The 72089-nt window shown below is 39.1% G+C and overlaps 1 protein-coding gene and 1 long non-coding RNA gene across 2 annotated transcripts in view; one reads left to right on the top strand and one right to left on the bottom strand.

Annotated features, from left to right (window-relative positions):
• Positions 1 to 816, bottom strand: part of SULF1 (sulfatase 1) — a 128016-nt gene extending 127200 nt beyond the window's left edge. Inside the window, 1 exon segment of the mRNA XM_080578473.1 lies at positions 1 to 816. This exon segment is cut by the window's left edge and continues 680 nt beyond it. The gene's annotated coding sequence lies outside the window, so the exon portion shown is untranslated.
• Positions 817 to 24879: 24063 nt separating this feature from the next.
• Positions 24880 to 48057, top strand: LOC308190340. The gene is made up of 5 exons (XR_013947114.1): positions 24880 to 25446; positions 25536 to 25656; positions 37071 to 37141; positions 38424 to 38456; positions 41491 to 48057. It is a non-coding gene; the product is annotated as an uncharacterized lncRNA (long non-coding RNA).
• The last annotated feature ends 24032 nt before the right edge of the window (positions 48058 to 72089 follow it).

Raw genomic sequence — 72089 nt, 5'->3', positions numbered from 1 at the left:
GCGACTCCCCCGGGAGGCTGGAGGCAGCCCGGGGGGCGAGGAGCGTAAAGAAGGGGGGCAGGCTGTGGTCCGGAGGGCAGACATTCATACTGCAGCGGGGATATCTGCAGATCCTTACCGCAAACCCTTGCTTCCCCGCACCCCGCGTAAATGAACGCGCTTCCAGGCGCGACCGCGCTGTTTCCGCGCCCGTCCCCTCCCGCGCCCCCAGCACCCTGTTGCTTCGCCCAGCTGCTCCCCCTCGGGGTGCAGGCAGGAGTTGGAGGCCCGCTGCCCTTCCCCGAGGGACTCCGCACCCTCGGTGCCCCCCAAGCCCGGGCTGGGGCCTGGGGGCAGCGCCTCGGCAGGTCTGGGTTGTCTCTGGGCTGTGCCTCAGTTTCCCTCAGCTCCAAAGCCAGCATTATCACACCTTCCTCCCTCTCGGGGACACTGCCAGGAAAAATACACTAATTTACAGAAGATGTCCAGGAAGGATAGATAAGCGACACAGAAAAGCTGCTAAGTGCCAAAGAAACAGTTCTTTCCTTTCCCCTCCCTGTAACCGGATAGCGCGGAAGAGAGACTTAAAATCTCAAGGGTTTTTACCTCATTACCAAGTGCCTGACTTGACACTTGCATTAAATCTACATTTCACATTATGACAGATGTTGTATTTTCTTTGAACTGAAAGGGAGGAACGTTTTGGCATTAGAAGTTACTCTAAAAGTGTTAACATCCAACTTGAAGGTTTGCAATCGTGAAAAGACACACTCTACCCAGCTATATGAAAGCCATATGAGAGCCTTGAAATGTTGATTTGGCTTACTTGTTCTTTAATACCTTACACAAGCCTGTTTCTGAATTGCTGGTGGATGCTTAATAAAAAGTGAGATTAAAGAGCCGTGCTTTGTGCCCAGCTAGTAGTTACCAGAGCAGAGCTGGGGAAGAAAGACGGAAAAGAAGAAACTATAGTCATGATTGCATTTGCTCAAATTCTTCCCAAAAGTGATTATGTGGTGTCTGTTTCAGCCTATTAAACTGAAACTGCTTTCACAGATGTTGGGTATTCACTCAAACACTCCTCCCTAATCTGCTAATTCCAGATAAATAAGCAGCTAAACAATATTTTCAACAGTAATATGTGGCGAAGAAGGGATGCAACTACTGTCCCTGGGGTATCATAAGACTCTTAACATTGCCAATTATTTCTTCAGGGCAAGTGTTTGGTTTGATTTTGTTTTATTCCAGCAGATTGTGGTCTGTAAATAGGCTGGATAACCTTACACGTTTGGAAATCCCTGGAGGCAATATTAACTAGTTTGCATCCCCTTTAACTGCACTTACCACTATTGTATCTGTAACTCTGCATTAAAAATGTATATCAGAGATGCAGAATATCAAAAAGCCAAAAGAATTGTGCCGCATCATCCCGTGTACTGGATCATTGCCTAACGTGCTGCTCAGCTCAGGACCGTTCTATTTGGTGAGAGGGGAAGCAAACTAAACAGAGTTAAGATCTAGGTACTTCTAACCAACATGAAAGATAGTTATGTGAAGTACAATTATGTTGTGTTGTGTGTATACCTACACAATCTTGTGTATTATATCTGTGTATAAATATACATAAACAAGATACTGAACATTCATACGATGTACAAGCCCAGCTCTGTTTTTTTTTTAATGCCTGTGTAAATCAGGCATGCCTCTGCTGATGTCTGTCAAGTCACAATAGTGTAAAATTGACATGGTTAAAAGGAGCCCTAATTGCGTGTTTTGTACACAGAAACACATGCATGCACACACTTATCTTCAAAGACTCTTCAACAACTTGAAATACAAACTTTCATCTCCAAAACCAAAGTTAGCAATAGCCCTCAAACATTGTGCATGATCATGTTTTCACATAAAAGCTACCGCTGATGCTGCAGGATAATTTAACCACTACTCATATGACTGCAGCCAGATTTAGTTTGCTGTGACAGTTTATAACAGACTTTTCCACTGCTTCTCCTCTATCCAGACTGCCATCTGCAAGCAGTTTAGATTTTAAAGGCTGAAAGGAAAGCTGCACTGGAGAACTGTACCTGAAATACTGTTAAAATAGTGCATCGCAGAAACACATTTTCAACTCAACTCTCGGACCTGTGATCTCCAACTAGGGTCAGACTGACCCAACACAGGTAAGACTTGTAATGAAGTGAATAATGCATTACTGCAAGTAACTGAGGACCACCCTAATATGCCATATTAATTTGAGTTAATTGCAATATCAAGAAATCATCAGTCCTGTTTTGTTCCCACAGTTAACATGTACCTTACTTACTAGTTTTAATTAGTTTCCATGGTAGCCAGCAGCTGTCTTTAAACCAGAGCACTGAGCTTCTCTCAGCTTGTCTGGACTAACCTCACCACCTTTACTCCAGCACAGATGGCCTTGGCAGTCTAGGTTTGTGTGTCTGCGCAGACATATGCAGACATTCACACATGTGCACTTCTGCTCAAGAACCTCATGTAACTCTGGCATTTCCAGCTCTTCAAAGTAATTAAAGGGGAATCTTTTTTTTTTTTTTTTGATATGGTTCTTGCAGCAACCTCAATCTACCTCTGCTACCAATATGAATAAAATCTGCTTTTTTATTTCCTTGAATCATCTTAAGTCCACCCTGGATTCAATTAATTTTGAAATGTTTATATGGGAACTGGAAAGGCTCTAGAACATGTCTATAAATGCACAGAAAATCCCACGGTAAAATTGTAGCCTGAAATGTGCATATGCAGGGGCTCACATTGAACTTGGATAACATATTGGTCAGATATAATAAATATCCTCAGTGACAAAGAAAAAGTAAATTGGGAGTTACCAAAAAATGTTTCTCAAAAGATCCTGGCAAATGGCAGATTCAAACACAAAAAAACACCATTTTTTTTTTTCTTTTTCCACATAGAACATAGTTAATACTTGGAACTTCTTTCTGCAGGATGCAGAGGAGAAGAGTGTTCAAGTGTTCCAGTATTCAAGTGTTTACACAAATTCATGAAAAAAAATCTACTCACAGCAAAATATGGACATAGAACTTCTGGTACTGGGAATCCCTGAATTGCTTGGAGAGGATTCTGGACATGTAATTTTGTGCTTGCCTTGTTCTTATACTCTACCCCAAGCATCTACTACTTTCCAGTGCTGGAAGGTGTCAAGCCTATTACAGCCATGATTTAGAGTAGTACAGATGTTCACGCTTTCTTATAAGAATTTAGCCATTGGTATCTTTAGACCTCATCGTTGGGCAGTATAAGAGAAGTGAATTCCTTTGAAGAACTTTAGCCAATATTTTTAAAGGTTGGCTCACAAATCCATACTCAGGAACAGAAGTAACAACGGTCTGATCAAAAGTATTGAGTATACAGCAGCTGCTACTGGAGTCAGCAGTTACCTTTACTTTTCTCTATATGTAGGCATTCCAAAACCATGCATGGGTTCATGCAAAACTTGAGTGCTAAATCCAGAAGAATATTTTATATAAAAGCCTGTTTGTCTGTTTCTTAACCTGGAATCACCTAAATTCCATAGACACATGGCCTTTTAAAAGCATTGCCAGGGCACCTCTCTGCATTTCCCCTATGCTGAAAGCCTGTACCCAAGGCCAAGCAAGATTCAGGAATCCAGTACTCCTTCACTTAAGTCTTCCAGATTGCTTTATTGGGCTCTCAGTCTTCACCTACCAAAATAGAAGTATGGCTGCTAGTTCAGGTGTCTGAGAGCAATTTATATATTTTTGGGGCTAAAATAATTTGTGATGTGGGTATATACATGTACTCACTCCATATGAATCCATACATATGCTAGCTACAAAGATTGCTTTAGAAATACCTTGAGGGTGTAGTTCTAGACTCACAACCTGCCTATGCATAGCTGTTGTGGGAATGAAGTGTCTAGCCTGCTTCAGTTTTTAAAGGAAACTTTCCTGCAACAGAATCAGATGGTGTATGGAAGTTATACCCAACCACAATTTATCTCAGGTCTACAATGCTAAAAATAGTCTCCCTGAGGCGTAACTTGAAGAGAGATAGAGTGCAGGTGAGACAGACAAAAGTTCATAATTGACTAAATTTATCACAGGGCTTTACAATTTGTCAGATTGTTGTCAACACTATCACGTGCCCCCAGAAGAAGATTAATGGTTGCAATGATCATCAGTCCCAAATTTGTGTTACTTCACTTACATATCTTCCCCAAATACTTGTTCTCTTCAGTTATTGTTTCTTATAAGGTAGCTCCCTTATTAGTACTTGCATAGTAATTTAGTACCAAGCAAAGACATTGCAATAACAAAAAGAAGATATATTTCTTACCATAGCAGGACAGATGGTTAAACTTGTCTTAAACTTCTTTGTTTTTTAATATCCCAAAATATTAAAAAAAAAAAAAAAAAGGAAGGAAAAAAAATTAAAATCCCACATATTTGTCATGTCATGCTTAGAGAAAAGAAAACAAAACCAGCAAATTTTTTCCAAGCTAGAGCCTAATATGACGATTTAATGCACTGAGAAACTGTGGTTCTTCTCTTCTCAGTTGCCAACTGGCCAAGAGTTCCAACTCCAGCACAGTAAACAAGTGATCAGTGAGTCTGGGAAGAGCTCAACGCACCAGACACTTGGAAAACAGAGGCAAATAAAGGCAGGAAAATCAACAGACTTAAGTCAGTCAGCACAAGGTAGGTGATCCCATGCTCAGTAGCAGTGAAAGTACTAAGGGGAGAGTATATATGGAGTCTACAAGGCTTTAAAGTGTGAGAACTCAGTGAGCAATGTGCTCTCAGAACTTATGCTGACTTCATGTTTTTGGACAGAGTTCAATTTCATTACTGAAAAAAAAAAAAAGAAAAAAAAAAGAGGTAAACCATCCAATACTTAACAAAAGCTGAAAAAATGCCAACAATTTAGAAGCCAGAATGTCTCATAGCTTTTTGTGATAATTATTAGTAAACTGATGACCAATGGTCATTGTTAAGTCCCTCCCTCTTATGTAATTCTTATCTTTGTCCTTAATCCCTTAAAACTTCCTACCTGATAAAACTGCAGTGACAAAGAATGAAGGACTTAAATGACACCATAGTCAGTAAAATTTTCTTTATGAAGGTTCAATCTTAATGTTTCCCCCTTTGAGTACGCCTTTAATATTGCACATAATCAAGGTACCACTTGCCTAAAAAAACAACTGTATTCACAATGTTGTTCTGGATAGAGCGTGGGAATATGCATAGTTTAACATACAGATTCATTTTTTTTTCCTAGTGAGTCAAGGAAACAACAGCCCCTGTAGCCCTTTTATTTTTGTAACAACAAAGCATCAAGCAAATCCCATAAAACTTTGGGAAAATATTTCATTTAACCTCTTTATGTTCTCATCTCAAAAATAACGATGATAATATTTGAAAACAGAAAGAGCAGACTCATTGCAGGGCAATTTATAGCTCTGTATAGATTTTTCTACATAGTAGAAAGCACAGACTATTCAATCCTACTTCTTCTGTCCTCACTGAGGTGAAAAGAGGTAAACAGGCTTAGGTTGATTCTTATATATAACTAATGTCAGCGTTACACCTGCTAAGACAATTAACCTCAAGGAAATTGGCATCTGATTTAAGCACCTACAAGTGGACAGGCAGACTAATACAGCTGTGGTAGCTGGTAGACTCATTGCAAGGCTCTCTTGTCTATAGCTCCTGTAGTTATAACACCTAAAGTAAGCACATACAAAAGTCACAATACATTTCTGAGTGACCAACAGAGTGTTAAAGTGGTATTTATTATGTGGGAGAATGCATTTACTAGAGCTAATTTTCCTGGTGTTGTCATGGGTGCTATTGGTAACACATGGGAAGGGTTTGAATGCCAAAAAACAGCCCTAGAAAAGGATGTGTGTATATATATAGATAGATAGATAATATCAACATGAAATATATAATATCAAATGAAATATTTATGCAGATATATGCAGATATATAATATATGCGTTCATAAAGTTATTTATATAATTCTATATCTAATTTCTTGTTGCTGGGACTAAACTAAGGATATGATAGATTGAAAATATGAACATCATAAAGCAGAATGTTTAGAAACATTACCTTTAGATAACAATACAAATGTAGCCAGTTACTTTATTTTGGGAGAGAGAAAAAAAGAGGAAAAAATGTTAATATGTTTATTTCATCAACTTAACCCAGTTGTCATTCCCTTTCTGGGTGCTAAAAGTCCAGAATATCTGCACACTATTTCCAAAACCTCTAGTTTACCTCCTGAAAAACATCTACAGCTTATGTCTTGTGTCAGTTAAAAAAACTTAATTGTAGAGAAAACTGAAAAAGTGAAGACAGAGTGAAAACTGAAATGTAATATTAAGAAAGGCCAAGAGGGATCTGTTAACGTGGAGTGTAGAGTTGCTGGAAGACATCCTGGTTACATTGCAGGTCAGAAAAATCTCTCTAGATTTATAAAACGTCCCAACAACAGGTGTGGGCATTGATGTTGATGGGGGATTTCAGTAATAAAGAGAAGAGAGATGTCATTTCTTTCTGAGCAGAGCTAATTTTAGGCAGATATGAGTGATACCAACCAAAGGGTCTACTGAGCAACAGTTTGTTCAGTGACATTCACTGTCTATAATTGTGTTGGCACAAGGTTGAGGAAAGGGTAGGCAAAATTCAGTGTTGTAGAAGTAGCGGGAAGATTTGGGGTGGTGTGGGGGGAAGGATGGAAAAAAGCCATGGTGCTTTAGAGAACAAGAGGGTATTAGTCAAGTTTCAGGAGAGCAAAAGAGAGCAACAGAGAAGCTTGCCAGCTCTTGGTGGAGAAGGGTATACAAAGGAATTGGAGGATCTTTAAAGGTGGGAAAAGGTTTTGGAGGGGTTAGTGAAAGATTTTAGGAGAATAGTTGCAGGAAGGGTGTCCTAGAAGAGTCTGATGCAAGGAGGTTTTGATAAAAGTTTGAGTCCGAAAAAAGGCATTGGGCTAGCAGAGTCTGCTGGCTACAGCATTTCTGAGAGGCTGTGGGTGAGAAAACAGAGCCCAGACTCTTCTGACAGTCTGTCCTTTTCTGTGCTTTGTCCTCATCTCTTATGGCACAGGAGGATCTTGCTCCCCATCCTAATGGCATCCCTCTTTCTCACTCTGTATCCATAGCTCTCCCCCACTGCCCTTTAACACAGCAGTCATTCTCCATGTCTCTACTTCAGCAGTCCCTTGGCACTTCCCAGACTGGTTAACACTAAAGGGAAAGCGACAGAGGAGAGAGGAAAAGAGCAGGACTGAAAAGGGCAAAACGAGGCCTGTCTGGAAAAGAGTCTGCTTCTCCTGATGCCACCATACGTCTGAGTAGTCCTTCAACCCTTTCTTCTCTTCAGCTCTCTGCTCTCTCTCAATGCAAAGCCTACTACAGTAGCAAGGGGAAACTCCCAACAGATAGACCCATTCGCTGTCCTTAGGCTGACACTTACCAAAACCCCTTCTTATGGTGAATATAATTATTATTTACTCTTAGTGGTAACTTAGGGCACTGAATCTTTTCCAAGCTGTGTCAGTGAAGTAGAATTTTAAAAGGACTGGGGCAGGAAGCTGTAATATTTGCCTGAATGTTTCATTTTGTTTTTATTTAAATTCCACCTTTGGTTGAAGGGAGGGAAAAATATTTTTCCTCTGCCTTTATTGTGGTAATGATCAGTGGGAAGGTGGAACCTGGTCAGTTAGACTAGTATAAAAGGCAGAGCCAATCTTACTTCTGTACAGTCTTAGGGAATTTGGAATATTTTTTATAGTTGGCTCATTCTCCTTCCAAGGCTGTACATAGTTCTAAAAAGAGGACAGAAATGCCATTTTGCAACCAGTTTTGAAATTTGTTTTCATTCCATACTTTATTAAATTCAAGGCTTTTCTAACACTTTCTTCAGACTGAATATTATCAAAGAGTCACTATTACACTGAAGAAGCAGAATTCACAAAATATTTGCAGTAAGGGTTGTGGTCTGACATCTAGTTCAATACCTGGCTCTACAGAGGAGATGCACCTCAATGGCAGATGCAGCCTCAGAGTGCAGGTTTACATTCAGCATAAGCCACATTGCCATTGGAAATGACAATCCATCCTTTTCTGCTTTTCCCTTGCTCTGTTCCCTTGGGTTCTTGTTTCTGCTGACTCCATTACATAAACATTAGCTGATTTAATTTCTTAGTTTCCTTTTGTGTGTGTGTGTGTTTTGTCTTGTTTTGTTTGTTTAAATGGTTAAATTTTAGTCAGGTCTCATCAGCTATGGGAATAGCTGGAAAGCTTGGGGAATGCTAGTGCTGATGCAAGAATAGGCACGGTAATGTGCAAGCAAGGGAGAGGGAAGGACAAAAACACTTCCTTTCAGAGGCAGTCTATCTTAAATGGACTTAAGTTGATCTTAAAATCACATTTTGGAACTTGCACACACTCCAGGAAAGTCAGTGTAGAAGCTTTACTACTATCGTCTGCTGAAGGATGGCACTAGGGACAAAAATTACTCCAGTAATGAGCAGTTCTCCTGCTAAAGGAGATGAGACGTGTCACTAAGATGAATTACCTCAAGAGACAATCAAGAAGGCAAGCACTGTTACTGGGCCCTAGCCCAGCTGTAAACCAGTCTTATCAACAATAAGGAAGTTTTCAGTAGAGTAGAGTTTGTTTTCCTCATAGTGATAGACTTATACTGAGGGTAGTGTCCCTGCCATGTTTCTTTGAGAGACATGACCTCTCTTGTCAGGAAGAGAGCCTTACACAGGAACACCATAAGTAGCCTTGGCTTGTGCTAGAGATGCATTCTGCCAAAGAGTGCCTTTTGAAGTCGTCTTTGCATCTCTAGAAGGCCAACATGATATTTTCCAAATAAAAGAATATAAAGGTTTTGAGACCTGCTCTAAGTATTTTTAAACCTGGCTGCACTCACTACTTGCTGTCATGACTTTCCTTTGTGGGCCATAAAAATGGCTCACTTGAACTTTTTGAGAAGATAAAGAAATTATGATATACATATGTGACTGTCTATACACAGACACAGAGAGCTCTATCTTCTACTGCATTTAAGATTTTACTTTGTTGAGAAAAAGAAGAAAGTATGTTTGACCTGTAGTCTTTCCAGAAGCAAGTGTATACCTTAATTAAGTAAACTTTCTGCTATTCCAGCCTAGCCTTACCGTTGGACCAAGCAGACCGACCATTCCACTGAAATGAACCAAACTTATCTTTCTACAAAATATCATTTCATGCAGACAAATCTATAGCTAGGTTTTAAGACAGTAGTATGAGACTCATACTTAGTAATATAATTGATTAATAGCTGTGTCACAGCACTAATAATAAAGAGATACTAACAAACTTCTCATTAAAGCTAACTACCAATCTTGATCCCTGCCTGTCCATGTTCTCAAGTAAAAACCCCAAAAGTGAAAGTGACAGATTTTAAATGTTTTAAAAATAATTTGAGCTAAAGATATGTTCTCTGGTAATCTTTCTGTAAGGAAATTCAGAGAAATTTCATCACTGAATGACAGTAATTGTTGACGTATTATTGCTCATTTTAATAATGAATAATTCCACTTGTGGTTAGTTACTTATTTTAATCAAAATTGGTTATTTTTAATGGAGACAGCATAGTTTCCTACAGATTTTTTTGCCACTGGAGTGTTATTCCTGAAATTAGCACAACCGAAGGCAGTTTGTGTTAACTCTTTCTTATGCTAAACAGCCCTTGTTAGTTTAACAGAACAAAAGCTTTGATTGTAAGTGCAAATATGTGTGAGAATCTAGAGTCAAAGCACATTGGTGGCTTTTTTCTGAATGACTTGCTTTGGTGCAAGTTTCCAAATAAAGATTTAATTGCACCCACTTGCATCAATTACAATATCAAAGCACAGAAGTTATAAAAACAGAAGGTGCATACACAATGGCTATTTCACAGTCTGTTTTGAAAACAGATTAAACACAGTTATAATGATCATTTCTTCAAAAGAATTTAGAGATTATCAGAAACAGAGCAGACTGGATTTTAATTGAAAACTCAATCTGAAATCTTTCTGTCCCTCCACATTAGCTTGGTTTCCTTCATGGCATTCAACAGAATACTTAATGAGTGGTTTTACCGGGGCGGGGGGGGGGCGGGGTGTGGATTTCAGACCAGGAGATACATTCAATTGCAATACCTAGTTCTTAATTTTGCAGTGCCTCTGGTACCTTTGGGTGATCTCATTTCCTGAACTCGTGCTTTGACGTAATAACACTTAGCACCTGTACCTATAATTTAGCAATTCATTCTAACAACCCAGACACTCTTCACAGGCCATTCAGGTTTGAAAATAACTATCTGTAAAATTCCAAAGAGAAATCCGACTCCGATAGACATGGAAGCCCTTTGTGACTCTAAAGTTTCAATTTCTCTCTCAAGAGGATTGAATAAAAAAAAAATAAAATAAAACAAGAACAGAACAGAACACCCTTTTATATTTTGTAAATTAACAGTCACAAAGACCTTTGTTTAAACCACAGAAATTCCCTGGAAAGTTTGCTGATGCATATTGTACAATATATTACATATAAAAAAGAAATGATGTCAGTGATACTTTTTGAGAAACGGGCCTAAATTTAAATGTTTACTAGGCAAATTAAAATTGTTTAATATTGCTCAATAGATATTAGATCAAGATATAAACATATATGCTCCATAATATACTGGTTTATATAAAGTCAGGAATATAGCAAAAAATGAGGAGAAAGTTGATATAATGATAGAGAAAATGCCTTTATGAACTCAAAGTTCATTTCATCTTTTTTACACAAAGACTATGTTTTCTGAAGTCCTTTATTTCCATAAAAAGAATGACTTTACAGACCTCCCAGAAAAGACCCCTCCATATAAAGGTTTTGTTGAAAACCATTTTATTGGAGTTTAATTCTGAGCATTTTGCCAAAGCAGCAGTCACTGCTGAGAGTGCTTGCCATTCTCGTTTATGCCTCAGGTCTTGTCCACAGTATGAGCACTGGACCACTTTAACTTTTCCTAAACACATGCAGTCTCTCAATTGTCCCTAACATCAGGATGGAGCCCACCACTGCTTTGCTGATCAGTGGAATGGTTCCTATTTTCCTGCATATAATATGAAGTCCAAGCAAACAACACTAGCACAGTGATCACCCAGTGCTGGAAGAGGGAAGGAGGATACATTAAATCTCAGAGCCCTTTAAACTACTTAGAAACTCTCTGCTTGCTTGGGACACAACTCCTGGGGTACCCTAGTTCTAACAATGTGGAAAGCACCCCCCCAGCATCTGCACAAAACTTGCACTAAGTTTTGCTCTGCAAAGAATCTCTCCCAGAGTTTTGGAAGAGTAGAAACCCTTCTGGAGAAATTGATGTCTCAAATCTACTTGGCTCTTTACTCTCCTAAATCTTAAATATGATTTCTAGCAGTGGTTTAAATCACTGCAAATTTCTCTGAGGGGATTAAGCATTTTAATCGTGCTGACATGAAAAATATCCGGTGATATATCCATTGCATAATCAAGAATAAAAGCTAAAATCTTCTAAAAATATTAGTTAATTTAGAGTATCAAGGACACCAGCTAAGGACGTTGAGGGATTAGCAATTGCAGCCAAAGATAGCAAGGTGGCCAATTCAAACACATTACAAAAGCTTTCTAAAAAGTAGAAAACCGCTGTGGTTTTACATCAGATCGTATTTCTGTGCTGTTCTGTCAGGGTCTTTTTTTATTGCAAGCAGTCTTGGAAACAAATTTAGAAATCACCTACATCTCATGCAAGTTCAAGTACTGCCCTGACAGGAATGGTGATGGACATCTGCACCACGGTCCCTGCAGAGCTGCTTTTTGCATCCTCTGCCGGGCAAAACAGGCAGCTGTGACACATGGCAGGCTGCACACTGCCCGCGCGGGAGGTGAGCAGCCTCTCAAAGCAAATCGTGCTGCAGGAAAGGCAAGCAGAGAGATCTCTTGTGTGTAGAGGGTTGGAACCGTGACATAGCTTGTTCATGATAGACTTATCCCTGATGGCTAGCAGCAGTTCTCTTAGGTTTCAGGTAAAATAAAATAAAATCCCCCTATATAATTCTAATTGACCTACTGTCACAAATGGAAAGTTGTGTGAGGTGCCCTAGATGACAAGGGTCACAGTGATACCTAGGAAATTCTCCTAAGTTTGGTTCACGGCATGGAAGCTAAATAGGTCTTACATATGCAGTGCAGGCCAGGCAAATGCCTAATGCCTAACATTAACACTGAGATCACAAGTTTTAATTGTTTCCCTTTATTTTCGTACTATCCCCAAAGCATCTCATGTTTTTTTCCTTGCTGTAGATACATATACTTGAGCCTTGAAATAATAAACAGACAACAGGAGAAGGATACGTTGGTTTAGAAAGGAGATGATTGAGTAACTCAGAAATCTTTGAACAAAAGAGCAGAATTTCACATGAAGTCCCCTATTTGTTTTAATTACCTGGTATTCTGGGGCCAAGATGTTTCAAAGTCAGATGACTATAATGAGCCTTTAAAATCTACATTTGGATGGATAAATAAACAGCATATTTTTCAAGAATGCCTAGCACTGCTGTTGCCTCCACCGTCTATGAGATGAGCAAAGGGCTTCCAAGAGATTTGTAGCCTCTCAGACAAGTGAGTGAGTGGCTGTGATGAACCAGAAATGCAACGTAAGTGAAAAGTGGGGACAAGAACAAGCTTTGGGAAAGACCCTGGCATACAAGAGTCCCACAATTTATGCCTGCACATTTCCAGCAAGTGCAGAGAAAACAATGTTTTTTCCCCCCTAAGCAATGCTTGATTTCTTAATAAAGCATAGCACTAACGAAATCTGAAGGAAAAGTATCCAAATTAATAAAGGCTATTGGCAGAAGAGGAAGAACGTTTTTGGAGCTGTGGCAGAACAGAAACGGACATAGAGACATTTTGCAAACCAAACAGTGAAGTTAACCTCAGGGCCAGAAGAGTGAGGTGCTATGCTTTAAAACACACAAGGCTTCCTCATTTTACACATTTAGGGACAATCTCAGCAGGACCACATGGGTATACGGCCAGGAGGTTTACTCTGAATTCACGCTAGCACCAAGCAGCAGAATTAGAATCAGAGCCTCTGGGGAATGGCTCCCTTTTGGTCAAAGTATTTTACAGATAGGATGCCAGGAACTGAAATCCAGTGGAAACAGCAGTTCCCAAACTAGGACTCGGCATCTGGGAAAAAACGGGGGGGAGGGGGAGGGGACAGGGACACAAGAGGTTCTGGCAGGGCTGCAAGCAGAGATAAGGGGCTCTAATTCTAAATGTTGCATACTAGATGGGTTTGGGAGGAGAAGGGGAGAGAAAAGGCATGAAAGGTAGAGTTCACTTTGGAGAGGGACACAGGAAAAAAAATTTGGGCAAAGCTGCAGCAGAGGCCTTTTTTTTTTTTTTTTTCCAAATCTCTTTTCCATTGTTGCTTCTTGAACAAAAGCAGCCCATGCAAAGACAAAGAGTTAAAACTAAACAGCCTGCCACATATTTCCTCATCTTAGTATCAAATATCTCCTGCAATATTTGCAATTGTCATACCATAAATAGAAATGTTTGAAGACAAAGCTCATTTCCTGGTTTCTCAGAAAATGACATCCCCTTCCTACATGCCACATCTTTCTGCGCTTAGTGCTGGTGGCCTGCATTTCCCCACCATTGTCGCAGTTGTTCTCTTTTCCAGCAGCCACGGCCTCACATTTTGTAACCTTTGCCCTTTCATTCGGCCAGAGCCAAAATGCTACCTTTAGAAAACTAATGTACCAGAGAAAATGGAAGTATGAGGCTGGGCAACCCAATCTTCTATTATCTTACTCTGTTTCTTACCAAGGTTTATTTTCTAGAATTCACCTGTAAATTTTAAATTCAGGTAATATTTCCTAAAGGAACCAGAGCATCTGAAGACTCAAGATCTCCTTACCAGCACAGTTCCTTTAAAACTAAACCTCTGCCAACCTGGAAAATTTGAGGCAGAACAAATACTGAAAAAGAATAGTACTTTACCTGCAGGCTACTTTGAAGTTTTCTTTTCATTATTAGAATTTTCATCGAATTACCTTCCCATCCCCAAAATCAGCTTTCTGCTGACACAAGAGAGCTTCACCTTCTTTTTGATCCTACAAGTGAAGCCATGTGGAAATGATTGAGAGTGACGTCATGAGTTCAGCATTATGATTTAAATCTGGGATCAAGCAGGAGGAGGGGAAAAAATTACACGCATCCATGATTACTCTGTTTGGGTCATTCAAATGCAGGCTTAAAAAAATGAGGTCTTGTCTCAGTGAATATGAAAAGTACCATGTGATCTTTTAATAGGAACTATTACTTGCCCTCATATACATAGCCGAAATATCAGCTTCTTGCTCAGTCTTTCATTGTTCATGCAACTTTTTGATTGCTGTTGTCAGTAACAGAGGTAAATGTGTTTCAGTGATGCTCTATGTAAATAAGTTTTTGACCTTTCAAAAGGAGAAGCATGTGTTTCAATAAGCTGCAAGCCCCTTCCAGCCTCTCAAGTTGAGCACCTGGAGCATGAAACACTCAAAACCACTGAGTTTAAAACACTTACCCACGATTATTATTAATTATCATAAAATTCTGGTAAGTGTCCAGAAGGTAACCTTTATAGAAAGGACATTTACATACAGAAAAATATGTACGAGTAAATCAAGAGTCAGAGAAACTGACTTGCAGGAAGAAACTTATTAAGGAACTTAAGGAATGCTTATTTCATTAAAAAGAAGACTAAGAGGGGACTGGCCAAATTTTCATCAGGAGGAAAGAGCTCCTCAGGTCCCTAGCATAATCAGGAGCAGTGCTGGAGGCTGAAGCTAGAGACAAATTGGCAAGGTGGAACATATGGGTTTTCTGAGCTAAAGTAATTCACTACTGGAACTCACTACCAAGAAAATACTGATTCACTATTTCCTAATGTCAGAAAGAATATGAGTGGGCCCTTTTGGAAGACATGCTTTAGCCAGTGTCAGATTCTGCTTTACTCTGTGCAATTTGCTACATTCAGTTCAGGGGAAATAGGAAAGAATGTGATACACAGAATTATTAGTTCACTTCAAATTGTATAAACCTAGAAAGGCCTCGGGATTTTTCCCTTCCCTTCCCTTCCTCTCCTTGGGTTATGAAGAAGAGTTTTCCTATAACAGATTTATGACAAGGTGAGAAGTGGAGGTTGAGGACAGAACAGAACCTGCATTAGGGTATGAGAAGTCATCCAGAAGTGTTACAGCAGGTGCAAAAGTGAGCTGGGATCTACACAGATTAGTTCAGTTCTTTGAGATTTCAAGCAAGATATTATGTACCTAAGTTTTCTTAAGTAGAAAATGGCAAAGAGCCATTGTTTACCATGGTGTTGAATATCTGTTCTCATATTCACAGAATCACAGAATCATTCAGGTTGGAAAGGACCTCTAAGATCATCTAGTCCAACCTTTAATTTAGTACTGACAAGTCCACCACTAGACCATGATACTAAGTTCTACATCTACATGTTTCTTGATGACCTTCAGGGATGGTGATTCAACTACTTCCCTGGGCAGCCTATTCCAATGCTGCACAACCCTTTCAGTAAAGAAACTTCTCCTAATATCCAACCTAAACGTCCCCTGGCACAACTTGAGGCCATTTCCCCTCATCTGATATTGTAAGCATGGCTTTCACATTACAGTGTTAAATATAATTTGCTGAGTGAAACACACTTGAAACCCAGAGTTACTATTTAAGCAAAGACCTGTTGGAGAATGTATATAAGAGTTACTGAAGGAGAGATGCCCTGAAGGAGACATGAATCAACCTCCTCCAACCAGTAATTTCCAGGGCAAAGGCAGAGAACTGGCAGCACACGCAGCAGCCTTGGGCAGCAGCCTGCAGGGAGAAGCTATGCAGTCCCACATAGGTGGGAAGCTCTCTTTCATCATGGTCTTGGGCTAATGTGTTGAATCACTTTCACTATGTGCCTGAACTAACATGCTGAATTAAGAACTCCTTCAGCATTCATTATCCCAACATCCTTAGATTCAAATAGCAAAAGTGAGAAGAGGCTATTTGCAGCAGACATTTGCAGCTATGGACAGTCATGGGGTAGCATCAGAGCAGGCTGCAGCTAAATCCTTCCTGCTGAAGGCGTTATAACTTCTAGCTTTGTCTTGTTTCCCTGCAAGTCATTCATGATGGCGAAGCACAGCTGGGAAGCACACAATGCACCCCCTTCCAGGTACCTCAGTACCCTTAGTCAGAAGGATGACAACCTGCCAGTCTTCACGGCCAAAGGCTGGCTGGAGAATGAGGTTTTATTGGAAATGAGGAATTATTGCTCTTTGCTGAGCAAATGGAAACACTTGCTGCAGTTGTAGTAACTTTTCAGTGAGCATTTCCATATGGTTTCTGCCCAACACGGAGTATTTACAGTGTGTAGTTGCTTCTACACAAGATAAAGTTTTCTGGAAGTCTAAGTCCAGAGCTATGCTTGTACTGTTTCTAAAAGACTACAGTGGCAATCAAGCTTCATTCCTTGTCCCCGGTTTTCTCTCAGATCTTCCCTGGCTTTCTCACACTTCCAAGACATTATGGCTTTGATGGGCCCACCCTGTCCCCAAGCCACAGCCCCTGAATATAACTGCTGTAGCAATTTAATTTGAGCTTTATGCTTTCTAAGACAACAATTCCATACATATTTAAAGTGATCTAGTGAAAAGAATCTCTCTGAACTGAGACACTGAATTCAGTGAGGATTTTTCCTGTGTATGCACAACAGAACTGAGCTATTAACTGCTGATAAATGACCTGTTATTTGAAATATGTTTCATTCTTTGATATATATATATTAAGAAGGAGGTTAAAAGTAAAAAGAACACTTAGGTTTAATGATCAAGTATTCAAAGGGCTGAGAAGTGCTCAAATTAAGAAGTTATCTAATAAAGCATAGGTTGCATACATTTGGAGTCTATAATCCAAGATGTACAAGAGAATCCTGAACTCAGGTTTCACAGATTATCGTTTTGGTTGGAGCCATTGACTTGAGATTTTATGTGGTATCAATTGTTTTGGTAATATCTACTTTAGGTGTTTTTTTTTTCTTTCCATTTTTCTTGAAAGAAGGGGAATTGAAAAACTGACAACAAGTTGACATTCCCCAACAGAAACCCATAGCAGATTTGTGTTTCTAGCTTCCTGAGAGAAATGGAATGGGATATCATGGCCTATGTATACCAGCTACTAAGAGATGGAGAAGACATGTATACTCTGATGGTTGTTTGTTTCCTAGTCAGGGGGGAATGCTTACAGCTCTTCCATTTTTAAAAGCACTCTTCTACTTCTAAGTCATCCCCATATCCTTTGTCTCCTATAAACCTCATTCATCTACATACCTATTTTGCATGTTTATTCCTGCTTCTTTCAAAATCTGCAACTATCTATATTAATTAGCTTGTTTCTTCCTTCTTCTCCTGTTCTATGGCAAACAATAAGTTAAATTCTTGCACAATCTGTTTCAAGTCTTATAAATATCAAATGATATCAGGGGAGACCTGTGCCTCTCTTGCACCCCTGGGAAGGTGCATGATTGACCCAGCTGACATACCAGAACTGCACAAGGATGGAGCATGTTCAGCACACTGGAATTTTCTGCAACTCTGTAATTTTAAAATATATACGCTTAAGCCAGTTGTAGATAGATTTTCAAAAGGCTGTCATGGAATACATTCTTATGCTTTGTTGCCAAGTTTTTAGCCTCTTACTGGGAATATTGTATTTTGTATAAACATCCAAGCAAAAGCAAGAATGACTTTATAGCCCCAATGCTTATCACATTTTTCTAGTCTATTGTTCATAGACCTGTTTCAAACAGGATACATAGCCATTTTTAATCTTGTGTTCTGGATTGCAGGTAAGTGATGTAACCAGCAGGTTTTTCTCACATTTCCATGAAAAAAATTCCAAGAGATCCCTGGTTTGTTCTAATGTCAACCCAGAAAATTTTTGATGCAAAGAAAATCATTTCTTGGCCACATGTAGATTCGAAAAGTGTGCCTTCTATAATTACAGTTGGTACAGGCTAATATTAATAGAAACAGTTTGAAATAATTCTTATCATTTTAATAGAAGAAACAAACAATCATTATTCCTTAAATGTCTGAAGATCTGAATTAAAATCTTTGTTTCATAAACACTTCTATATCTGGGGCTTTAATCAGCTGCTGTTAAGCATGATTCCTTTTGATTTTCTTTTTCCCTGGTTTTACTTATGTTCTACTGCTGCACACATTAAACTTCAAGTTTGTTACAGAAGATCAGTACTCTATGGTGTAAAACAACAAAATACTGTACTACAGCCATCTGTGTTTGTTCCATGAAGAGGAGGAGGTTTTTAAGCAAGACTTTTTCAATTCAAACAAAATTCTCAGCTGAAAACACTATTAATCTCCCAGTTCTCTGCAGATGATATAGAGAATAACAGAAAATGACCAGTCTCTCTTCTCTTTTTGGACACATATGGACATCTGGAATACTTTGCTAATTGTCCCATTTTTCCCTCTGTATGCAGCCACTTGTGTAAAAAGGAAGTCAGGAGCAATAATCACCTGAGAACTCACTGTGCTATGCATGGTGTCACTGCCAATGTGCAGTCTGGGGACAGGCCAGCTGCGCCCTTACCACCTCTGGGTTTGTCACTTAACATCAAACATGGAGAGAAGCAGACGTTTGTAATGGGAAACTACTAGTCCTACTTAACTTATTTGAAGTGAAACTCTCTAAATGTTGGGGGAGGAGATGAAGGTGACAGGAGAGAGGGAAAATGAATTTTGTAACTCCTATATCAGTTTTCCCATTTGTTTCATATAAAAGATATTAAAGCAGAGGTCAGTTGTTTTTCAAATTTTTGTACCACACGTTCTTTGGGGAAAACCCTGTGAAACCTAGAGGCTTTGGGGAATAATATAGCATAAACTGAAGAGTAGTTGCTGTGTTTATGCCATGTCTTATAAGTGACCACTAATTCCTCAAATTATTGTGTAGTTAACTCTCTCTTTGCATGTGTGTAAAGGGCTGCTGGGTCAAATATTTTACTGAGTTCAATTTGTGATAAGTGTGCTAGTCAAATGTTGTGGTGATGTGCATTAAATGAGTTGCAAAGCAATGACTGAGTTATATCGTCTTCCCACTGGACTGCTAATAAAAAACTTTATACCTTACAAACCGTCATAACTCTGTATATGCCACATGAAATAAGGCATTAAAATGTTTTAGAGAGCTTTAAAATTTTTATTGGTACTTTTTTGGTATTGCTCCACCTATAAAGCTGGACTTACTTAATTAGTAAAGACCCATGCTCAGGGAAAAAAAAAATAGCCTGGGAAATATTGGACCCCTTAAATTTTAAGTACTCCAACTGCAGTAGTTTCTGCTGTCATACAGTTAAACAAAGTATGCTTAGACCAGCTGGTCATTTGTCCTAGGCAGAACGTTTGTAAAGATTAGTCAGCATATTAATTTGAGCATTTTGATTTAGCTACAAAGTGAGATTAAGTGCTTGGTTTGGAAGAATTATTTTATTCTTCCTGGGATCTTGCTGCTCATTAAAAGATCACTGCACACAGAAGAGTCATGAGCTATTTTATACATCACAACAGCATTCATTCATAGCTTCAGATGTATGGGTCAGCAATGATCATGTCAGGAAACATTTCCCATGAAAGGAAGCAGTAGGACATTCCATCAAATTTAAAACCCACATAGAAGCATGAGTCCTGTGTCCCATAAAAACTGAGGAGTCATATTTTTTGCAAATGCTATCTTTTCCTCAAGAAGATAGTGTGCACTCAAGGCCTGCACACTTTCAGCTGAGGTCCGGAGTCATAGACGATGATTTATCTGAAATAATGACGATTTATCTATGATAGATTTATCTGAAGTTTGACCTTTTCTTGCAGTTTAATTTTTCTACCTTGGCAAGTATGCAAATTGCAATAGATAGATTTCTTAAGTTGTACCACAGTCTTAGTTGTGCATGCCCTAATGCACAAGATTCGTGACTCTGGAGACCTCCATAAAATGTCTTCCACTTTACAGGCAGAGTGGAAGGAGAAGAGGGCGAACAACTGTGCCAGCCCCTGCTGAGGGGGCACCTAGCAGGGGTGAGGCTGTCTGTTGAATAATGGGGAAAGCCTAACTAAGACCTCCTCCCACTGAAACACCCTAGCCTCACTGGTGTGTTGTAGAAACTTCCTTTGGTTCTAACCCCAAAGAGCTGAGTGTCAGCTGTGCTTTTTCAGGTATTGATGATACAATTTAGATTACAGTCCCATAATGGCATTTTACTACTGCGAGTTTAAATAAATATATCTTGTTCCTCTCTTCATGGAATCAGATTGCTACCATGGTCCCACTAACAACTACTCACTTTCCTTCTGTATATAGCTTACTTCCTTCTGCTAACATAGACAGGCAAACTCAGGTGAATCAGAAAAGGCACAGTGTACTCCTGTTTGCCTCTGCAGGGAGCAGCAGGAGGCTCCTTCTGGCTGCCTCTGCACCTGCTTCTCACCCATGTTTAGGGCTGAGATGTTCCAGAGACTCCAAAGTGTCGCCTAGGTTTCCCAATAGTGTGCTAGTCAGGAGGCATCCCCACAAATGCTGAGGATGATTTCTTGCCTAGGGTCCACTGCAGTGCAAGTTACCCATAGAAAAAGTTACTAGGACAGTGGTAGCAGGAGCCATCTAAGGCTACATCTGCACTGCAGCTGGAGGTGTGACTGCAGAATACCAAATAAACTCAAAGTCATCGGTGTGAGGGGGATGGTGCTTGCTGCAGCAATGAGACACCAGTACTTTGCCTATTTATTTGCTGCCAGCAGTACTTCACTGTTACCAGGTCGTGAGATTAACTCCACTTCTAATATGTATTATGTACCTTTGATTACAAAATGGACAGCAATTAAATGGCAGGACCTGGAAGTGATTTAGCCTTAGCCTACTGCTCTTTGAATGTTTCTATAGGTAAGGGGAACCAAGAAGTTTTCCATGAAGAGTATGATGGCAGCTAGCCATATTTTTCACCCACCAGATGTATGTAGACAAAGGGTACTCAGCCTATTTGAACCCCAAACTGTCCAGTCGAACCCATAAGATCCCATAGTATTTTGCTTCTGTATGTAAGTATTAATAATAATACCTAAAAATCATGGCCTGCGAAGCAACATCACACAATCACTTTGTGTGTAACTGATGGTATAAGAACATAAGCAAGGAATTTTTAATAAAGACTGAAATACCACTATGTATTTTTAAGATTTGGCGACTAGGCCAAAAGGATGTCATCATAATCCTTCTATCCAGGACATCACACTCTGGTTGCTGTTTATCCAATGCACATTCACGGGATATAAATATGATCTAAAACATCTGCATCACACTTGTGGATTGAAAGCTGGACATTTACACTTCACCGTATGCATATATATCATACAGTTCAGAAGTTTTCCCCTGCAGTCTCTTCCAGACACCGTCTTTAAGTCAGAAGGTGAAAAGGAGAAAATAGTAGTTTCAATCATCGTTAGGAATGGTTGTCCTAGTCCATAGCATAGCAAGAATAAGGATATCATAAAATTCTTTAAGAACAGAAACGTCTCTCACTCAAGTAAACACCCATATCCTGTCTGCAAGATGAAATAAAGTTTCAATTTTTTTTGTCACAGATCTAAGCTACTCAGCTTTTTTGTCAAACAGATGTCATTATTAAAGCATAAGTGATCCCAACACAGTGGCAGGTTTTCTAAAAGGCTATTTTTGCAGGCCATTTAAGCTGGGCAGAGCACCATGTGGTTGTTTCTCTGCCTCCAGCACACATTCGGGATGTGGTTTCATGTGCTGAGCTGACACCACCTCCTGCTTGATTTCCTTTATCCCATTCCTTCCATCGTCTGTCCTTCTCTCTCTTTTCCTTGTTTCTTGCCTTCCTCCCACTCTTGCCTTATGTCAGGGTGCATTAGCTGAGATCTTTTACTCACCCAGACCAGGAGAAACTAGCCCATGGTTTTGCTGCCTTTACTGTTGGCTTTGGGAGCTGAACTAGCTCATGGAAGATGCTGCCACAATGAAGTGCTGGGAGAATGTGATGGAGGAGGACTTGCAGTAGTGGAGCAGGACTTTTCCACCTGGTAGTGGTGAGATGTTGTCGCCTAGCTCCATGCATTCAGGTCTGCCTCCATCAGATGCAGCAACCACAAGTCCCCCAGTATATTTTATGTACCTTATGCTTCAATTCATTTGCCAAGACAAAATTTCAGTTTCAATAAGAAGCTGCTAAATAAAGCTACCTTCTGAGTGCCCAATGTGGTGGTTTTACTCAGGTGGGCGGCCGAGCTCCACCACAACTGCTCTCTCACTCCCCCTCCTCAAAGAGGAATGGGGAGAAAATACGATGAAAAGGGTTCAAGGGTTGAGATAAGGACAGGGAGATCGCGCAGTAATTATTGTGACGGGCAAAAGAGACTCAGCATAGGGAGATAGTAAGATTTATTGCTTATTACTAACAAGCTAGAGAAGTGAGAAACAAAGAAAAGAAACCAAAAGCACCTTCCCCCCCATCCACCCTCTTCTACCTCCTCCCCCTGAGCGGCACAGGGGAATGGGGGTTATGGTCAGTCCATAGCGCTTCTTCTCTGCCGCTCCTTCTCGGTCACTCTCGTCCCTTGTGCTGTGGGGTCCCTCCCACGGGATGCAGTCCTTGCTGAACTGGTCTGGCGTGAGCTGCCCACAGGCAGCAGCTCTTCAAGAACTGCTCCAGATATGGGTCCGTACCACGGGGTCCATCCCTCAGGAGCAAACTGCTCCAACCTGGGTCCCCCACGGACAGCAGCTCCTGCCAGGTCACCTGCTCCTGCGTGGGCTCCTCTCCACGGGCTACAGATCCGGCCCGGAATCTGCTCCGGCAGGGGTCTTCCACAGGCTGCAGCCTCCGTCAGTGGAGGCCCACCTGCTCCACCGTGGTCTCCTCCACGGGCTGCAGCGTGGAACCTGCTCCACCGTGGTACTCCATGGGCTGCAGGGGGACAGCCTGCTTCACCATGGTCCTCACCACAGACTGCAGGGGACTTCTGCTCCAGCACCTGGAGCACCTCTCCCCCTCCTTCTTCACTGACCTTGGCGCCTGCAAGGCTGTTCCTCACTCCTCTCACTCTCCCAGCTGCTGTGTGTGGCGCAGTGTTTTTTTTTTTTTTTTTCCCTGTCTTAAATATGCTCTCACAGAGGCGCAAAACAACATCGCTTATTGGCTCAGCTCTGGTCAGCAGTGGGGCCCTTACCAAACATGGGGCAGCTTCTAGATCCTTCTCACAGAAGCCACCCATATGGCCCCCTGCTACCAAAGCCTTGCCACGTAAACCCACTACACCCAAGAAGCAGAAACATTTCCTTTTCACAATGTTCCCTCTAGAGGAATTTGATATTTCACAGTGACTCCAGTGAGCAATAATAGTACCTAGACAAAACATCACCGATTTTCAAGTGCACACCTGAGAGCAACTGTGTCAACTTTCCCTTTCCTCAACACGCCAAGTCTTTCTAGCTGTTTTTCTGTTAGATGCCAGTATGATAAGTGATGAGCTCACCATTACCTCCCTTTTTTAACTCTGGAAATTCAAAATGACCACTGTCATTGTTGAACATCATTTAGGAAGCTATTGCATGGTAAACTTAAGTGAGTAACCAAGTCTGTGGTAAAGCAGGGAATCTAAAGCAGTCTCTTCTAAATTCCTAAATAAATATTCAACCGTACAAGTGCAGGAGGCAAAAGTATGGATACCAGATTACAAGGCATATATTCATAAATTCCAAACCTAAACCTAGAACAGCTTTGCTATTACCTGTAGTTAGCCCTACTCTTGTAAAATGCAAAACAAGAATGATTATTCTTTTTATTTTCCTTGCACGTTTCTTTCACTTTGTGAAGGTGATTAACATGTAAAAAAAAAAAAAATTTATTCCACTTAAAATGTGGAAAATTTACTAAATACTTACTATGAAAAAAATCCCAAATGGAGAAAATTTAATTTAGAAATCTTTTGTCAGAGGATTTTTTAGAGGAATATAAAAGGACTCCCACTTAGCAACTCTCAGTTGTAAAAACACAATGAGTAAAAGTTTGATAACCAACTGCAAAGTTTGCAAAGTTACATCATTGGTTTTCAGGTAGCCTGGCAATCCATAAATAAGGACGCACAAATGCTTAGGCACCCCAGGATCTCCAGGTATCCTATGATTCTGTCCTAAAGACCCATTTCATGCAAGATTGCCTTTCTTGCCTTAGACAAACTTACCGTCTTTCTGCTGCCCCGAGGTCTGGTTTTCAAGGCCATGGGATATTTGGAGATCCTGTTGACATCTTGGGTTCTTCAGCACTGCCCATTAGTGCTTCATACTCCCATGGTGGAGCTGTCAGGACGGCTCTGACCCACTGTTGAGTTACTCAGAGGAACCACAGGCTAAATGGGCAGCACTGACAGATGTGCACTGCCGTGGATCTCACTAGCAAATTTAAGAACTATTTTTGGCTTTTCATTTTCAATATCCACAAATCAGCAAGAAGCGAACTAGAAAGTGAATAGCCTTCTCCATTAAGAGGTTATACTCCTTAAAATGTTTTCTTTTTTGGAAATACAAGTACATACAATTGGGTATCTTAGCTCATGGTACCCATACGTTAGCTCAAAGTTGAAAGCATCAATAAAACCATTGTCCATTAAAAGAACCTAAGTGTGTTCTTGCTTTCTTTTGGCATCTGTCCTACAGTTAAGCACTTTACCTCAAAAAGATCTTCTTTCACTCATGTGGACTGCCACATTGGCTGGGAGAGAAAGCAGTACTGAAGACTATGGCCAGCTTAAACATATTTGTATATTTGCATATTTAGACAGAGAAAGGAATGGAAAGCATTCCCCCTGCCCCCCTTTTCAGTGGCTGTCATTTCGAGTATGGCTAGAGGTGGGATGAGGTTAAAAGTTCAGGAAATAGAGAGAACACAGAGCAACACCATACACACTCACTGTAATAGGGACAAGTGGCTTAAACCCCTTCCCCAGCCCTTCTCTGCTCCCAAGTATTGCCTTATACAGTACTTACTGCAAGCAGTCCCCTATACCGTCAGGGTGTTATTACAGTTCATTTCTCAGCCAGGAGCTGGGTAGGACAGTCCTGAGCCCAGGCAGGCGACTGCGCTTTCAGCATGATTTGCTGGACGGATGAGACCTGGCATTTCCAATTAGGGCACTCGCACAATGCAGCGGCCGGGCTATGGCATTGCCATGCAACCCAGCTCCCCGGAGCAGCTGGCTCCGGCAGCCCTGCTCACCCGGCATGGTGGCTTCAAGGTAAGGATTTTGCTCCCTGCCCTGCACTGGGGTGTAATGCCCACGGGCAAATTTATGCTTATTTTGTGTATGTGCTCTCCTCCTCACAGAGAAGTGAAGAGCAGGATTTCTGTGCAGCACCATATTGAAATAATGGGGATGGGCTGCTGGTTTCTCCCAGGACGATGACGTGCAATCAGAAAGCAGATTCAGCACCCCAAAACGGCAGGGGTAAGTAATACCCAACAGCCAACAGCAAGCAGAGTGCCCTGGGGAGGCAGGAAGATGTCTGCCTGGAGAGGCAACAATATTCAATTGTTCTTGTAGTGGTCAAGGGATCCACTTCTATTTAGTTTGGGGTAGGCTCATCCTTTATTCTGATAAGGCCAGAGTAGATTTAATAATGTTCATCAAAAATGACAAATGATTCACACAGTAAATTTTGTTTGTGGCTGAATGACATCAAAACACAGGATTAGACAGATTATCCTGTCCCAGATTCATCAGCCTTGAGCTTTCTGAGGTTAGAAATAAAACAATTAGCATACATTGGCAGTGTCGGAAGCTGCAGCACAGGCTCCATGTACTCCTGAGTTTCACCATTCTGGCATCCATCAGCACAAACAGCGAACCCAGAGACCCTTGTCTTTTATTTCTGCTTAGTGTATATGGGAGGGAATCATTTCTCATTCCACATGTTGGGGATTTCTATTATTATCTTAATTCACCAACTGAATGTAATCCTTATCACAAAACATTTCATGGTAATATATAACTATTGCCAGTCAAAGCCTTCTTGCAGCTATCAAGGAAACTGTTCTGACCTCATGAATATCACCAGCTTTAAGGACTCTCATATTCTAAAAAATCTGTTAAAAATACTTTGATCACTTGCATCTCATAGCTCCCCACCTGTGACTGACCACAATTTGGTGGGCATTTTATCTGCTCCACTGCTCCCAGAACTCTTTGCCATGATATGGAATCTGCCAACATTTTTTCTTTTCAGTCAATAATATCGAGGTTTTTGTTCACTGATAAGAGGAGATTTTCAGTATCGAAATAACAACAGAAAGCTTCTAACAGGTGCTGTGATAATTGTTCCTTCTAGCAAAGATCTAATTCATATGATAATCTGTCATCATCCAGCATTTCACCCTAACTGATTTTTAATGCTATATTGATCTCAGCTTCCATAATTGGCCTCTTCAAATAGTTCACTTTCTTCTCTTCAGAGAATAGGGAATTGCAGGTTTTGTTTCTTTTACTCTCTTTTACTAACTTGTACACATTGCCATGAAATTTATTTCTGTAGAACTTTTTTTTTTTTTTTTAAGGAAGAGTCTACATTTCTGAGGCTTAGATAAAATGTAGTCAACTTGCATTTGCTCCTGAAACCCTTACGTAAGCCAAGAATTATTAACTGAGAAAAAGAGTAATATCTAATAAAATGCAATGATTATAATTTGCCTACCTTTAAAAAGTAATGATTTAATTACTTCACACAAAGGATGTCACTCCTCATAATATCTCAGCTGAAAAAAAAAATACCAGAAAAAGATTAAAAAGAAAAAGAAAAAAAATAAAGAAAAAATAATTGCAGACTTTTGTGCTTATCTGTCTCATCTGTTGAATTCTAACCTATATAAATCAGCAGCTAGAGGTGCAGTAGCTAAGCTAACGAAGATGTATGGTGTTCTGTGACCCTCATCATCCTTGTGCATCTGAGAACAGAACTCAGAACTATAAGGTTACTGTGACTGTGGGAAGTGGCAAACAGTCAGCTTTTTTCTCTCACCAGACTTAGCAAAATCATAAGAATAACTAAAAAGAGAAGTAAAACCATGTAACTAGTTCTTTGCATACGGATCGGGGAGAGGGGAGAATTTTAGGTCATCTAACAGCTAATGTAAACTGCAGGATTGATTCTTTCCAGAGCTAAGCCTGTGATTATATTAATCATGAACACTAAAGCTAATGCTATACATTACACTTCCAGGGTTTCAACAGTGGGTTAGAGCTATAAAGATGGGAAACAGTCCCCAATATTGAGCACACCATTAATAGAAATAAAGAACAGGAAAATAATTACTGAAACAGCTAGTCAGCTGAATACTGAGGAATAGTGAGCGAGCAATTATCAGTTTGTAATCGATGTGACCATTACCCTCTTCTATAGTCTCTTTCTGAACACATCTTTTGCACCTGGCACTTCAGCGAAACAGCAGCTGAAAGAGGACTCTGTAACTTGTCCATAATAGTCTGCTCCCCTGCCTTCAGGAGCAAGTGGCCATTTCAATGGCTGCAGATGTTAACGTAAGAATGGACACCGCTAGGTACCATTCTTTAGTCGCAGTGCCAGAGTCCTTTTAGTCAACAGCTTGAGCTCTTTAATTCATGATACAGTCTTTATGTTAGGAGGTCTCAAGGAAACACTGATAGCTTCTGCTTCAGATGTTCTCAGATGGCTGTGTGAATGATGTGGTGGTTGGGAAGGTCACATAGATGTCCTGTATTTGCTTACAGTAAAGGCCTTCATAGTGTTTTTCTGATGCCGTCTGTTTAAATTGATATGCATGTCAGCTGTGTAGCTTGCTGAATTCTGAATACACGGAAAAAAAAACAACCCTATGTTATAACTGGTTCTCATTAAACTGCTAAATAGAATACTAAAAGGTAGCTCGAAATCAGGTGCATTTAATAAAGCTGTATTTGAATTGGCACACATACGGTTCCCATGTGTTTTTCAGTTTGCTGGTGTTGCAAGTTTATCATCTATATTACCTATGCTTAAATGTTACTTCACTCCAATAAAAACAGGCATCATTTACAATTACTATCAAACATTGCTCAGTAGGTCCACGGCCAGGTTCGTTAGCTAGCCGTTTCAGGCAGCATAACAAACCCACTGCATTTGGTGGATCTTGGAAAGTGATTTATGCCTTTAGATTAGATATGGGTTTGGAGGACTAAAAAAAACAGGGGCATGAACAGGGGATTTTCTGTAGGAGATACACTTTTAGCTTGCATAGAATATAGAGTACTCATTTGCCACAGTTTACTTTATTTGCTAAATCTGCAGAAGTCTGTGAAAAAAAAAATCCCAGTTCCATGTTGAAGAAAACAGTATGATGTAAACTGCTGTGAGAAAGGGTGCTTTCCTGTTTCTTCACTGAAAATCCTTTGGGAGAAGACAGCAAGGAGACCTCTCTGGCAAGCCTTTTCGGTCTCCTGAGGGCTTCCTGCTGCAAGAACCTGCCCTCCCAGCAGAGGAGGGGAGGCTGTCATCCTTCCAGATCCAGCCGTTTCTGGCTCTTCAGATCCACTGTTATGAGTCAGGCAAGGGCAAGTCTCGACTCCAACACTGATCCCAAAACAGATCAGTATCCCAGCAAGACTGCACAGTATGCATTCACACCCAGACTGCCAAAACTAACCTTGGCCATAGGAATTTGGTGTCCTCGTAACTCTGGAGACATTGCATTCCTTAGATATGATAGATCTGTTGAAATATATATAGGAGTTTTACAGAAGGTTTGCCTCAAACTGTCTTTCACGGTCAGAGTCATAGCAGTGAGTGCTAGCACACCCCTCTAATTTGGGACTACACAATACCTCCATAGTACTTTGTTTGGTTGCTTACTTGGAAACACAACAGTAGGAAATGATTTTATGCAATTTAATATGAGAAAAAGAATGAAGGAGCCAGAACTGCGTGATCATCCAGCATTCTGGACCACCATCAGGTAGTGTATGGAATACAGTTTGGCCATCTGTGCTTTACAGCAGCACAAAAGTGCAACAGGTTTTAACCTTTCACTTTTCAGGTTATGAAGCTGAAATAACGTAGTAGAAGAAAGAATCTGCAATTTAATCAATAATCATGCCCATGGTAAGATAAATTTATACATGCAAAGTCTTCAACAGTTTTTTTTTTGTTGTAATGGCTGAGATCCAGAATCTTTTTATATTCTTTTTTTCTTTCCTTAGACTGACATAAGACCAGAGGTCACTGTCACTTTTCTTTTTTCTCCTTTTTTTTTTCTGTGCGAGAAGAAAGTGGACACATAGAAAAAAGAAAAAAAAGAAAAAAAAAGAACCCTCTAAATAGGAAAAATAAATCAGAAATACCACAAAACAGGATAAACTCAGATTTTCTGAGTGATGCAGACATCTGGAAATAAAAGCCATCTGAAACAGTAATTTAAAAAACATCGCAAGTTCTTTTGAAGTGTGATTTCTCAATGAGGAAAGCAACTTCTCTGGCTCGAGGAAGGTGCAGTGGCACCATGAAGTTCATGCAACCTTCCCAAATACTTCAGAAACCCATATAAACTCATCCAAACCAAAAAGGAAAACATAAGGCAAGATATTTGACTCACAAAGTAGCCACTGAAATGTCAGCTGGTTACAGAGTGTTCCACCTGCCAAGGCTGAAATCTAGGACAAAGATCCCAGGAGGGTCAAAATCCTGTAATCCTGACTCAGACCAAAGTCCTATTAACTCTAAAACTTCCATAGAAAATGAGTGAAAATACCTATACTATACAAAGAGACTAGAATTATATATTTTTAAATTTTTATTATTACTATTTTTAATGAAAGCAACATGCTTGTGGAAGATGCCAGGCTGTTAGTCCCAGAAAATAGAAGGCAGCTATAGCTGCAGCAACAGTAGGACTTGCTTGTTCATCAACCTGCCTTGACTTAGGGCCAGGACAAAGTTCAGTCTCCCTTCCTGCTTAAATCCTTGGCTCAGGAACTTTTGTAGCCAGCAAGGGTGTTAATTAGAGTCAACTGTCGTGTTGACACGTGTACTGGGAACAGGGAGGAGACCAGCTTCTTCATTTTTACGACAGCATTGCACAGAAATAAGTTTTGGTTGGTTTGGTTGAATTACTTGATTAGAATTTGAGCTGATAATTTACAGGGATAGGTGCTGTATCCACTGCCAGTACTCTAAACCATCCAGCTTTGTCCAGGATCAAATTTATATAATGGCCCAGGTTCAGCAGTGACATAAATAAGGGTATAAATTTCACACCAAGTGTAAATGAGTAATAAAGTAGTTACAAAGTGGTATGCCTGTGCACTGATTTGGCATTCCATGTGTGTGCTGAAGCAATTTGGTATGCTATGGGGACAATATTCAGCCCTGGCATAAATCAATGAGACTCACATCTATTGAATACCAGAACTGAAATAGGACTCACAAACATTTCAAACCGTGTAGGAATTAGAGATTGGAAGGGCATGTGAAGGGAGAAACAGTGCAGAAGGGGAAAAGAGCAGTAAAGAAAGGAGAGAGGAGGGTAGAAGGTGAACAGGACCCTGTCTGTTCTTTTTACTACTCCTTTTCTTCAGTGAGCAACTTGCCTTTTTTTTTTTTTTTTTTTTTTTTTTGGCATCCAAACTGTGCAATAAGTTGGGGAACAACTTGGAAACTCTTAAAAGCCCTTTAATGATCAGTCACACCTGATGGGTAACAATCACTCGGGTCAGTTCTGAACCAGGTCCAGAGACCTCTATGGAATTTCCATCTACTCACTGAAAACAGCTTCAGGGGAGTTTGGCTGCCATATATGCGTGAACCCATAGTGTTCTAGTGGAAGTGAACTGGGCCTAATATATACACTTTTCTAGAGCTAGTTTCCTGCAGCAAGCAGATCCCAAGTGATAAAATACAGTAATGCAAACATTCAAATCACATGGAATGAAAGATTCTGCAAACTTGGGTCAAAATAATGAACTGCTAAGATGTAAGACTGGTAGCTGAAAGCAGGCATGGCTTTACCAGGTGGCTAAGGCAGGTCGGTTGCAACTCATTTTATCAGGCACTCTTGCATCACAAAAAAACGAAGGAGAGCTGCATGGCTTTGCCATTCCTCTATACAAACTAAGGCATTTCCTGCAGTGTTTATTATTGCACTGTGCAAGACTAGAAGAGACTAGCAAACAATGGTATATGGTATCACCTAACAGGTTCCAGATTACCCAAATAGCTTGTAAGTAGGCATGAGGGAGCAATGCAGAAGTTCTGCAAATTGTCACCATACATTTCAGACATTTATAAGCTTTCAGGTGTTGATCACAGTGGTTTATTTATATACTACGTGTGCAGTGCTAAGGCCCTCGACACTAACAGGGAACAGAAGGCAGCTTTTTTGTTTTGTTAGATTTTTCTCAGACTGAGCACTTGCTACCAGTTTTAGACAGCAGTTTTTGATATTTTAGTAAAAACATACTGATGTCACTTTTTAACAAATTTCTACATTGCTAAGGTCTACAGACATTTTCATCATGAACAGTTGTCTCATCATGCTATATAAACATACTTGGATTATCAAAATACTCTCTGATACATTTTATAAGGCTTGCCAGAGCAGGAAACAATAAAATTCAGGATAAAGTATGGGTATGTGAGATCTTCACTGTCAGCAAGCTGTACAATTTCACTACTTTTTTTTTTTTTTTTTGTATATCACCTTCACTTTGTTACTAAAACCAGTAGAATCTACTTAACTGTATTCAAATTGCATTTAAATTAAGTGGCACAGTTTCTGAAAATGTTTCTTCACAACATACTGAAAGGATGCTTATAATTGATGTGATAAGTGTAAATTTATTATAATTATTCACCTATTTGATCAACATCCACCCACATACTATCAGTCTTTGCTGGAAGTTTCATCTACATATACTTTGAGAAACACATTTAAAGCAACAAAATGGTGTCATGTTTTGCTCCAGTGCTAAATCTCTTCTCTTCTGCACTGCTGTAGCAAATGGTAGAATAAATAAAAATTGCTCTTGGATTATTAAAATCGCCAGCCATAGGCTTCCAAAGGCCATCAGAAATGTAAAATAATAATAAATGTACATTACAGCCCATCAGCATCAACCGCTAAAACATTGTTTGCTGAGAGTTATGAATACTTCCATGGCAACAGGTAAAGATTAATTACAGAGACAAAAATGACAATACTTTCCCAGTGGTATATAGATCCTTATTAATTTCTTTCTGATCCTTCCCTGAGAACAGGGAGGGTGGAAACTTCAGGGGAAGTGCGCCTGTCCAGTGGGGTATACTTAGCAGAATAAGGCCAAAGAGGTTGCCTTTAATTAAGCTCAGGACATTTCCAAGCCAGCTTCAAATATCATCCAGTGTATTTAGCTCCTGCTAGACTCATCTGAGGGCAAAGGCTGGGTTAAGAGGTAGGTTATCTAACAATCTTCTTGAATTAGACAGATCTGGGTTAAAACATGCACTGCAGTGAGCACAAGCTTTTAGTTCATTAGAGCCTTAGAAAGGGCTTATGCATCAGCACACAGAGAAGTGCATGCATTGTCAGAGCTGGGTTAGGAAACGTTGCAGAGTTACCTTACTTCCCAGAAGGCTCCATGCATTCTTGACCTTTCTGCCACCCAGCAGTCTAAGCATTCACATAGATTCACAGAGCCAGAGGTAATCAGGGAAAGATCTCACGTGATGCCTCACTGGCTCAGTTGCAGGCTTCTGCACAGCACAAGTTCTTCTGTGCAAGAGCAGACATGAGCCCCCTGCCAATCTCACAGGTGGTATTAATATTTAGCCATAACAGACAGAACTAGGGATAAGAAGAAATTGATTTGAATGTCATTATGTTAATTGTGGTACCCATGCACTTCATTCAAGATTGAAGCTTAGCAGCTGTATAAATTAGGTGTTAGCAAAGAAAATAATTTGGTGACTAACCTTGAATCTATTGTCCTTAAGCAGACTCTATTTACCAGAGACACATTATCATTTGTTGGAAAATGTTATAAAAATGTAAGAATTAAACATTTTAAATCCTATTTGCAGCTTCTTAATAAAAATACTGCCAATCATCCGGGAAAGTTCAGGCATCCTCTTTACATCAGGCTGGGTTTACACAAGGCTAACGGTTCATTTTCCTTCACCAAACAAATTTACACACTATAGCTGTCTGGTTTCAACTTCCTGGACCATCGGCTTAGTCACCTGCTCACAGATCATGAAATTCCTTCATGTACACACTCTCCCTAAAATCAGATATTTTTCCCCTCTGCTCCCCACTCCCCACTTTACTGCAGTGGGGATTTTTTTTTTTTTTTTCCCAGAAGCAAATTGCTTAGGTTTATACCAAACTTGTTCATACATGGTAGAAAGCAGTGAAGATGTGTAGGTAGCAGATCAGCTTCTGAGAACATAAAGTTATGATGCCGGTGGTTGGGACCTACCAGATAAGACAACTGTCAGTCATCTGTTTGGACAACTGTTGTGCATGAAATAACTGAAAACACTGAACCTTTTCTTGCCACCATCTCACACAGTGTCTTTGTACACTGTGTGAGATGGTACAGTACAGATGAGATGCACTATCCAGTTTTACATTTCTGCAGTGGAGCAAGGTTTATCAAAGTCTCACAGGAATCCCTGACTCAGTTTCCCAGGATCAATCAGTAACATGTTCCAGAGAAAATCTTCTTATCTTCTCCTGGCTAGCTAGTTTCAAGCTGAGGAACAGATGGTATGATCCTTTAGGAAAATGGAAATAGATGGGCTGAGGCAAATTAGATCATTTGGAGCTATTTATCTGATGAGAATTGAAACTCTGAGATGGCATCACCTTTTCCTGAGGTGGCAGTAGTAGCAGCAGATGTGAAAATGAGGAGGTGAGTCAACAAGACCAAAAGGCACCTCTTGCTGGCAGGTACATCTTCTCTATAGCAAGCTTGTATGACACTGGCCAGTTCACCTTGGCCTGTTCATGGGGTGTAGCTATCAAAGGAGAAATCTAGGGTGGTGCTGACAGAAGAGGGAGAAGTTTTCTTTTAGAGTACCTTTCTAAGAATTATCTGCTAATGGGGTTTTGCTAATCTTTTTTGGATTCATGCTTGTAGCGACAGAAGCCTAGAAATCACCACTTTCTCCTGTGACAAGGCAAAATGCAGTTCACAAATTTGTTAACAGAGGTTGGGCGATGGGTTTCGTGATTTGCTTATTTCAATTGCTACTGTCTAACAAATCAGTCTCCCTGAAAAGCTCCAGCAAATAAGGTCACATCACCCTTGTTGAGGGGTTCACCTCTGAAGAGCCTGTTCAAGAGGTCTGTCTCCTTGTTCAATGGCCTCTGCAGAGCTGGTCCTTAGCACCCACTCTAGCTGTTTGCTCTAGAGAGAGGCACCTCAGGCAGTTCCTAGTCCTTTCTCTTGGCAAGACAAAGCATATGTGCAGGTATGGGCTCAGATCTGGGAGATGGTGCAGTTGTATAACAGCTGTACTCCTTCAGAGCTAAATACCCTTGCAGAGCGCTGCATGAACAGAGACATGTTCCTGTCAGTCCATAAACCAACAGGTACATCTGTTTGGAGCTTCTGGTTTAGCAGAATCACCTTGCTTTTGCATTCACATGCACAAATTTGTGCTGATGAAAAGGGTTATTTAGGAGCCATACTGGATGGATCTTTTCCCCTTTGCTTTAGGAGCTTTCCCTTTCTGCCTGCCCAACATGGTAAAAGGGGAAGGGGCAGAGCCAGGTTTCTCCTAAACATTCTCCTTCCTCTCCCCACTTGTATGGAGAACTAAAACAACTAGAACAAAAAAAAAAAAATTGAAGAAGAGGAAGAAAAGCAGTTGTCTGCTCCCCGCAGCAGGAATCACAGTGTGAACAGCCACTGAGTGACAGAGTAAGAGTAGGAGGTTGGGCTTAGCTGCCTTTATTCCTCTGTGCATGTGGCTAACAACAAAGGCCATATGCCCTGATCCTATACATCTTTAGTCTTTTAAGCAGTCTTCAGCATGCAAGTAGCTTTATTAAGCATTATTAATTATTACAGCATATGGCTGTAAAGATAAAAAAGAGAAGTATCTTATCACCCCTTTAATTAAAATAGCTATAAAGCTAATTCCTTAGACAATGTTTGTAGATAGGAAGAAAGATAAATTAATATAGTCTTTTTCGGTGGGTGAGTTATTTGCAAGGCACTACTGATTTCTACACAAGCATTCATTCTTCATAGGGACTGACAAAAAAAAAAAAAGTTTAGAATAATACCTGTCAAACTATGAGCTTATCTGTGAATTGTTCATTTTGACCATTCACTGTCAATGACACATGATTTATCCCATGATATATTTTCTGCTACCCCAATGGGTGCGATGTTTTATACAATAAAAACAGCTGATGAGGACTAGGACAGGTTTGTGAATGCCACCAAATGAACTGCAATTCAACAAAAGGCATGAGACAGATTCTGCTCCTATTACTCTGGTATTTCTAAGGGACTATTCAATGTAAGATTGATCAAGTTGTCAGTTACAAATGACATCAAACAAAAACCTGTGTGGCTTATTGATGAGTTTATTTGCAATACTGTGTTTTCCATTCTTTGCATTTGCTGAAAAGCCAAGTGTATTGAAATTGCCTGACATAATGAAGGTGATTCTTTATTTGCCATATTCTGGCACTGAGTAATTTTATATACATTTACAAGTAAAGCTGTAAGGTGTAGTTTGTTTCCCATTTTTCCTTCTTGGAAAAACAGAAGTCTGCATACTTCTTAGAACTCGATCACACTACTGAGCAACAGAAATGTCTAGTGTGATTATTTCCATTTAAAAAAAAAAAAAAAAAGAAAAAAGATAGTGGCTCAAGAAAAAAACTCCTGAAGTAGAAGAGTAATTTTATTCCATATACACATTTTGGCACAGACATACCAGATGTCTAGCAAAAACAGTTGCTTGAAAATTGTTTAAAATATTAATCTTATTGATAAAAATAAAGGAAACTTGTTATCCTTGCACTTTAAAAAAACAGCTCACTTTGATAGAAGAAGACAGAGACCTGAACATTTCCATAGAAGCAAATGATAAAAAAAACAAGCCTTATTTTGAAATGTGCCTCAAATTTTGGCAGAAAATACAGCTGGGCCCCCTTCAGTCTAGTCTGTTAACTAACCTCATCAGGTTGAAATCCAGCCCTTTCCTATAAGCACCAGGCTTTTGTAGTGTTTTCTCGACCCACAGTCAGCCGCCCAGCTCACTAAGTGCTTGCATATGCATAAACAGAACAAGGCATCCTTCCCCTGCCTGCCCCCTGAAAGCCTCCAACACCGAAGTAAAGGGGAACCTTTTAAGCAGGGTTTTAATTAGCACCCATTGTTCCTGGGCTAACAGGACAGGCAGAAAGACCCTGTGATTTCAAAACTGTGATCACAGTGGGAATCTAACTTTGCAATTGAATCAATCTGCAAACTCCACAGGGCTTGTAGACTGAAAATAAATAAATAAATAAATAGGGAGTAGACGAGGGAATTAATTACAGTGGCGTACTCACACTGCTATGTTTAGGGGTCTGTGAGCATCTCTCTCATGTATTTTTAAGAGGAAAATAGAATCATAAAAATCCACTAGAGAATGAGATCTGGTCATACAGTCTAAACATAAAAGTGAAATTCAGCATTAAGTCTACCACTTGATCTTTAACTTGTAGCATCTGCACTACAGATGGTTACTTCTGAAGATGTCTGAAATGGCTAACTGGGAAAAGGAGATTTCAGGAGGAAGATATTCTTTGACTTTAGTAGGCTTGGCATATATTAAGCAGGACTTTAGCTTTTAACAGATATTCCTCCACTTTCAGTTGAGATGTGCCTTTGTGATGATGCATGACATGATACATCTGTTTCAAGAAAACCAGGATGAATACCCTAGGTAAGAACTTGTACTGGATGATATCTTTTCAAATTTGAACAAGTAAAACCTGACTGACTTTTCTGTGGTTCTGGACTAGCCCAGGCATGGCTCACCACAGTCATTCTTGTGGCAGCTAGGCAATTCACCTCATCATATCAGCTACAGAAGTTTCTGTGGAGAGCTTCTCCCTGCCTTTTCATGTAGAAAATAGATGTATGTATTTGAGTAGTTCTTTAAAAAAAAAGACGGAAAACAAGTAATAGAAGTGAAAGCAAACTGTACTCAAGCTCATTTAAGAGTGTAATCTATTTTATAGCTATACAGGGAAAGCAAAATTTCTATTTAAATAGAAAGATTGTAGGAAATAATGACATGAAATAACATCTCACCTTGTTATAGTTATGGTTTTGAAAAGTTAATTCTGTGCATTTGTTTTATTATTATTATTATTATTGCTATGTTTTAAGAGACGTAAGTCCTCTATTTCTTATGAGAGTGCATACCATGAACTGCACCATATCAGGACAAAGAGATCCAAGTCATACAAAAGAGCAGACTTCAAGCAGAAACTTTTATGTTAAACTTTAGAGTGAATAAAATAATTTTAAATTCTAAAATAAAAGATAGTGGGGAATAAAAAAGTGTTCTTCAAAAGTCTATTTCATGTTAATGTAAGCAGTCACTGAGGAATTATCTCTATTTTCACTGCCAAAAAATACAATAACGTTTTCTTATGAGCACTGGTTTTCTTACTGACAGCAGCTGAGATTCCCTGAGATCAAGATGGAGGAGCAGTGAAAAGGCCCACTCCAAGGAACAGATATTTATGGGCCCTTTTCAGCTGCCTAAAATCTGAACTGAATCAAAACATAGATGTAGCCAGGAGCAATTTTTGAGCTACATGCAAAGCAAACCTCTGGCTGATTTGAAGAATGCTTTTTTAATTGCATGTTAAATATATCTTAAAAGTCCATGAGAGTTGGCAAGGCAAGCTTTCAGAAGCTGAGAAGTATCAAAAGTAAAATTGTGTAAGTAAAAGCAAATATCAAAAGCAAAATCAGCTTCCATGAAAATATGCATACTATTTTATTCAATTCTTCTCTCATTCAATGCACAGGACAGGCAGAGTTCAAATAATGAGCGGCTATGCAATATTTGTGCCTGCAGGCCTTATTTACTATACACAATTCATATCCTGCTTTGAAGACAGGGTTATTAAATTCCCCATGAACTTTTTCATGGCTCTGCTCACTATATTGTATTTAACGGCTTTGTGAACAAAATGAATTTATTTTTACAGGATGACTTTGAGGACAGGGACACATTGTAAGAGGTAAGTGTTACCATCATATCACAAGGAGAGAATTGAGGGTCAAAAGGCCAAAAGTATTTTGGGCATATGACTTAAACAACCAGGGCCTGATATTTTTCAAAGTATTTCACATTCAGTGACTTTGTTTACTTCAGCTCCAAAAGCGAGTACATTTTTTTTCACTGCAAATCTGCCCACATCCCTCCAGAAAGGCATTCCAAAAATGAGTGACCATCTGAAAAAATTTGGCTTCATAGTATAGCCACAAATCACAGAGCAACACAAAATTTAACCACAAGGTTCCTCTTCCCTTTCTTGCCATCCTTGCCAGATTTCCCCTTAGCAAACAAAGGAGCCCCACAAACAACAGCGCCTTTGATTATTTCCCAGTAAAGGTCTAGCTTTTCTATGCAGTGAGGATGATGCCCTGTGGGATAACAGCACAGTCAGCATCATCTAGATGCATTCAGGCTTAAACATCTACCCTACAGCAGGGAACTAAACTGTCAATGAATAGAGTTAAGTGCCTCCAAAGAGCAATTCTGGACACCTCAATGCAGAGGATAACATGGGACTGTGTGACTCCCACAGGACACTCCTAGAAGCCCATTGAATCAGAGGAAGATGGAGATGCCACCTGCAAGGTGGTAGCTTATGCTGCATGAAGGAAAGAAGTTGTACAGGCAAACTATATTCTGGCATTTTTTATCTTTCTTTGCTTAGCTTAGAATTATTATGTTCTTCCAAACTGCTATTTAAAAATGAAAACACCTTGAGAATTTACTTACACAACTCTTTTGATTAAAAATAGAAGGTTTCCATTCTGTTCTGATATCAAAACCTGTGCTGGACATCCCCAGTGTCCAGCTTAGTACCATTGCAGTTACTTCTGGAAAACTGTCTGCTGCTATGGGATCTGCACCAGCTGGAGCATGGACAGCTGTGCTCTAGGGTGTAAGAGCTGTCTTTTGCCTGCAAAGTGATATGTAGAAGCACTGTAATCTCTCTAGAGAAAGGTGTGCTGAGGCACGTACAGACCTCTACCTATTCCCCACCATCTCACCCACCCTGAATCCTAGTCAGACCCAGTTACCTTAGGTCCAAATCCGTTTCCCACCCCAATTCCTCTTGTGGCATTCTTTTCCAACCAATCTCTCTCCCAATTTATTCCCTATAGACATCTCCTTCTAGTTTTTCTGTTGCTGCTCAGATGTACAAACCCTGTTACTTTTGCATTCAAACACAACACCTTCTTTTTCCATGTTGACAGGACCTGGCAGGAAATCCTTAAAAACATAGCTAAACCAGATTTGATAGCCTGAACAGCCCAAAACATTCTATTGCAATAACAGGATACATCCAACTCAAATGTAAAAATATTCTTTGGAAACTGAGCTGCCAAAAGCTTACAAAGTTTTAACTGACAGTGTTCAAACTACAATTTAAAAAGGCTTAAAAATTGGCCAGATTTGCGTAACAGAATAGGAGAGTACTTTTCTAACACAAGGCTAGCATGAGTCATTCTTACCTTGTGTCAGAAATGTGTGTTCTTTTGAATTATTCAGAATGGGATCATTGCACAGGGGCAACTGAGTGATGTTTACCTCACAATGCCTTTCATGACAAGCATAATTATTGTGGAAAGGTAGAAAAATTTCAGCTGAAGAACATCCCATCTCTAAAGTGTGATAGCTCTAGAAAAAGGGATATCTATAATAAAGATAATAAAAATGATTCCAGCTTTCCAGTCATGGAAGAAAGACCTGGTAGGCTCTCTGGAAAAAATGGAGCATTACCAGCCTTCACCTTCCTTAAAATTTCCTTTCGTTGACATTCATTATGTTGAAATTCTTCCACAATTAAATGTTCTAAAAAAAAGTAATAATAACAATAGTAAAAGGCATTTTTGGTTACCTTTGGTTTGTACAGGACATAAGAGACTTGAACAGCAGTTCCATTTAACCTGATTAAAAAATATTTTTCATAAAAACAAACAAACAACAACAAAAAACACACCTGTATCACTGGAAAGTGGAAATTGTTTGAATAATCCTAATAACTACCCTTGTAGAATATGCTGTGCATTGACTTTGACTTTTCATGCCTGAAACACAAATGTCCCTCTTTTCTTTCTGCCTTGTTTTTAATTAAATAGAATTTTCCTACCACATTGTCCAAGGCAGGGGAAATCACTTAATACTCCTGCTTCTCCTTTGGGAGAAAGAATGGTAAGGATTTTTTCATCTTTAGCTCTCTTTTACTGCAGATGGCAACACATGGTTTTACAAGTCAAGGTCACATTTAGCTAGTTGTCATGGTGAAAGAAAACACATGGGAAATTGGGCATATAGCATTTAGTTTGGCTTTCTGGGAGAAGTAACACACAAGAAACCCTGTCATGAAGAGGCTGTGCTGAGCCAACCTTTGGTGCCTTTAACAGTCATCTTTTTGGCACTCACGTCTAAACAGAAAAACGAACCTTTTCCTCTCCTCAGCTGTAAATCAATACCACCAATATGTCCCTAAAGAAAATCATTAACAAATTGTATAAATGCCTGACCAGTAAATAGTAGGATTTCCATTTCAATTGTCCACAGAAAAATAGGAACTGTTTTTATAAAGTACTCAAGCAAGTCTGAAATTGTGCATTTTAACCGTTTTAAAGACAAATATATCAGCAGAACTAACTCACTCAGTGCTAAGTGTTTTCTGGGAAAAATAATTACATATATATCTATGAGCTCTTAATGACTATTTTCTCCAGAGTAGGAATTGAAAGAAACTGACAAACATATGGAAAATGCAATTTCAAAACAAATCTAAACCTTCTTTATAAATATATTGAAAGAGTATTATGAAAAGCTTTCTTCGCAAAGTAGCTGAACTACCGTAGATGAGCTTCCCCTAGATAAACTCTTCTGGTAACTGCCTGTTCTATGTACAAATTTAAAAGCTGGCCTAGAGAGTGCAGGAGTAGCAGTATGAGGAAAGGGCAGCACTAGGAATCAGATGAGGAAACACAAATATATGGTTGCTGTTTGATCTTTCTCTACAGGCTAAAAACCATTTGAAGACATCTTAAATTGGAAAGCAAAACAGTCTGAATTTTCATTAGTGAAGTGGAGAGAAAGAACAAGTTGCTGAAAAAAGAAGTGTGATGCAGTTCACAATAAAATCCTTTCCATTTGGGATATTTTGGGTGGAAATGATGTAATCTGTCACTTCTGATTGCCAGTGGAAGCTCCCAATACCTTCCCTAAATGTAGTTTAGAATCAATTATATAAGGCACTTGGACGCATTCTGCCCTGGACAAGAGTACCACTACCTCTTCCCTCTGTTCTAGCTCATCCCTGTGGCAACTATTGCATATGTTTCCATAGAAGTCTGTGTTCAACATTTCAGAACGTTCCATCAAAAACTTAGTTGTATCTATTGAAAAATCCAGCAGCAATGTACCAGGTCTATTTTTTTTTTTTCAACGTGAAAGTGGTCTTAGGAAAGAAAGATGAGTATTTATTTGCTATTAGGCCATGGGAGAAAACCATAAACAGAAAAACAAAAACAAAACCAAAAAAACCCACACCCATAAAGCTAACATGAATAGCTACTTCAGGTTATGGCTACTGGCAGATTTTCAGTTATGCAAATAATACTGGAGGATTCCCCCTCACTTTCCAAGCTCAGCTTCTGCCTTTGCAGACTGCTATGCCCTGTGCTTTGCTTGCTGGTCAGATAAACTCTGTCTCAGAACTGACTTGTTCCGGTGATTTTGACCCAGCTGGGTGCCCAGCTAGAAGTCTCTCCAGGACCTTATGTTCACAAGCGTAAAGAGAAAACACAATCCAAGCATTTTCCAGATTATTTGGCCTAGTGCTTTCCTCCCAGGCCCTCCCATTTTGCCCCTTTCCCCACAAAGGAGCACATTCCAGCTCTATGAGGAGGATTGCTCCTTCCAAATCCCTTTTGCACTTTGAATTGTCCCCCACTGTTTAAGAAACACTGATTTAAGGATAATCTTATATTATATCTATGTAGATGCATGGTAGGGATAAAGGCACCCAGATTACTGTGAGTGTTCCTTAAAAAAATAAGTCTTAGTATTACATTATGGAGCAAAGCAGAGAATGAAGAAAGTGGAACAGAAAAGCAAATACCAAGCTGCATTTTATGATGAGACTGATTCAGAAAATGCTACTTTCTAAAGCAGGCTCACAATTACGTATCCAGCTCAGTATTTTTATGTAGAAGTGATGAATCCCATGTTTGTCCCTGGGAGCAAGGAGTGTCATGACTGACCCATGGCTGTGCAGGGGATGTAACAAAGCTGATGTTCACATGAATTCACCGAGCATGCAGAGGGATACTGCAAAGAATCAGTGTGTTTAAATGATAACATCTAGTGACCTCAGAGCTCCCTAAGAAGAAGAAGAAAAAGAAGAAAAAGAAAAAAAAAAAAGAAAAAAAAAGAGAGAACAAGGATTTCTAACAGTAGTGACAAAGTCCTTATTAATGTGTGCAGACAGTCTCGTGTGCAGTAACAAGTTTGGTGCACTGTTTTCTGACAGCAAATGTGAGAGCCATTTTCTAACGTAAAAAGGCTATGTAGTCAAGAAGAGGGAGAAGGTATCCAAGCAAAGTGCTATAAGAATTCATACTGGACTTGCAGTATTTTCTGTTATGAGCTACTCATAAGTCAGAAAAGAAGAAAGTTTGTCACATTGTCCTGTGATCACTCAGACAAAAACTATCAGATGTATAAATCTGGAGAGCAGACCAATAACTGTTGCTGGAAACAACTAAATATGTCTTCTGCTTTTGGGATACCGAACATACAAAGAACAAGGATTGGGATGTCTCAGAATCCTTTATTTTTTGCCCAAGACATGTAACATTGCTTGGCTACCTCATTAATTCAACATTAGAGAAAGTATAGAAAAATGTCCTGTACACAAATACAAATAGAGATATTCATTTCTACTACACTGTAGAAATCTCAGCTCTTTCCATATTTTTCATTATGCTGAAATAATGACAGAGCAGAGACAGAAGAATTGTTACAACTGTGTCCACATGGTATTCCGGCACAGGCATAGATTTTCCAAGGACGATATATTTCAGGTATTTAAGTGTGACAACACAACATATCCTTGATATTAATTGCACCTCAGAAGTGACTATTTCTTCCAACAGCTGCAAAAGGAGATAGTTAAACCTTGTTAGCTAAATCCCAGCTCTACTTTGGATGCTAATAAAGGACACGGTATAGCTGTCAGACAGTAATTCTTCCTTCTTGGAATCAATACAGCATAAATTGCCCAGCACTGGGGCTCCAGGCTGAGGGGAAAGTGTTTATAGGTGAAATGTGAGATCAGTGTACAGATAACTTTTCATCCTTCATTCCAGCAATACTATTTCTATATTGTAATTTGAACTATAGGTCAGGGAAGGTATCTCAACATACCATCAAGAGAAAAAAGTAAGAGAATCTGTGTTGAAAATGTAGCTGAGACAGAGTTTGTGGAAGAGACAAAAACATTAGGATAATGTGAACAATGAATCAGAACATGGGGTTGTGAGCACATCTCATGGAGGGACAAGAAGTATTTGGGAAAAGGCTGCAGAAGCAGCAGATGTGTTGGGATTAAGTATACATATGTAAAGAAAGCAAAGTACGTAACTTTCTTGTTCCTGAAGCAGACATCTCAAACACTTATTAGTAAAGAAACTTCACTGGGTGGGTATGCATCTGATCACATTAGCATGAAGCTTTAATCTAATTAATGTTTCAACTAATACTTTGGAAATATAAGGTATTGCAGATAAAATGCGCATGTAACATGCACGTTGGCAAATATTAATGCAGACAGAACATGTGTACAAAGTGATCTCTGTTGCTGGATAAGCCAAAATTTTCAGACTAAACTGAAGCAAGTTTCGGTTATTGCAGACCTAGAAACCTAGAGTATACATAAGAATAGCATTTTGAAATTATTTAGTATACTATATTGAAAAGTAATCATTCTGAAATGGTTTAGGGTCAAAGTGGGCAAAGCAATAGAACATGTTTCCACTAGGATGCTGTAGCAAAAGGGATAATATAATCCATGGATTTATAAATGTAGGGAACATGTGTGATGGCTTCATTCTCTATAGCAAAGATGAATTTATTGGAAAGGTAGATATATATGAAAAATTGGTGCTCTTAAAAAACAGAGTCATGGAACTGCTCAAGAGCCATAGAATATACCCTATTATGAAAGACTTAAATACTCCAACAGATTTTGTCCATTAAAAATAAAATTGAGAGTCACTTGACTACAGTGCATAAGTGCATTTATAGAAGAAAATGTAGAGTCATTTAACAGCCAAGGAAAGTATGATAAATGTTGAAAGCTGAAACTACACAAATTTATATGAGAAATTAGGCACTATGGATTTTCATACTGAATGGGTGATCAGCCTCGAAAACACAAGAAGTTTGAGAAACTTTTGTTGCTGAAAACCTCATGCCAGAATTGTTGTGGTGGTGGCTTTTTTTTTTCTTTTTTTTTTCTTTTTTTAATGTGCTGCTTTACCAACATGTTTTGTGAAGCTCTATTCACTTCAGAAGTAATACTGTGAAGTTTAATGGCTTTGATCTATTGGTCTGATGAGACAACAAAATGATCTGTCCGTAATTTAAAGTCTATAAATCTATCAATACATTCTTGTTAACAGAAGAACTTGGCACGCTGATGTTCATCTACTGCAGTTTAATATCTTCCTCTTTTTCTACTAATAATCAATGAATTTGTTCCCTCATATACTTCACTTAATTAAAAAAATACTATTTTTATCTGCTCTAGCTGAACTGCTGAAAAAGCACATCCATTCATGCATCAACCATTCAATGAATTTGAATATAAACCTTTATGTTTAAATTAGCATCCCATAGTCTGCTCCCTGATTCCTTGTCTTCCCAAAAAGTGACATGAATTGTGATACTGGTAGTGTGCATTAGTTTTTCAATGACATTGCATCCTTTGAAGCAAAAATAGTTGACAAAAGCATCATCAGAGTTGTGGGTACCCTGGCAGAAAATGCTGATGATTCTCATGAGAAATTTTCTTAGGAACCTGAATAGCAACAGGAAGAATTTGGAAGTTGGGGGAGGCAAGGCTGAGCACTTGGCAAGGTCCTCTTTTTGTACTTAAATTCTGCTCTTCGTGATACCCCCCTGAGAGACAATGCAGGCGTCAGACTTCGCTGTCTATTATTGGAAAACTGTGTTGCCTAATCTGTATAGGCAGAAGACAGAGCAGAGTCACGGAGTTTCTATGGAGATGGGAATTGGTGAGGAAGTGCATTTTCTCCCAATTCATCCAGTCTTCCTGATCTTATAAGGGGCCATTATAACCATTTATCTCCCTCTAAAGAAATGATGACATCTTTGGGAGAAATTGTAAAAGCAAGGTTAAGTTTGGCCACAGATGAGGGTATCTGATATCTTTTCACCAAGTCCAGCATTTCAAAGTATAACTCAAAATTTTTGATTCTTAGACCTGACAGTACATGCCTAATATAGATAAGCTGGTAGGCTGATTTTGAAAAGAAATATAAATCCAGTAAGAGGTAATGGAGAGTAACATGGATTTTCTAAGTAATGGTATATCTCATTAATACTCATTAATGCTCTTGTTAATACTAACCATGCTATCAAACAACTGCATGCTACTCGAACTCTTCGCTGCTGAACACCACTGGCTGACAGGCATGCACACAAAGGTGCCCAGACTCTCTGAGCTACTGGCTTGGGCATGTAAGCAAGCAAATTGGAGGTGCTTTACATGATCATTTGTGCACCTGAGAGATGCCTGGAACATTTTAGATAATTTTTTCTGATTTCGGAGTGCATATGGATACTCAAAGTCTGTTCACCTCCCTGTCTATTCTACCTCTTCCAGCGAAATTGTTTTAGGAGGAGAAAATTATATCTGGAAAAGGAAATTGTGGGAAGAGAGTGTTACAAAGCTGGATTTTTCACTTTAAAGCTGCTTGTTTGGCTGCTGTTACTTTGCATTGGTTTGAGACTGCTCCTTTATCTACACATGTATCTTTTAAGAGGACAAAGGACTGGGGAGAGGAGTTAAAACAAACCGTGATGGAGTCATCAAAAAGAAATATATATCTGGCTTCAATTTAGCTTGGTTCAGGGACATAATATATGTGGTGGGTGACACCCTCTTACAAGGGTGTTTGTAAAGAAATACTTTTGCCTATTTGTATTCTTATGTAAAAGAAAAGTTTTTCTTTTCGAATCTGTAAAGACCAGATGTTTTTGCTGGCCTTTTGCCGTCCTCCCTCAAGGGTAGCACAGTGCAGTGGTGCAGGAGGCCGAGGCATCACCTGTCCTCCCTCCGACGGCACTGTCACTGCCCTGGCACCCGCGGGCCACTTTATGAGTGCTGCCAGCTCTGCGAGCACGTTTTGATATGCATTTGAAGCTAAGCTTGATTTATTTCATAAAAGAGGCTTTCTCCAAGACAACGCTAAAGTCCCAGGAGGCAGGAGGAGATGAGGGGAGGAAGCCAGCAGAATTATACATTCTGGTCCACAGCTCTGAAAACTCTCACTGGAGCTTAGTGAAGGTAAAGGGCCATAGCATAAAACAAGTTCCTCAAAAACAAAAAGGAAGGGGGGGTAGGCATTTCCCTAAAGCCATGTAAATCTTGAGGAAAGCAATATATATGTGTGTGTATATATATATATCACAGTGACAGATAACCCGATCACAGTAGTTTATTCTGCATTTATTCTTAATTTGCAGATCTCCTTTGGTTTTAACCTTTTGCAGTTTTTGTTTAATCTCTGATAGAAGAACGGTTGTAAAAGTAGTATTTAGACTTGCATAATAAACCACATATATTGCAAGGGATATAATTTCATAATTTACTTCAGTGTACAGAAAAAATAAAATCATGGAGCATTCAGCTCACATTAGTTGCAACAAATATGTTGTTACTGTTATCAGTAAAACAGATGCTTTTTTAAATGTAGACAAACATTTATGTACTGAGGCATTTTCAAAACCAGAAAAGAAAGAAAGAATACGACTAGAGATCTTTTTAATAGTTTGCAAGTTCAGAAGACATCTGCACTGCAGTATTCTATATGTTTAGAAACATACATAGCAAATCACCTTTTATTTACTTATTAAAAGATTTTTCTTTTTGGATCTACTTAGCTCAGATTTTTAGAATGACTCAAAAATACTTTGAGGTTTTTCTAACTTAGATCTCTACCATTCTTTTCGTTCTAGTAAATTGGAGATATTGAAACTGTGGTAACTATACACTATACAGCGATTTGTTTGACACATCCTTTCTTCCTTCCTCCCCTTTCCCCTCAATCCCATCCCTCAGTTTGCTTGCGAGGACAATTCAGGAGCCACGTTTTCCTTGTATGATGTGTATCACCTCAGCATTTTGTGGTTATACAAGTTTTACAAGCTAAAAAATGTCAAGTGAAAATGCTGAGCCACCACTGGAAGTTTTTTTCTTGTGAAATGTGGTCAGCAGGCCTAAACTAATTAAAAGTTATGCAAACATCAGCAGGTCAACAAGAGAGAAAAAAAAAAAAAAAGTATGCAGGAAAATGTGGCCTCTAGTAGATATAGACTGCAATACTTGAAACTTTTCTAACACAGATATCCAGAATTATATCACAATACTTTAAACAGCACAAGTGGTTTCATTTAGAGAAGACAAGGTGTTACTGTGGTCTTCAAATGCTGCTTTTGCAACTCGCACACCTCGTGTTTGTTACAATGCCCCCAGGAATAAGCCCTGGGAAGACCACAGTCTGCTTGCAGAGTGTGTCTCTCCCCACTTCTGGAAAGCTGCAGCTGTGGGCGCAACCAGACCCCCTATCGGGCAGAAGGTGGTGGAAGAAGGTAAAGGCAGAGAAGCCCAGAATAGGGCAGAAGACCACTATTGCAGACTACAAAGCTGTACGACAGTACCTAGTAATCCAGATATCAGATGATACCAATCCATGCAGAATAACCTTACTTATTATAACAGCTTTCAATATGCATATTCATACACACATCACTGCCTTCTAGTTTTCACATGAAATACTGAAGAAAAGACTAATGCTGGATCTTGACACAGCAGCCAAAACACATGTCACTAATCCAAACTTTTATAATCAGATTGAAGGAGCTGGAGAGTACAATAATAATTGTTACTGCCAATAATTTCTTCATTGTGTGACACTAGATAAGCCAAAGCAATAACAATTCTTCTAATCTGCATGCAGGAACTATCAGTGGAAAAAAATTAAGCAAGTCCAAACTCCAGTCTGACTAAAGATGTATGACGTGAAAACATACAGTAAATACACCAAACTCTGCTATGCATGACTGAGTGCAGTAAATTTAACATGTCTTAACTACACATGTAAATATGTAAAGAGCTAAATGTCACCAAGTTCTGTGTTTCTGCTAAGGTGTCAGTTTTAGAAGACTGAGTAGCTCATCCTTTTGTGATGAGCAAGTATTTCAAGCAGCTGCTCATCTTTATGTCTTCCCCATCTCCACCGTACTAGAAAAGTACTTGTAAGAATCAGCAAAGACCAGCAAGAAAAGCAGATCCAAGGAGGGACTACAGCTCTGGATGTGGCTCAGAGAGGTACCTCTTCTACCTGTGAGTAGGAGTGCCTTTTGGGTCCTCTTCCAGCAACACATTAGGAGAAATCCAGAGAGAAGCTAAAAAGCTGTAGCCAAACATGGTGAGAAGCACAGGCAGCCCAAGCAGAGACTATGCACTGTTCAGCAACTTTCCATAGTTATCGCCAAGCTTTCCAGTTCCCTTCTATTTGATTTTTCTTCCCTCTCTTCTTTTTCAGCCAGGTCTTTTAACAACTTCCCTTTCCACCTCCCTTTTCTTATTTCTCCAGGCTTTTCTGTGTCCTGTCTCTCCTTTCCATTTTGTGTTGTTTACATTCTTTCACTCCTCCTTCACTGCCCTACCAAAAATTACTAATGAGTTTTTCTGTCATCTTACTCTCCATTTCAGTTTTGCATTAAACCTTTTCTCTGAGAGCTCTCTTGTCTCCATAGTTAGCAAGCTCTTCAGGACAAAACCACCGGATCTTCTGAGACCATGTTGCCATGAAAACACCAGATCTGTAAGCAGCAAAGATTTGGCCCAGAAGAGGTCACAGAACCATGCTTTGGGAGCACATGATCTGGGATTTATGCTGACTCTGTGCCAGTGCTGAGACAACAGACTGCTGTTGATTTGGTGCAAAGTTGGATGGCTGGGGGAAGATGATACTGAAGCTGGCATAAAGCCAACCAATATAAAGCTAAATTACCAACATTTAAAAATATAGTTGAATTTGCAGAATTATTTCATACCGTGTCAGCATTTTGTCTCATGTGGCTTTGGTGCTTTTGATCCAGTAGTGGGAGCCCTGAAGCAGGATTTATTGTGCTTCTGGACCACAGCCCAAAGTTGCAGAACACCTAGCAAAATGAAGCTTACCTTAGCTTGCTCCTTAAGCGGTTTTGGAAGAAGCCCTATTTTATTATTAACAGTAATAGTAGTAATAATGCTAATTATTATTGTATGTGTTAAGCCAACAGTCATTCAGGTGGTGCCTAAGTTATTGAAAATAACAAGTGGAAAACTAATCAACCTGAACCATTTTCTGTGATTCCTGGAGGGGAAGGCTTCTACCTCCAGCATGGTGCTAGGGAAGGTGAAGTATCTGTGGCTGCTATCTACAAAGCACTCTTGAGGAGAGCAGGGCCACTCGTGGAAATTGCCCAGGACACATAATTGTCCCAACACGCCTGAGATTACCGTAACACAAAATAGTTCCTGGAAATGATCAGGAAAAGGAAGGTGGAAGATTGCTTCCTGTTTGAAGTGCTTCACTACCCACTCAAACTCTTGATCAAAATTTCACCAACATTTCTCTGCAATGAACACTGAAAACCTATAAAATACTCTAAGCATTGTACAACAGAAATAAACTTGAACTGGGATCCCTGAAAGATCAGCTGGACCAACAACACTCTGCTCAGAAATGTGGTTTCTGAGTAGGTGACAGAGCATCCTGCCATTTCAGCCTTTTGGGATTTGACTTTCATGGTCTCAATACACAGCTGGCCATGTCGGTTACTTTCTGTATGCTTGTGTCCTCCAGACTCCTGTACATCTGCCCGGGGTCTCCAGCAGAGCCATACCCACACATGCCCTGCAAGGTCTGCAATGTACCGGTGACATGCTGAGGCTGTTGTCCTCAGTCTACAGCTGGGCCAAGATAAGCAATGGTGTTAGCAAAAAGACCTTGACAGAGGACCAAGTCCCCTTTTGCCATTCAGACAATATTTCTACATGGGAGAAAAAAAAAAAAAAAAAGAGAGAGAAGAAAGATTGGACAGAGGATAGCCCTAATTCTACAAGTCTAATCTGCCTCTGTGTCAAAGATATCTCATATAGTGTTGAAGGCAAAGGGGCTTAACTGTGCTCAGACATAAAAATCAGACCTTTTCAATGACTCAGAAGTGAGTTGCTTAACCACAGACCCCAGAATCCATGACAGCTCAAGCACAGTCAGTTTTTATACATCTGAGTTCTTAGACGACAGAGACTTGGCTGGGCTGTGCTGCGGGTAAAATTAATTGTAGCCCCTCGTCATCTTAACTTTGCGAAGGGATAACCTCCTTGGACAAGGGCGAAGCAGAGGACTTGAGAGAATGAGCTGTGGCATAGCTCAGAGCCACAACAAATTCTTAACCAACCACAGAGCCTTTTCCAGCATATACCTGCATCTGGACCGTGGAGTGGAGTACAATGGGATTTAATAAGTGCCATTAAAACTGGCAGACAGCCCTGCTCCTAGAGAGGAGCTGTGTATTTAAGAACTATGCAAAATATTATGCAGCATGCATGTGACCAAATTCTTTATAGAGGAAAATCCCTAGGACTGTGTTAAATTAAATAGGATTATGGCTTTCACTAATCTGTAGCCAGTGTGACCATACAAGGGTATTAGTTTGATAATATTTAAGGATTTAGCTCTACAGCGGCAGCAATCAGCTGTCTAATCTCAGTAACTGTGTTGCTGGTGAAAATGTTAGCTGTTAAAGAGACTGTTATTTACAGTTCTCAAATTAAACATGTGACATTGACCAGCTGGCAAATTAAGCACAAGAAAGTTATCTGTAGGTCAAGGCATTTTTTTTTCTTTTGCAATATATAGAAATAAGCAAATTGTAGGATGCGACTTAGATGAGCAGCACTGCTGAACCCTGCTCCTCTGAAGTCATCAGTAATGCTCTCATCAGCATCGTTGGGAGCGGAGGCAAATAGGTGTCATGATATAAAAATCCTCACCCTTGTGCGTAAAGCCTTTTCACTGAATAGCACAAATAAATAGTTAATTGATAACTAAGCAATATAAAATGGCACCTAAGCTGGATTGTGAATCTGGCATTTATTTACTGAGGGTTGCTCAGGTAGTGCTATTAAGATGCTACAGATGCCTCCAGCTGCTGAAATCAGACACAACTGAGATAGCTTCATGGCATACACTGTCAAACATTGACATTTTAATGGTGCTCTCTGAAAAAGCAAACACAACTCTCTTAGAGACTGTTTCTGCAAAGACACACACATACATGTATATAAATAAATATATGCTCAACTGGAAAACATTAGGAGTCTTCTTAAACTTAATGCAGTAATGCAGTATGAAAAACATTCAAAGCAGAAAAAGGATCTAAGTTTAAAAATGGCTCAGTTTAAAAGCCATAGAAATTTTCCCACTGATTTCAGTGAAACAAGTATTTTCATTATCTATATTAAAAATATTATTTTAGAAAATGGATGACAATCAAGACTATATAAAAACCTTAGTATTATATCCTCAACTCTTTTGTATGCATAGAATTTTTACAAAAATAAAATAAAGCTGATAATCACCTTGCTTGAAGAGGACTTTTACTCCAAGAATAATTTATATGAAAATGACACCTTTTCCAGTACAACTCTGCTCTTAAGGTATTCAAATTTATACCTTTTTATGGGGAAGGAAGATACATTTTTAACACTTCAGTTACATATTCCACAGGTAACACAGCTAAAACACAGCAACAGGTTTAGCATCTTTTCATATCATCAATGTTAAAAAACTAATTGAAGGACACATTTTTACAGACATATGTACAAATATATAAATCCTATTGTGGATAACTGTTTTGTGCAAGCGTGGCAGAACAAAAATAAAGTATGATGATAGTCTGGGCTGACCAACCACTCCTAAGAATACTCAGCAAGAGATGTAGTGGGTTGATTCTTAGCTCCCAGACACGGAGGCTGCTGGGACAAGATGTACTCTGTGTTTCGATTGAAGGAGAGGGCAGCCAGGGACATAAGCACAGAAGCAGCTTCATGCACCTTTCACATTCTTCACATTGGGCCTGTTCTTTGCACAGTCCTGTCAAGGTTATTCTGTCATGCTAAAATCCACATATATGAGGAGCTGGCTATGTAATATGAACAGGAAATACATGGTGCTCAAAGTAGTCTTACTTAGTTGGGCACCACAAGTGACTTCTTCCAGATGAAGATTCCCTGCGATGGAAGAGTTTTTTTTATCACCATACTGGCACATGCAGTTAGAAGGTCTTTCATATGCAAATATGGCCCATCCAGTTACTCTCCACAAGCTTCGTAAGTTTTCATCAGACTTTCTATGATTAAAAGCCAGTTTCTTCATTCTGTTATTTTACCCATTTTTATTAGTATCTTATTTCCTCAGCTGAGTTCATTGGTTTGTTATCTGATTGGGTGACACAGATTAAGTATCTAGGAAATTTCTTAGGATACCTCAGCTGACTCTTTCTTGCCTAGTCAACTAGCCAGCATTTTAAACAAAAGGGGTTAAAGAAATACAAACATGAGCTGGAGTCTTACCAAATTTCCTTAGACAGCTTCTCCCAGAATTATCAGGATACTGTTTATGCTTCCTTAAACTTTTGGTATGCTTTCCAGATGGATGTTTTGGGATCCCAGCTTTGTAAGCAAAACCATCCAACTGAAACAAATATGTGCCTGGACAGGTTCTTCATCGTACCCTGGAGCCACCTGAACTTATGGCGATTCCCAAGGATTCATACAGTGATGCCAACGGTAGGGCTCTTTTCCAGAAGACATACAAGGTGTGTCTGCTTTTGTCTTAGCATTTATATTAAAACCAAGAGAAAATTCTGGCCTTCACGGTAGAGTTTTAAGCTAGAATTACTTTATTATCACATCTACAATAACAATATCAAATAGCTTAGCTAAATTACATTTCATTTAAAAGAGAAACCAGCAAACTATTTGAAAACCATTAAAGTTCATGTCACTAGAATTTAGGCCTGATCCTGACTAGCACAACAGAAGCATGTTTCCCTAAGTAAGTTACTACACCATTGCAATGGCATTACAGTAATAGTGATATTAGTGGGGGCTGTTTCCAGAGCTAGGTGCTATAGGTGTGGCAGAGGACCATGGGCAGCAAGGTTTCTCAAAGTGAGGAGGGATTCCTAGTTACCACAAAATCTTCATGTAATGCTTGAATCACTGCAACGGTGCAAAGGGTGAAGTGGGTCTTAGGGAACACAAATAACAGTGAGATACAACATATTTTCTCAAGTGTCAATATTTATTAAATTCACTGGAAAAAAATTAAATTCATTCAGAGGAGAGAATGTTGGATAACTCTAACTGCTGTTGAGGATTGATTTATGCTCTCTAGCAACTGTCTGGGGAAAGAAAGACTCCATTTTATTAAGACTAGTAGAAAATGCTCTGCTTCCATTCCTGAGAATCTGAACAGACACAGAACAACCTATTTACATTACAAAAAAATACTATCCTTCTGTCGACTCGTTTGCAGCTTTGTCACTTACCTCAATGGAGAAGTTATGACTGTATGTCTCTTTGTAATTATTTTTATACATTGAGCATGTTGCCAAGGAACACCTGTGTGTTTTGGCTTTTTTTTAATCTTCAAGAGGTTTTTTTTTAGAATACCAAGAGAACAAAAAAAGAAAAAGAGTTTTAGATGTATCTGTCATCTCTCACTCAATGAGTCAAAGCAAATCCTAAAGACATGGTGCAAGCTCATAATTCATTTTGAACACAGAAAAAATGGCATACGGTGACACACACAAATGTGTACTGTTAAATTGTAAGAACAGTCCCTGCAGTGCTTTCAGCCTGGGCCAGCTTGAATTCTCCCGACAGTTACTGGGCAGAGACTGGGAACTGGCACAGTTCACAGACAGGCAGTTTGCAGGTGGTCACTGTTCTGAAAATAATGCAGCCAGCTAGATGTGGGATGCTTTATGCCAGTCTCCTCAGTGCCAGAGAGCATTCTCTGGCACTTATACATTTACTAGGATAACAATAAGCCATGTGTTCTCTTTTCTCTTTGTCAAGAGAATAGGATGCAGAAAGTTAAAAACAAAAGTAACTATGCTTGCCGATATATCAAATTATACTGAGTTTTAAGACCCAAGGAAAAAAAAAAAAAAGCCTGGTAATCCTGGTAATCATATTGTTATAGATGGAGTTTAAAGGCTAAATTCATCCTTGATCTAAATTCACTGACCTTTATTTGTATGTCAGATCAATAATAATAAAATATTGGCAAGTAATATAAAATAAGTTTCTCACAACCTTTGAACAATGCTTTGTCATCCAAAAAGCTAGGTTAAAGTTGAAGAGGTTTGAGAAGAATGAGTCCTCTGAAGATAGATAGGTATGTCAGGCTCCAGTTCCTACTATGCAATATAGTTGTTTACTTCATTTGTAAAAATGCTACCATAAACTTTCCCAGTTAAAATTAATTCTCAAGACATTGAAAAAATCAATTACCAAGCATAAGAGCTTTATTTCTAATGATGTTACATACTGAAAATTCAATCTGGACCATGAAATTATGGTGAGGGCTTTGTCTAGATTTATGTGTGTACCATTTAAAGATTTTGCAAGTGATAGTCTGCCCAATGCCATTGAAAACAATCGTACGAAACAGAATCTGCTTCTGTAAGCAACTCTTGGGTGTAAAAAAGAAAATGAAGCACTTTGCTATCATTATATTCATTCCTCACTGCTGTATGTATCATTCATGTTAGCAGCAGCAACTTCACAAAACAGTAAAAACCTCTCTGTCAAGAAGGCATTTATAAATTGTCATTTTTCAGACTTCGACATTTTTCTCTATACGAATCTTATTCTAGTTATGAATTCCCAGCTATCTGGAGATCTTTTTACACTCAAGTGAAATGTCATGTGTTACTTAAAGAATTCATTAGATATTCAAAAGACCAAAAGTGACTAACAGCATATCTAGAGGCACAATATTTATCAAGCAAAATTACACAAAGAAACCACAGACTAAAACATGTTATTGAAACCTCATTCTTTTGCAGTGTGACTTTGGCTTTTCAGAGGTGCACACAGAAAGCAATTCTTCATACAAATTCCATCAGCACATAGACTGAAAGGATTTCAAAGGTTATGTCAATTGCAACTCATTTTTACTTACAAGTCACTTTTGTTTACACCATGAAGCATGGTTTCACTGAGCTATCTCCACTGGTCGGACCTTTCTATACCACAGCACGCTGGCTTTTCCCCCAGTGAAACCAGACAGAGTATCTCCTGTTCCAATGTGAACATGATTCAAGCAGTTGTCTGGACTTAAGGACACACTATCAATTCGACGCAGCAGAAAAATGGGAAAAATTATCAGAGATCACAGCAAACACCAGTATTTGTGAAACAATAAATTCTTTTTAGATAATATTTATAAGCAATACACTGTACATCTAAACACTTCAGCAGTGACGTAGCATTCATAGAATGGAGATAAAAAATACTAACTCATCTCTGTGCCACAAAGTACATCTTTTACCTACGGATCTTACTGAGGTGAGCCCCTTGGCTCTTCACTCTCAAAAGACTACAGATTTAGAAGGATATGGGATAGTAATGAGTGATTAAACATAGAATTAAAAAGCTTTAGACAAACAACTCGGGCACTTTGTAACTGGGAAGACGAGGGAGAGGTTGGGGGGGGAAAGGTTGGGGAGGGGGGCAGGAACTGTTTAAACTAAAAACAAAATCACTCAAGCTAATTACCAGAAACACAAAGTAGTCTTACTATGTCACTACACTTCAAAACTGTAATAGAGTAAAAGTTGTACTAAAGTAGAAAAAAGGCAACTTGAATCCACTGTAGAGGAGACTTAGTTGAGACTAAGAGGAAGAATAATGTACCACCATTACACTATTAAATTGTATTAGAATAGTTAATTGCCCACATTTACAGTGATTTCATAACCTCCCATTATGGCAGCTGCAGGGAAGAGAGAGAGCTGGGGGACATGTGAATTCTTGGCACTGAAATCACAGAATCTATGTTAAAGGCTTGTTATGACTATTTAATCCCTCTCCCTGCTGTTTCTGGATTGTCCCCCATTGTACACTTCTAGTGTTTTGTGTAACCTAGTTTTAAATATCCTGAGTGATGGGAATTTCTTCAGTTCCCTTAGGAGATTACTTCAAGGCTAATGGATTTCACTGGCAGACACTTTTTGATATTATGCCTATATTTGCCTTTCTTTTATTCTTTTTGATTAAGAAAGTTTCTTGCTGTCTCTCTCTTGCCCCCCCCCCCCCCCCGCCTTTTTTCTTTTTGTATTAAAGATATGAGATACACCATGAATATCAGAAATTCCACCCCTTGCTCTGCTGTTACATCATTCTAGGCAGTTTTCAAGTGAGGAATGTAAAGTATTTCTATCCAGATAAAGCCAGTAGTAAGCCTCCAGGAGTATTAGCCATGAATATAGTCATGCTTTCTTCTCTGGCTGCTGTTGTGCCACTAGAAGTGGTTTCCATACGCAGCCCTCAGCCAGCTACTTGTCACCACCTTCTTCCTAGAGGTTGTGCTTACTCTCCCACTCCTGATATTCTGGCTGAGCTGTTGCTAGGATTGCTGCTTAAAATGAGCCAGCTTAACTAAAGACTGTTATTTCTTACCCAATTTCTTACCCATGTCTTTCTGACTGACATGGGCTAGACAACCCTTCCAGGCCCATCTCATCGAGCACATGGGGAAGAAGGTAACCTCCAGCAAGTTGCTAGTAACCTCTCAGGCTGTCTTTGCTGCAGAAGAGGAATGGTGACTGCAGACATTCATGTTTGCCTCCTTGGTGCTGATCGGCTGTGGAAACTAGGAATGACTGGTGAGGCAAGAAACCTAGAGACTGCAAGGAAATAAGCTGAACTTTTTCTGGACTGAAGGTGCCTGACTAAAACTTTGCACATATGTCACTATGTTTGTGTTTCAAAAAATATATGCTTAGTTTGATAAGATTACTTAGAATAAAAACCTTTTCTTTTGAAAAAAATCCCCCCCCCTTTTTTTTTTTATTTTTTATTTTTTTGCTCAGTACATCCACTTGCTGGTCACAACTCCAAAAAGGAGGACTCACACATGGTTAGATTGTGTGGCACCAAGAACTATGGTTGTACACTTGGTTCTTCCAGCCTAGATCATCTGAGGATGGGAAAAACAGACTCCATAGAGCAGTCAAACCATGTTTGGTTATTTACTTCTTTTATAAATTCCCTTCAGTACAATCAGCAAATACACAGGGCACCTTAGCAATGAGAATGGCTATGAATAAGGAAGCAGTACATTTTCAATCAATGTAACATACTATCATATATATTTCTGTCTGTAAAGTATAACCGTTATCAGAATGTTAAGGATTTAGAACTCTTTAATGCTTTATAAATGGCTGAGGATGGGGTGATAAATGTGTTTTGCCTAGGCCTGTTCTAAATTATAATGTTTTGCCAACATAGCTATGTCAGCTCATGGTGTGAAAAATTATGTCCCCAGCAGATATTGCTATGTTTGCAGAACTCCTGGTGGGGACACAGTTTTGCCAGAAGGGGAGAGCTTATATTGGCCTAACTTACATCACTTAGGGAAGTGGTGTGACCATGCCAGAAAAACTCCTTCTGTCAGTCTCAACAGTGTGTACTCAGGGTGCTCTGACAGCTACAGCAATGGTGGATCTGGGAGGCAGACAAGACCACAATCACTGCTGCTTCTTACGTTCACATTTGATTAGCATATTAATCAACATACCACATTTGAGAAATACACCTCATGAAAGGCTGCTGCGTTCATTGATATCCACAGTCTGCATGCCTGCTAATATATCAGAACAGCTACTTTGATGCCTGTCTTGAAACAAGAAACCATGCGCTACTCAAATGTGTATTCTTGGAAACCAGACAGCTAAATTATGACCTCTCTAGGTATGTTGGCACCTTTTCTGCAGTCATATAATTTTATGGTTTTTTTTTTTTTTTTTTTTTTCGTTTGTTTGTTTCTCTGCTTGGCATCTACTAGCTTCAAGACCTTTATTTTGGGAGTATAGCTCATCCAATCTCTTCCGACTCTGTCAAAGATATTTTGGGTTTTATTTTGATCTAAGTTTAGCTAACATCTTTCTATCAAAAATAAAACAAAACAAACTAATTTCAGTAAATTCTCAGTCCTTAATTTGTCCTTCATGTCCTTTTCTCCAAAATAGCACATCATCAACTGCTTTCACATGACTGTGAATTCTCCTCATGCCTGAAATATGTATAGATACTGATTTCAGCAGTTGTTTTCAGTATCAGCTGGTTCCTTCCTCTGGCTAGAGCCATGTCTGGCAGTTTTTTCCGGTGCTGTGTGACCTCTGTGTTTGTGTCTAATATCCATTTACCATAGAGCTGTAATGTCATGTACACTTGCTAACCTTTATGAAATGTATGTTATCTATATGAAGAAAAACAAAGATAAAATATTCTTAGATACACTTTTTTTTTTTTTAATGAGTAGATACAATTTTTATTTGAATTGTCCTGAAAGATGCAAACTAAAATTCAGTAAAGTCAGTGAGATATCTCCTATGCAATACAAGCAATAAGAGTATTGCTTGAGGAATCAATAGAAAGGAAAACCTTCAAAGTACTGCCATAGGATCACTGCCATGTGTTCACTCTAAGCTCATTTGTATTAGACCTGCCCTCCATATCTGTGACAGAATGACTAGCAATAATTCAACCAGAAGTGAAATACATTTCCAGCTAGGAAATGGCATTGGTGCCTGGCCTTTAGGGGAATTGGAGAAACATTTATCATTGTTACTAATATTGCTGAATCTGAAAGTCCAACATGAATCTGGACACCACCTTGACATCAGGAAAGCCAATAGCTACAATGGGAGGTAGAACCAGCACCTGGCGAATTCCTGACAGTTCATTCCTTCTTAGATAGTATACCAGACGTTTTGAGCCAGCAGCTTTTCTATTCCCCATGCTTATCTCTTTGTAGCTGCAGTGTCATCTGTGTGACACCACTTGTTGTGTTTGTTGAAAAAAGATATAAAGAAGGACATCAACAGCCCCCAAGCAACACTGAATCCCATGTGTCTCAGCAACATGTATACCAACAGGCTTGGAAATAGAACAAATGGAGCAGAATTTATTTGCTGTGAGGAAAATGTGAAGATGAATGGTCTTCTCTGTCTCTAGCATGCAAGCAAGAAAAGCTGTAATACATCAGATACATGTGGCTATTAGCACATATAATGATGTCCCACTAGCAGTGGTTGCTGCCACAATAAGCAGAAGATACTTTTGTATTTGAAGTCAGCTATCCAGAAAAGTCAGGTAAGATTTTTTTTGGTCTGTCAATCATTCAGGAGGAATCTACTGAATAGCACCCTTAAACCAGTATGTTTATAGACATTTAAATAGTAGCTAATTTCAAAACAAATTGTAAAAATATTATGCTCAAAGTAAACAAAACTAATTCTAGGTTAGAATTAATGCAAAAAAAACCAACACAACACACAAAACAAACAAACAAACAAAACCACCACCACCACCAACAAAAAAATACCCTGAAAGCAAACTGGGATAAAACTTCTAGTTCCAATTTGGGTGAAAATCAGTGAAAAAGGACTCAGTTCTCTGAGCTGTGGAAAGATCACTCTTCTGCTATTCTTTTACAATTATTTCATTTCCTGAGTGTACAGCTTTCTTAAAAAGTTTTCTAATAATTAATAAACAAGCTTAGACTCTGAGGGTCTTACTCCTAGTCTCTGCTTTACACAGATATGGCTGTATTAAATTGCCTTTGTCACAGCACTGTTCCCCGCCTTGCCCCTTCTTGGCATGACACAATCTTAGTTCATGGGCAAACTTAGGCCATTTTAAACTTTGGGATGAGCTGCCTCTCTATAAGCCCATTGTAATTATTATGAGACAAAATGCAAAAAAGTCTTGAAAGGAGTTTAAGGAAGAAAAAATTCTTTTAGCCTACATAAAGTCTTCTAATAGAGAAAATGAGGCAAATACTAAAATACTTTTACACACAGAAGAGGTGACAGTAGAGGCCAGCCACCATCTTACTGAACTATTCTCACTGGGCAGAACTGTCACATTGCAGAGGAAAAAGATATTTGGAAAGAATAGCTGGGATGAGTCAATTTGTTAAACTCTCTGCTAATACTGCCAATTGTGGTGGTGCTTGTAATGTGGGCACCTGTTCAAAAATAAGAGCAAAACAGAGACAACTCCCTTTACACAAAGTTTTCCATTTTGTGAACCACATCTTAAAGGAGACCACATCCCTCTCATACAGACTGCGGGCCACTTCCCATCCCACAAGCAACCAGCTAATGTTGCTGTAACAGCTACACCAACAGAGTTTATGAACTCAGCTGAGAAGTATCAAAAACAACATAAACAGGAATGGGATTTTTCAGCTTCTTTTAATTCTCTTTACCATCTAGAAATAAGACAGCTACCCATCTCTCCAGCTGACTAGTGTCCTTTGTCTGATTGCTGTCAGTCCAAGAGATAATTAGTGCACCAGCAGTGACCACTGGCCACAGAAGAAAAGGACACTGAGTCGCAAAAACCATGGATTGACGTTGCCTGAGCAAGGACATCAAACTGCACTTGCCTTAAGGCACAGGTTCTCTGTATAACCACCAGAGAGAGCGAACCACCTCCAGAACCAGGTCTGGAGCAAAGGAGTTACACATCTACTGCCTTCCATTGGTGAGGAAGCCAGGCACCTTGCCTTTACTCACCTCCTGAGTTTGGCACAAGCCTAAAATCTGGCCAGGTTTACCTATCAGCCAGCCCTGCAACCCGTGTCAGATGCAAAATACAATGAACCATAAAAGGCACCTTACAAAAGCTGAAGATGCTCTGGGGAATTGTCCCAAGGTGAACTTGCTTTTGGGAGCGCAGCTCCATGGATTCCTGCTCTGACACGCAAACAACATGTGATTTACTGTATCTGCTGCCGTTCTAAGTTTAAATTGTTTACTGCACTCCTGATGTTTTACCCGCTCCGAAACAAAAATATTTTCCAACAGACAGTGTTGAGATGTGGCTAACTTCGTAAAATATCTGTTGGTGACTTACTGGGAAAAGAACAAATAAACAAATGAAAAAAAAAAAAAAAGCAGAAGCATTTAATTTCCTCAACAATGAAAATGAATTCTTCCAATTCCTTAAAGCTCCCTCAGTGTTCCCTTTCCCTTCCCAGCCCCTCACTTGTCCGTACAATAAATGTTATTTTAAGCTGATTTTCATTTGGGCCGTTAATAGCTACATGCTAACATCACTGCTTTCTTTTTGTTGTTGTTGTTGTTTTGTTTGTTTTCGCTTTGTTTGTTTGTTCATGTGCTTGGCAAGGGAATTTCCTTAAGCAAGCTAAAAAGCCCTTCTCACACACGGCTCCCTGCTCCACACGGGACACTCAGCCCCTCCACTTGCCGCCCGTGCTGCCTCCCCTGTCCAGGGGTTGAGGCAAGGTGCGCATAGGTGAATTGGGGCAGCAGCAGCCCCCCGCCCACCAAACATGCAGCCCTTCCTGATGCAACAGCCCTGGGCTGGAGGGGGCCCTTGGGCATCGCCGGCACTGCCTCACAGCCCCTGTGGATTCTAGCCTCGCCTGCGGGGTCCAACGCTGTGCTGTAGCATCCCGGTGGTGCTCATTGGTTCCTAAGGCACCGTGGTTGAGCTGGCAGAAAATGTGTAGAAATAAGATAGCTTTCGTGAAGTCACATAACTTTGGATGAGTTTGACTAGTCCGAGTGAAATTCTGAATGATAGCTTTCATAAAGTTATTTTATCCTGATCGCCTTCATATCACCTTCAGGAAATCCTTTGGTAAAGAACAAGGCCTACCAGCCCCTAATGCACTTCTTCAAAAACACTGCTACGGTTGATACTGTTGGGTTTAGCTTTATAGACAATACAAAGACATTCTCCAGCTTCAGAAGAGGGAAATCTAATCTTCACCAAGTAAACTGCAAGTACATCACTTCTGGGAGGTATTACCACTGATGAGGATAGATGTTTTACTAATGTCTAGCGTACTAGTGTATAGCTGCACTATAGAAGCCAGAAACATTTAGCAAATATGTTTTTACAGTTGATTTGCTATTATAAATAGCTTATATAGCTTTTCCAATTGCAAATCTCCACCACTCTTGACATGTTGTTTCAGCCATTGGAAGACAATATTCATTAAAAGAACCACAGCTGCACTGCAGACAGTCTCAACTCATTATTTATAATTAATATCCTTCTATATGCAGACATATAAAAAAAACTTTTTTCTTTGTCCTAGTGTTTATGGCAGTGATGTGCCAGACTGCCAGTAAAATTGAAACCTGAGGAGTTTGTTTTTAGAGTCTCCAGTGGAGATCAAAGTTACAATAGTCACTCTCTCACTGAAAACTTTTGCTTGTATCAGGCTTACTGGTTGAGTTGTAGCTGTATGTACCAAGCAGTATCTTTTTCAGGAAGGCTGGATTTATAACAGAAAAATAAACTAATGCTGTCAAAAAATAAGACAGAAAATGTTCCTCATACTGGGGACCAACATTCTTCAGCAAACACTGGCCATAAAAGAAATAAATATTCTCTTTTCCCAGCCCTTACAGACATGGTTTTCCTTTCCTGACACTTTGGGAGAGAAGCTGAGCTACAGCGATTTTCTGATTTCTAGGACTTTGGAGGGATCATTGTCCCTTTCTAAGCCAAACCTTTCTGAAAAACACTTATTCATATATACAACTCACACACAATCATTAGCACAATATTTATACATGATATTGCCTTGGCTATCAGTGTCACCTTTACACAACTAGGAGCTTGATTTTCCAGCTACCTCATTCTAGTTTTTCTGTACTTCAGTTGAGTCCTTAATTCTGGGGATACCACACAAAAAAAGGGTAGAGATGTTTTGAATATGCTCAATATATACTATCAACCCCATTGTGGAAGTGGGATCACACCAATTCTTTGCAGAAAGTTTAGAATGAATGGAGTCACCCATTTAAAAAGATCTAAGCCACGTTTAGACATTCCGATCTTTCCTGCTTTATCAAAATAGTTTTAAACCTTGCTCGCTTTCTAAATCTAAAGAACATACATCTTTTGAAAGCCTTTCAGATATATTTATGTGACTTTTTTCCAAAAACACATAATTAAATGTTGATTACAACATAAGAAAGCTTCAGCCACATGTGCAAAGTAAGCAGCTTTGGTCTTGTAATTTGGTCTGTGTAACTGTTCCTTTCTGAAGATGTGTATACTTTCATCTATAATTTTTTATGTGAAAGTTTTTGGCTAGAAGTTAATCAGATAATTGCAACAGTTTTATATGAGTTTTGACCTGCTCCAAAACACTCCAAAGGACATCCCACACTGTTTGGTGAAAATAACTCATATGAGTTTTCTTTTTCCACCTTAATATTGACAGGCTGATGATAAATAACAAACGCTAAGTCTCCAATTCCGATTTGGCTCAGATATGCGATGTCTCTTGTCTGTCACGCCTGCTTTCCAACCTGCACCTGCTGTAGTGCAGTCCTGTGAGCTTCACCAAATACTTCCCAGTATCATACCAGGTTGTCCCGTGACTCTGAAATACATCTCTGGCATTGACAGAACGGCACGTTGCTTTTAAAACCCTCTCGCTTGTCCAGGGAGGCCAACCCTGGAAAAAACGTGCCTGAAAAAAATGTTAAGAGCTGCAGAGTTTTCCATTTTCATTTCAATCAACTCTCAATCCCTGCACTCAATCTCTATTTAAGGGAGTGTAAAACACCCTGAAGTCAGTGTCCCTGACAGTTGACTCTTCTTGGATTTCAATTAAGTCATCAGAGACTGGAGAGATGTGCACAAGAAAGAGCTGAGGAATGACTGAATGAAAGTGACCCGACAGTACGCTTCCAAGCCTAGTGGGAAAGATGCTAAACATCTCAACACAGCTTGTTCTCTCCCACTAGGGAAGGACACGTAGCCTTTCTTTCCATAAATCTTATAAAGCCTTTCTTTATACTATATTTCTCAGTACCAGCCCCGCCATCTTCTCACACTCATGCTGCCAAATACTATACAACTGCAGGATTTATGTGGTGCTAAAAGAGCCTACAAGCAAGGTTATCAAACAAAAAGCTCTGCTCAGTTATTTTTCAACATGCCTTTTTTTTTTTTTTTTTTTTTTTTTTTAGGGGAGCTAGTCAAAAAGGTTACTATTTATTACCAAATCTAAAGAATTTACTTATATATTGGGGGCAGTTTGCTGAATATGACTGAACATGTGTTTTGGGCAAAGGTTTGAGACAGAATTTTATGATCCTTAGTTCACTCATTCCATTCCTAAGAGACACGGGCAATCTGTGAAAGCTTCCCCAGCCTGCTGGTTGAGAGGCAGTTTTAGTTATATCTAGCTTCTTACCTTTAGTTATGGAGTGTTTTTCTGGAAAAAAAGACTGGTGGAAATGCTATTTTTTCCAAGTGGGTTTGGGGTATTTAACGATAACATAATGAAAGACGAAATTCTTTCTAAGAGTGAAACAAAGTTTGAAATATGCTCAGTACACGGTGAGTTAACATTTATTATGATGGGAAAATGATCTGCTACATCACTGTTATGCTCTCCTGGGTTAATTTTGCATATTTGTAATCACAAATATGACACAGCAGAATTTATAAATAAGATTAACTGATTTTATAGCTTCACCTTGTCAGTTCTCTACAGAAATATCATCTAGTAGAAATCAACTACAGATGGCCTAATTTCCAGACTTTGTAACAGGAGACTTTTCATTATTAGGCCTGCAACATTGTTATTGAAATGACAATGTGTGTGCATGTGTATGTGTGTATAGTTGCACTGTGCATGTGTGTATGTATAGGTATGTGTGCACATGTGCAGAAAGTAAGAGTAACTATCAATTTGACTATCGCTTGCTGCCTCAAAACATTTTCTATTGATTTGTTTTATTAGCTTTCTCAATCAAATAGAAGTTTCTCCTTCAGGGATTTACCAGTTTGCTTGACTGGCTTTTATTAGGGCCAGAGCATATTTATGCTCTGGGATCTGAACCTGTTTCACCAGTCAATAACTGTCCCATGCTGTGTCCTACGTCATTGCTGAAGTTGCAATAATATCCACTTTAGACTTCTTCCTCTAAATCCTTGCTTGGCCTGAGACACTGCTATAAACAAAAGGCCATATTGCCAAACTACCATAAGCATTTTTAGTTCACCTTTTTTTTTTCTTTCCTTTTTTTTTTTTTTTTAAGTCTGAATGATTTTTACGGTGTTCACATAGCCACAATTTATGATTAAATTCCACCAGAACCAAACAGTATTTCCACCATCGCACTTCATATCTAGTCCATTAACAACTACCTAGCTTTTGCCTCAAAACATTCAGGGATATCTTTTTTGTCCAACTCACAATCAAATCAAATTTCAGAATTTTGCACTGAGGAAATAAACTGGCCAGCTCTGCTCTTAATTATGTTGGTATTTTGTTTTTTTAAGCTCACATTTTCAAAATTTAAGAATAACTGATGGCTAAATACATGTACAAGAGACTGATAACCAGATTTTACAGCAAGGACAAATCCATGCAGAGTATGTATTCTTTTGTCCTATGACATTCCTTCTCATACCTAATGCACACTTTTGATTTATTTCTTGAAGGTATGCGCATCCAAAATGAAAGGACAATGTACTTTCTGTTTCATCGTCTTTGAGTACCTTGTTACATTACAATGACCATGCTATTTTCCATCTACAGTTTTGCAAAGAAGTTCGCAGCTGACCTAAAAGCTACATGTTTTATCTTTGTTGGTCTTCAAGAGCTTAGCCAGGTAAAGTAGTGCAGCTTGAGTTACTTCATCCACAAAACTCCTTTTGAAGTCCTGCCAGCTGCCTCCTTTTGTTTTGAATGATTTGGCAGACATTAGGGAAAAGAAAAAAAAAATATTGCCTAGGCAGTGAAACATGTCCACCTCTTCTTTGCTGCAAGAATGCTGTCCCTGTCACTCACGTTGAAGAGAATTTGTAGCACTGTACTTCTTACAAATTTGCTTTGCTGAGATTTTCTGGGTGGTATTCAGCATTGCTGACTGGATCCATCATGCACTAGGTCAAAGGAAAATCTGCTTAGCATTTTAGAACAAACTTGGATTTGGTCCTGAAGGAACTGAGAAGGAACATCGCTCATTGAGGCAGTGTGGATTATACACGTATTACATTGTAACCTTAATTTTGTCCTGAAAACTCTACTGTGGTTTAGGACTTACATTTTGGATTGTATACTGAGATTATGTAAAACTTCTGTGGCTCAATTTCTTCTGTTGCATTCTAGCCAGCTACCATCTCCAGGATATCTGGCAACAGCCATAGATAATGGCCTTGAATCATCTTTCAATTGCTAATCTGTTCCCACTGACCAATGGAGTATCTAGAAAGTGCCCCAAACTGAGCTGACTACATGACAAAAAAAGTCATGAGAAGTTTGCAGACAAGGAGCATTTGGAGACTCCTTCCATTTCCATATGCAAGCAGTGTGGGGAAACACCCCACACTGTGGTTGGTGTGCTGGTGAGATTCACAAAGGAGTGAGATCAGACTTGGGAAAAGGGCTTCTTGGCATCTTACTCCTTTGCAAAGATTTGTAACAGTCTATTATTTTTGTCAGAGTAGTATATGTGTGGTCATCAGATAAGCTCTGTTCCTTAATGTCTCCAAAGACATTAACCAAAAATCACTGTGCTGTGGCTGGATGGAGATGCAAGGAACTGTACCTAAGCCAATAATGGGTGTGGGAGGCCTGCTCTGTGGCCCTGTGCACATGTTGGAGGCCCATGGTCTAAAAAATCGATGAATTTAGTTACCAGTCAGCTGAGGGAGGCCAGTACACATCTCAGAGGAGTGCTTTGCTAGGAGGTGGGTTTCAGGGTGCTAAAATTTCCTGCTCTTCGAAATGCACACAGACATCCTTCTTGTCCATCAAGTTCATATGTACTTTTTTACCTTTTTCCCCGAACTTAATATTAACAGACTTCCTGTAAAATATATAAAAATTTGATACAGATCTGAACAGACATAAGAACAGAAATTTTCAGACCGTCTAGTTCAGACTAAGGCTAGATTCAGATAGATCTAGTGAAAACCAGACCTATGTCCTTTCTCCAAGAATGGAGAACTGCTCCAGCAGTTATTTACTGACCACCTTCTCTGCTGAGCTGGTAGAGGTAGGACAGGAGAAGCAGCAATGACTGTACAGACCTTCCAGATAATCTTCAGGGTACACAGCAATAAAACACCTATGTTGCCTATCAAACACTAATGGCAGATAAAATTCATCCCGAGATCAGATTTATCCTGATAATATCTGCCCAAAGGTAGGCTGTGCATGGGAATGGAGATTTTAACCCAGGGTAGAGTTTGTCAGATACAGAAGATACAAAGTAAGAAATAAATGTGTGAACAAAAAACAAAATCTGGACACAGATTTTTGAGTAAATATTTGAGAAAGCTGGGAATCTTTATGTCTGATTTTACAAGCAAGAACCCAGGAACAAAATTTAATTCTAGTTTAAATATACTGTTCCTTAGTTTTGTAGTAATAAAGTGCCTGATAAGAGATGACAGAGGTGCCAAAAAAAATCCACATGAAAATTGAAAAAGCCTGGGATGCCTTTATTTAGCAAGGAGAGAAATAGGAGAGGCTCAGTTAGAGATTCAAAGTAATGAACAGATAAATGGAGTCAGATAGAACCAAATGAGTTCCCATTCACATTGAAGAGGTCATTCTTTGAAAGCAAATAAAAGAAAACTCAAAAACAATAAAAATAAATACAAGTCAAATTGTCAGACAGTGGAGCTTTCACTACAGGGTACCAGTGTGGTCAATAGCTTGGGAAAATTCAAAAGAGAAGTATGGATGAAAGACTTCCTGATTTAAACACAAAATAACAACAATAACAGCAACAACAACAACAAAAACCTACGAAACAAAAACAAAACAACTTCAACAACAACAAAACAAAACAAATAAAAGACCAAGCCTACCCACTAGTAAATAAAACTTCTGTTTGAAAACAGATGCCTAACTTTAGCCTTATGTCTACAGAAAGAAAATTTTCCTAAAGCTATGTTATTTGGTAGCTATCTATCTACCACAATGTCCTTTATTACAGACAGCATTTGATATCAGCTACAGTCAGAAGCAGTCTTGCTGGGTGGACATGTATAACCTTTCTTATGTTATGCATCCCAAGAAAATGGATTAAGTTTTGAAATTCAGAAGATATATTTTTTTTCTTCTTTTTTCTTTCTGGAAACTAGTCACCCCTTACTTGCCCTTTGCTGGGAAAAGGATGGAGAGTTAAACAATACAGGAACAGTTTTCCTGATAGCTGTTCTGGCCAGCTGTCATTTCACCCCAATAAGTCTGCTATCTTTTAAATGTACTTGCCTTCTTTACAGTCTTTGTATTGCTCACAGGTAACTTCTTTGCTCCTAGCTCACTGCTTCTGGATTCTGGCTCCTTCCTAACCACAGCTCAGAAGAACCATTTCTGGCATGCCTCAGTCTAAAGTACTAGCATTGTACTAAATATTGTTTGATTTGTATTTTATCCCATATATTAAAAGCAAAAAGTTTCCTGCTCTTTTACTCATTCACTCAGTGAGCTGCAGCAAGCAACTTTTCTTGCAAGCTCATAATGTCTACTGATTGCCAAATTAAACAAATTAAATGTCTCATTAATAAGTTGGGGGCACTGTTTTTAACTTTTTTTTTTTTTCCTAAAATCTAAAGAAGACATTAAAACATTATTGGGATACCTATGAAGCACCATCATGAAGAGAATGTACTATTCCTAAGTTTTCCTATTCAGGTGATAAATAACAGATGGAGGGAGAGAAAAAGGAGTAGTAGTTCCTTACTATTTATGGGGATTTTTTTGTGTGCATAAAGCTCTCTGAACTGCATCAAGTCACACAAGCACAGATGAATAAAATTACCCTATGAAATTACCCATAAGAAACTGTTCACAACTTCAAATGAAATGCAAACTTTGATTTCTTATTTATTGTTTGCACTCCGGCACTAATCACATAATAATAATGACCTTTCTTTAACTTCACAAACACTGAGAATTGCTTTCATTGTCTGAAAAATAGTGCCAGCACCATAGGAAATTTTTGGTAAAGCTAGCATTTGAAAGATGAAAAATCATTTTCAAATGGAACAGAAAATATAGAAATAATTATGTTTTGTACTAATATTTATCCAGCTGATCACTAGAGGCAACACTGGGTGGAACCAAAGAAAGCAAGGTTCAGAGAGTGTTCCAGTCATGTAACAAAATCTTCGATATTTATGAAGCTATATAATTTCCTGTTTCTCATACATAGTCACTTAATAAATCTTTGTCTTTAACAGCATAGTATCAGTTCGTATAGCTCCATTCTGTTTGATATCATTGAGATTGCAATAAAAGAGTATCAGCAATCTACCCTCTTCAAGAGATTTTCTGACTGACCTACAAAAAGTACAGAAAGTTGAACAGTTTACCATTCAGAGAGTAAGTTATTCTCATGGAGATTATTCCTTTCTCTTTTCATGCAATGCAGTGGTAAACAGGCATAATTTGCAAAATGTAAATAGCAAAAGGTTTATAAAAGCACACTTTTAGATTCTCTGAAATATCTTCTGCATTATTCCATGAAAGAAAGACGTATCTGCTTAACTCTGGAATTGCTAGCTGGCCACAGAACGATGTTTGGATGGTTATGAAAACAATTTTTTTCCCTCAGGAGGAAAAGTTAATTAGCATATCTACTGTTTGCACAGAACTGAATAAACATATCTTTTTTTTTTTTTTTTTTTAAACTGGCTCCATCTATTAAGATTGGAAAGAAAAGGAAAGGAAAACCTAAACCATTATCTGGAGGTACAAATCCAAGTTTAAAGTACAAAACATTGTTAAATGTTCTAAAGCAATAAAAAATGATAAACAAAACAAACAAAAACCACCAGACAGAAAAGCACTTAAAAAAAAAAAAATTGTTGCAATTATCAAGACCCAACTCTCCAAAACAACTTGTGAAATGCCTCCGGTAAAAGGTAGATATAAAAATCACTCCATCACTCCAAGTGACTGTCATCTAGCAGGACTGTATCTTCAAATATCATTGTATCTACTTCTAAAAATGTGAAAAAGGCCAAGCATCGCAAATCACTTAAGGTAGTACTCTTGGAAGTTAAGGAACTGGAATCCAGTTGTTGTTTTGGACAGTATATACTACCTGTTTTGGAGAACACATGGAGAAGCAGAAAGGAGAAAAATCCAGTTAACAATTAAACTATGTACTTTAACAGCAAATCCTATTAACAATAAAACTATATACTTTATCAGATCTCAATATCTGACACATCACCGGGGAATTCTGCAGAAACAACAGATTCACCAGTAACACTTCTCTCCTCTTTCTGATATAAAATACTGAGAATCATTCATCCCTTTAGGAAATATAGCTGTTGTCTCCAAGTCTCCTGTGAGATGTGAAGGTTGAACAAAAAACAGATATGATTAGCTCACCAAAAGGCAGTTAAACAAACAAACAAAAAGAGGACTGGGAAGTCCTATGCTTTAGGCTGCAGATGAATGTCTCCTTGGCAGGTTCAAGGGCGTTAGAATTCAACACTACAGGGATTCAAGAGTTTTATGGGTTTCTTAGGTTGTATCTCTACAGAAATTGAAGATGATAAAAATGACTAGCTGATTACAATGTGCTGGTGTACTATCAGTCATACGTAAGTTGGATTGTGAAAGTAATACAAGGAATTAAAAATAATAATTAACAGCTGCTTTGTAAATCCATAGAAAGTACCAGTTTTCATAGAACTTAATCTGCTTGATAAATATTGAGCACATTGCTAAAAATGAAATACCAGGAAGATGAAAAATAATGGACTGCAACAAGGAAGGGAAAGTTAAAGACACCATCCCCATCCTGTGTGTGTTTTTTTTTTTTTTTTTTTGTTTTGGTCATTTGTGGTCCAGTAGTATCTGGAAATCTCAGCTGGGTTCAACACATCACTCATGCTCCCTGTATTTCTGCTATGCTTATCACATTTAATATGTTTCTGTCTTTTTAAGTGGGGCATTAGACTTGATACAAAGCTAAGCTC

Source organism: Anser brachyrhynchus (assembly GCF_964034855.1).
Source record: "Anser brachyrhynchus genome assembly, chromosome: 2".
In the NCBI taxonomy this organism is placed as follows: domain Eukaryota; kingdom Metazoa; phylum Chordata; class Aves; order Anseriformes; family Anatidae; genus Anser; species Anser brachyrhynchus.
Note: the sequence above shows the minus strand (reverse complement) of the source record. Positions and strands in the feature narration are given on the sequence as shown.